The sequence below is a fragment of the Lissotriton vulgaris genome, chromosome 5 (assembly GCF_964263255.1).
Source record: "Lissotriton vulgaris chromosome 5, aLisVul1.2, whole genome shotgun sequence".
Lineage (NCBI taxonomy): Eukaryota > Metazoa > Chordata > Amphibia > Caudata > Salamandridae > Lissotriton > Lissotriton vulgaris.
Genome location: NC_141693.1, coordinates 609,517,396 through 609,589,484, shown reverse-complemented (window position 1 = coordinate 609,589,484; position 72,089 = coordinate 609,517,396).

Here is a 72,089-nt window from a genome sequence, read left to right as displayed (position 1 = left end):
AAGTACATGATTAGGCTCTTACACTACAGTTTTCTTATGTTTCATCGTGGCTACAAACGAACCATGATTTTTTAAGGGCATTGAAACAGCCGATGTGCATATGTTAGTCTTTCACTTCGTAAGTTTTTGTAATAGACATAATTCTTGATACTTCTCCTTGGGCATAATATTTATCAATGCACCCAGTCAATTCAATGGTATCAAACGGCCATTTATTTTTAGTGTGATCTCCAGAAAATGTTTGAATATTTTTTGTGGTTTTTTTTGTGTCAACTTTTCCTCACATTTAAGTAAACATCGACATTGCACATTTGTCATTGTCACTTGCACTGGAAACTGATACTGAGGAACTCTTTGGCGATGATTTAGATAATGATCATCTTCATTTAGTGTTAATTTGCCTCAGCTGATGTGAGCGCTTAGACTGGTGGGAGCGCGTCAAACATCACTGAGGTAGCGTTCAGTCTGCCATTTTGCCATGACGCTGTGACGAACTTCATTTTCTCTTTGCCTTGCAAGTCGTCACAAAATGGTTCACTTTACTACAGCTGATGCATATCTGTCCAATGGCGGGACATTTACCTTTGTGCGGAAATGACAGTCCGCACTTGTAACACGTTTTCTTTTTCTGTAGAGCCATCACCTTGTGTCCCTCAGCCTTGTATCATGGATTACTTTTCATGCTCATGACTGACGCACTTTGGGCACCTCCGGCCTCCATGTCAGTCACCTGATGATTAGCAAGCTCTTCAGTGCGGGCAGCCTTGAGGTCTTGTTTTAAGCTCAGAGTTTCTTTCAGCATTTGTCGTTGAAAGGAATCTGACAGACACCCATTGATTACTCTGAGGCAAGCAGCTTCCTCATCATTAAATTCATTGAATTTACAGTGTTACACCAGCCTCTCAACAAACTCATCGATGGCTTCACCTGGACTCTGGAGTTCTTGACTGAATATGTATTTTTCATGATCCACATTTGGCACTGGATTAAGTTTGACATTCAAGGCTGTTTTGATGTGTTCATATGTCATTTCACCTTCTTGTGGTATCTTTTTCATGGCTTCTTTCACTCCTCCAGCCATGTTCTTCAGATACGTTATTATCTTTTTCTCATCTTTTTCATCTATTGCATCTTTGAAATCTTCAAAAGTCTCTAGCCATGCAGTCCATGGATATGTGTTTTTGGCAGTGTCAAAAGCAAATGGATGTTTTATGAATGCAGCAGCTATATCTAAATGAATGGATAGTAGTGGTCTCTCAAGCGCATCCTTCAGAACTAGATCAGTCAGAATTTCTGTAGTGCCTCATATTGTGCTGGCTTTGGGGTCAGCCTTAATGCTTTTTGGAGCTTGGAGGGCATTAATTTGCATAATGGCACAGTACCTTTTATTTGCGGCCATTTCATTATGCTTCTGGCCACCAACACATGGACTTTCAATGTCACTTTCTTTATCTTTAAGCATTTACACAGGCCAGAAGATTGTGCAGTTCGACTGCAGCACACATGGCGCGCACAAGCAGTTTTCTCGACCACAGCAAACTATCTGGAAGAGCGCTTTCCGCATCTTTATTCTGCTGTGTGTAAGTCAGAACTCAACGTTCTAAGCCTGCCTTCAACTCATCCAATGCTTACATCACAGGAACCCGGTGTATAGTGGGAACCAGCATTCATATATTTACAAGACACTATATAGTGCTTGTCATTTTGTTTAAAAATGGCGATCCCTATTGTACTACTTAATATCGACCCTGAGAATATTGTGGTACAAGCATATCAAGGCCTCAATATTCTGGCCTTGATAAACAGGTACCATAATGTTGAGGGACAAAATATCGAAAGATTTACTACTCATAACTCCACATATACGTGTCTTCAAAATATGTACCACATAGGTAGATAAATTTGGAGCTAGGTATAGAAAATCTAGACACTTATCTATTGATATTTTTTCAGTATTTTGTCTTTGATATTGTGTCCCATTGATATTCTGGGGTCAATATTGAGGGTACACACCTGCGAACCTTAAAGTCCAGGCATGCAGAGTGTGGTGTGTTAATAATCCAACGAGATGGCAGAAGGTGCCACATTTGTGCATTTGCTTATCAGCTATGGTATGACACCTTAGCTTAATTTGAGCCATGAGAGCTAGTGAACTTCAGCACTTGGAATGTCCTGATGGATAGCTGATTGGGTTGTGTTATACGTTCTCATAAAGTATTTCACTTTTGCTCTCAAAATATGCTCATGCCTGATGATTTAAACACTTGGGCTAATGGTCCACTGTGCAAGCTACTGGATGCACGGATACTGGGGCATGATACCTTGGAGTGATATGATAGAGTGACAAACTAGCTTCAGGTAAATTACCTCTGAAATACTGTGAAATTATTCTATGGAGTGTTCGGCTAGCCAGAGACATTCGGAATACCCAGGAGTAAATACAAGGAGTGATAGAGCAATATGCCAAGTTAGCAACACATCCTTACAATATCAGTATGACAGACTTACAGTGACATTAAAGAGTGAAAAGTTTGTCATAATAAATACCATGGAGAGAAACCACAGGGTGATATGTTAGCCACAATCCTTGGGACACCATTGAACAGTGGGCTAGGGAATCTCCCCATTCTTAACAGTTTAAGCAGCGTTGTCACTAAATTGGGTGGACTCATGAACTGAATCTCACTCAAAGGTTAACCAATTGTTTATGATCTTCTTCTGTCTCAGAAATTACACTATTAGAAAATATCAGGGAAGAGCCCTTGGTTGACATGCACATTGTCCGAAAAAGAGAAATGGAAATGATCAAAATAGAGAAAAAACAGTGAGAGGGACTGTTAGAAAAACATGGGGATTAGAGACAAAGGTCAGTGTAAAAGCAGGGATTAGAGAAAATTATGGGCAGATATATAGGGGAAATTGTAGCAAGGAAGAAAATGTGAAATAATGTGAATAAAATAGGTGAAATGTAGCACAGGAGTGTGAAATAAAAATGAATAGACGGGTGTAAGAATAATTAGATTTAAGGGTGAAAGTATTCATATATGGAAGGGTGAAAGAATGGAGGGAAGGGATCTACAATTGGAATGGTGGATGGATGGACAGGCGAAGGGACTGATGGAAAAGAGGAAATAGGGGAATGGGTGAAAAGGTAGGTAAATGATTGAATGGGCGGATGCGTTAAAGGAGGGATGATTGAGTGAATGGTGGGATATATCAGTTATTGGGAGGAGGAGTGAAAGGGTGGGTTGGAAGATAGGTGCAAGAATGGATGGATGGGAAAAAACATGGTTGGGTGGCTGGAAAGGTGACAGGATGAAAAGAGTGATGGATGGAGAATGACGGGTGGAAGGACCTATTGTAAAGAGAGTTTGGATTTCTTGTTTTGCATACTTGGTATTGTTCAAATGGGGGGTATTTTCATTTTCTGGCTACTCTCTTGCCATTTATTGATTGAGGCTACTGAATGGAAGGCTAGTCCCAATCTTTAGGATAGGATGGTGTGAGACCACATATTTAAAATGAATCATAGGGGGCGTGGCTTACGCGCCGACGCGAGATGGCGGATTCCCCGTGAGCTCCTGAGAAGTGCGGGCTCCCGATGTTCTTCCAGCCGTCAATTCTGCATTCCGAGGCCGGAATTTACCATATTTCCACGGCGGAACATGTTCGGCGGCGGCGGTGAGCAACTTCAGAGCGTCTAATGCCATTTTGGGGGCTATTTGGACACTGTCTTCTGTGACTGCATCGGGACGCGGGCGGCCGCCATTTTGAGCCGCTGAGCCCGCGTCTCTTCATGTGAGTCCGATTTCGCCTCAAGCTGTCCTCCTGGAATGTTTTTTTTGCTGCACGCTCTGTTTCCCTCGCTATCTTAATTAAGATATGGCGTCATTGCACCACTGCCCCCTCTATTTGTGGCTCGCAATTCTTACCACATGTTCCATGCTTCAATGAATGAATATTGCCCGCCATTTTCTCTTTCTTCAATTTTTCTGCGATGGTGCGCTGTTTTCCTCTTTTATTCAAATTCCATGCTATGGGGCTTGATACCACCCCCTACTCCTCTCATCTTTAATGAACGCTTTGCTGTTATGATATATAGCCCTCTGGGGATTTCCTCACCCTGCAATTCTGTGGAATCTGACTGAACTATTTTATCTCATTACGTCAGTGTGGGCTGCACCTCAGGCTATTTGAGCAAATTCACTGCTTCATTTTCCTCTCACTATTTGCTCATTTCCTCCACACCAGGTGGTGTTTTTGAGCTCCTGCTGCGCAATACTCATTTCTCTTTTTTCCTGCATGTTTGGTGTGCTCCATTATTGAAATAATGACGCATAACGCAGCCACTTCAAGGTCGTCCAACACAGGAACCACACCCAAACGCCTTAAAAATGACCCTCCTTCTCCTATTCATACCTCTCAGAATCCTATTTTAGACTCCATCTTGGAGGAGGTTAAGGGTCTCCAACCCTTTATGTCTGCCACTAATGAGAAGCTCAAGCAGATTGAAGAGAGGTGGGTTGTTATGGAAGGAAAGGTTCTGAGTTTGGAGCAGCGTGTTGGCGATATTCAAGATGTCTCTACTAGGATACCCCTGCTGGAAAAGGAAATTAAACAACTCAAACTCCACACTGAGGACCTTGAAAATCACAATCGTAGGAACAACCTACGTATTTACGGAGTTCCGGAGAATCTTGAGGGGTCTGATATGGTGTCTTTTCTTCGTAAATTCCTCTATGAAGTGTTGGACCTTCAACCGACTTCTCATCCTCTAAATATCCAGAGAGCTCACCGCCTTGGCCGTCCCACTTCTAATACCTCAAAACCTCGTGGTATTATCCTTCTCTTCCTTGAGTTTGCTGAATTAATGACCGTCCTCAAAGCTGCCAGGCTCAAGCGTCGCCTTGTGTGGTCAGGACACAATATTTTCATCTCCCAAGATTTATCAAATGCAACCAACGCCCGGCGTAAGGAGTTCCTCAATCTTCGTCCTCAGATGAGACAACTGAATATTCAATATGGAATTCTGCACCCGTGCTTCTGCAAAATCACTCATAATGGTCGCACTCGCACCTTTGATGATCCTCAGAAGTTGCATGAATATCTCCAATCTGCCTCTGCACCTAGCATGGATGTGACTACCTGATGCCTTTATTAGGCTTCTTTTACTTCTCTTTTCCCTTCCGCCTGTTGCTGTATTATCGGAATGTTTCTAACCTTAACATGTTTTTCTTCTCTATATCGTGCTGTTCTTTGCTTCTCTCTACTTCTCTTTGGGCGTTTCGGGGGGGTCTGTATCTCCTTCGGCGTCTCCTCGCTCCAGATGTTTTGTTGTTCTCTTTCCTCTCAGATCAGGCAGTTCTGTTCTTGCCTTGATCTGTCTACTTATTCGTCTTCCTTTTTCTATCTCTTTTCTTTTTTCCCTCTAGTCTTCCTTTTTCTTTCCCTTCATTATGCACTTTTGTCCGATATCTCTTTCCCTTTTCTTTCTTTTTCAACTGTTCCATTCCTTGATTTTTGTATTTTGTTCCTTGTTAGTTCGTCTCTGGTACTTTTTGGCATATTTTTTTTAATATATGTACTTTTCTTGGATGTTTTCTCTCTTTCTAATGTTTGTGCTGCTTATCTCTTTTCCTTTAGTCATTCTCCTGCAATGTGTTCGCTCCAGATGTTCGCCCCCTTCCTCACCTTCCATCATGTGTAATCTTGTCACGTGGAACGTTCGTGGTTTGGGTCACCCTGTCAAGCGTCAAAAGGTATTGTCACATTTATCCAAGCTTAATTCACAGGTTGCCTTTCTTCAAGAGACCCACTGTACGGATTCGGAATCCTCTAAACTCAAGAGACAATGGGTGGGTCAAGTTGTTTATTCTCCTGCTGTTAATAATAAGGGAGGTGTTGCAATTTTATTTCATAAAAGTTTATGTGTCCAAATTCTCTCCTCCAAAGCTGATACTGAAGGCCGTTGGGTTTATGGCTAAAGTTAATATCCAAAATAAGACATTGGTCTTTCTGAACATTTATGGTCCTACCCGCCCTTCTCCTGAATTTTGGAATGAGGTTAAAGTTCTTATTTCCTCTATTGAATGTCCCAATATTGTTATTTCTGGTGATTTTAACCAATGGTTGGATCCCTTCTCTGATAGACTCTCCTCCACTAAATTTCGTCCTGACAAAACTCATAAATGCTTCCAATCTGCCATCTCCTCCCGCCCCCTATATGATGTATGGAAAACTTGTAATCCGGATACTTTGGAATACACGTTTTATTCGAATGTACATCATACTAGATCTAGAATTGATTATATTCTAGTCAGTAAATCTCTCCTCCCCACATTACATAAATCTGAAATTGGTTCTATTTTTATTTCGGACCATGCTCCTGTCTCTGCTACCCTTGATTTCACCCTTACCTCGTCCAGATTCAGTCGTTGGAAATTCAACACCTTCCTTTTGTCAGATGTTGTCTTCATGAAGGAGGTTCAGTCTTTTATAGCTGAGTTTTTCACTTTCAATGTTCCTACGGACACATCAGTTCCAAATAACTGGGATGCCTTCAAAGCTGCCCTAAGAGCTTTTACAATCTCGTATGTCTCCAAAAAGAAGAAACTTAATATATCTAAATACTCGGAACAACTCACTTCCATTAAGAAGCTGGAACATTTGTATTTCTCGTCTAAAGATTCTACTGCCCTTCATAATCTTGTTAAAGCAAAATCCGAACTGAATAAAATAGCTACAACGGAAGCATGTAACACTTTATTGAAAATTAAATCTAAATTTCATGGAGGTCAGAATAAGGCTGGTAGAATGTTGGCGAATTACCTAAAAATCAAATCTGAACGTAAAACTGTGGGTCCTATCCTGAATGACTCTAAAAATTCATTAGTTACCTCTGATGAAGATATTGCAGAGGTTTTTCACACCTACTATCATAATTTATACACCGATGATACCTACCCTACAGATCAAAATGTATCTTCTTTTTTTGAGACTCTCCCCCCTCCTCCGAAACTCCCTGAGGAATTTAATCAATTAGAAAAGGATATTACTTCTCAAGAGATTCTTCTGGCCATCAATTCCCTTAAAAAATCAAAGGCCCCTGGCCCAGACGGATTACCAATTGAGTTATATTCTGCCCTCCATGCTATTTTTGTACCAAAATTATTACAACTGTTTAATTCCTTCATTGCTACTGCTAAGGCCTCTGGTTCTTTCCTGGATGCACTTATCGTCATAATTCCCAAACCGGATAAAGACCATTCCCAATGTAAAAACTATCGCCCTATTTCCTTGATCAATTATGACTGTAAAATTTTTGCCAAAATCCTTGCTTCCCGTCTTGACTCAATCATCCCACTTTTAATTAAAACTGACCAAGTTGGATTTGTTAAAGGCAGGCTTGCTTCGGACAATGCTCGTATGTTCGCTAATGTCATTTCCCATAGTAAACATTTTAAAGCCCCTTTAGCTGCCCTATCCCTAGATGCAGAAAAGGCCTTTGACCGTATTAACTGGCAATTTATGTTTCGCACCTTGCAATGGTTTGGTTTTGGCCCCTCTTTTATTTCTTTAGTCAAACTCCTATATTCCGCTCCCCGTGCCAGTATTTTTGTCAATAACTAATTTTCTAGATTTTTTCCATTAGAAAGAGGAACGAGACAAGGGTGTCCCTTATCCCCGTTACTATTCATACTTTGCCTTGAACCCTTCCTTGAACGTATTCGTTCTAATCCCCAAATTTCTGGATTTAAACTTTCATCTGTTGAAACTAAATTGTCTGCATATGCGGATGATATTTTAGTATACATGTCTAACCCTGTTACTTCTCTTCCTCCTTTTATGGACGAAGTCCGCCTTTACTGCTCAGTCTCTGGATATAAACTAAATTTATCTAAAACTGAAGTCCTGCCTTTAAATTCTACTTGTTACCATTTCATGTTTTCCTCCACTGACTTTGCTTGTCGTCCCTCCAAAATCAAATACCTGGGCATTTGGTTTTCATCATCCCTTACTGATACCCTTAAAGCCACATTTGCGTCCCTCACTCAGAAAATTCAATCCCTTCTTCAAAGTTGGTCTCCTCTATTCTTATCATGGTGGGGTAGACTTGATACCATCAAAATGATGATTACGCCTCACATATTATATACTGTATCAATGCTCCCCATGAAAATTCCTAATTTTTACTTTACTCGTTTAAACTCCATTTGCTCCAAATTCCTGTGGAACAACAAGCACCCTCGTATTGCCTTACATAAACTCATACACCCTAAATTGGAAGGCGGGGTTCGATTTCCTCATTTCAAACTTTATCATTCTGCATTCCTCACTAAGCAATCCTTCTCTTTAGCTTTTGATTTTCATGACTCCCGGATTCCTAAATGGATAACCTTCGAACGATCATTGTTACAAGGTTTTTCATTTCAACATACTGTTTTTATGTCTAATTGCTCGTTTTTATCCAAACATACTGTTTTAAAATATTCTCAAACTCTACTGCATGATTTATTTGCTAAAGACTTGTCTCCACTCCAATGTTTTTTGTCCTCATGTATCTGGTATAACAAATTTCTCAAATATAAAGGAAGATCTTTCTATTACAAATATTGGAAAGAAAAGGACATTATCTTTGTACATCAGTTTTTTGCCAATAATGCCATTATTTCTTTTTTTGAACTGCAAGTTTTGTATAATCTACCCATGTCTTTTCTCAAGGAATATACGATTATTGCTAATGCTATTACCTCACACTTATCAACCTTTCCTTCCTCTGATACTCTACCCTCATTCTCTCCTTCTTCCCCCCTTTATCCTTTATTTTCTCTACGTCAACCCAAAGCTGCTCTTGTTTATCAATTGCTGTCTTCAAATGTTTTGGAACGATCTAAATCAGCAACTGAGATTGCTTGGGAATCTGATTTGTCAGTATCTCTCTCTGTTGATGAATGGAATAGTATATGGAGCAAATTGTTTAAGACCTCTGTTGCAGCCCGCATTACTCAATCATTATATTTTATTTATAATAGATCCATTCTCACTCCCTGTAGTATCGCCAAGTTTTTTCCTTCCTCTAGTACTCTATGTTGGTCATGTTCTTCACTCACTGGTACACTTAAACATCAATTATATGAGTGTTCATCTGTTTTTGCCTTTTGGAACTCTGTTTGGGTTATTTGCATGCGTATATTTCATTGTTCTATTCCCTTATCATTCTTGAATGTGTTTTTAGGATCTGTTTCAGTAGATATTGATATTGCTCCTTCGAATGTTAGATTACTGGATCTTTTTATTGCTATTGCGTTTAAAGTAATTCTTTCTTGTTGGAAGGATAATTCCAAATTATCTGTGCTTACTTGGTGGAACTTTGTTTGTGATGAGCATAGGATTTCTATTGCTTCCTCCTCGTCTGTCTCCTCTAAAGTTAAATCTGATCTTCTTTGGCTCCCCTTCTCCAATTATCTCTCATCACCCCCTTCTCTCTGATTTTTGAACCTATCTATCTACTATTTCTCTTCTTCGCTTACTCTCTTTTACCCTTTCCTTTTTCTTCTTCTTTCTTTCCCCTCTTTTCTCTTTCTCTCTTTCTATCTCTTCTATCTCTCTATCTTCTTATTTCTTCTGTTACAAATGAACTGTTATATATATATATTTTTATTTTTTACTTTTTACTACTTTTTCATATGTATCACATGTATATCACTTGGTTCTACTGTACTATTATATTATCTTTTGTGTTGTACTTTCTTTAAATAAAAATTTCTTAAACAGAAAAAAAATGAATCATGGTCTTTTAGGAGAGCATGATAGGTAGATATTTAGGCTTGCTCTGAACTAAAGTGAATGGAAACACACAGCTCCAGTCCTAAAAACACTAACAGTTTATGCAGGTCCAATTTAATGTAAGTCTTCTATTTGCTATAGTTAGCTATATTTAATAATCTCAGTTTAGGGCAGTTAGTTCACATCCAACACCAGTAAGGTCATTTGCACTGTTCAAAGTTTTGAATGACAGTTGATTAGGTTTAAATATATTTGTAATACTTTTTCTCTCTTTTGCTGAGTTGAAAATTCCCTCAGGCTTGGTCCAATGTGTATTCCCAATCCAAGTCAAACAGGAATAAAGACTTCTTTGTAAGTATGTGTTTCTTGCTGAGCAGACATTGTGGACTCCCTTCCAATTGATCTTTCTGGGACCTAAAGGTCTGTGTTTTGGTATTTAACAGGATCAGTGTAGAAAGCTGGCTCTCTATATAGTAAAGTAAAAAGAAGTACACTGTGCAGAGACGACAGAGAATACCAAAATGCAATACAGAGCTAAAAGCAGATAATTCGAAAGCTCTTTTTGTGGTAGAGTGGGTGAGCATTTAGGCTTATCCGAGGGTAGTGCAAAGCATTTGTTGTACTCCACTGAGGAAATAAATGAGACATATACTAAAGAACAAAGACAATTTATGAAAATAATCCAATTTTTAAAAGTTCAGAAAAAAAGTCACTTCATGTAAAACTACGCACCATAGGAAACAATGGGGAAAAAACAGTAAAATGCATAGAAAATCAGGCAATGCTTTCCCGAACTTCACCTTCTTGTTTTAGATCGATGACGAGACCAGGTTTAAAGTTCCAGCAGGAAATGTTCAGGAGTGTTGAGGGTCTTGGAAACTGATGTGCAAAGACGAAGGGGGCAACTTGAATACACACTGCACAGGAGGACTTACAGGTAAGTCCAATGCGGATCCTTCAAGGGAAGAGGTGACAAGAGGTTGGAGATCATGGGAGCACAGCTTGCTAGTCAGTGCCGGCGCCTATGGGGCCGGGTGCAGATCGAACAGGTCAGCTGGGCATCGTGCATCGAGGTCCTCGTGGTCAGGAGCAGGCAACTTGAAGATGTGATCTCAGGACAGGTGGACGCTCAGGAAGTGGGTCTCAGTTGTCTCAACATCACTCAGTGAATGCTTGCTTCTGGTACTTTGGGAGTCTGGTCTGGACTCTTCTTCTCAGTATTTGCCATTGGAGGTCTAGTACTGCAGGTATGGGTACGCCACAGCTCTGGTAGGTCTTGGTATCTCCACACTTGGGGGTCATTAGGATTGCGTTTTTTCCGCATCCTCCGGGCCGACGGAAGTGTCCGCCGGCCCGGAGGATGCAGAAAAACCGCTGCGGAGCCTTCAAAGACCCCCCGCCAGATTAGGATGGCTGGCAGGTCAGGAAGACCATCTGCCGCTTTTCCGCCGCGGTCGCCTTACGACCGTGGCGGAAAAGCTCTAATATGGAGGCGGTGTCTAACAGACACCGCCAGCCATATTAGGATGGGGGTGAACAGATGCCTTTCCGCGGCGGCTTCTCCGCCGTGGAAAGGCATACAGTGATTTCCTGGGGGCCAGTTGCGGGCCCCCAGGGTGACGGGGGTGGGGGGTGCACGCAAATGCCGCTTTGTGCATGCAAATGCGAAGCATGCAGTTTTAACATTGCGGCGGGTGCTGCTTCAAGCAGCACCCGCCGCAATGTTAAACATACAGGATGTGACCGCCAGGGTGGCGGTCACATCCTAATTTTCATGAAGCGACCGCCGCTGCCCCTGCGGACGGTCCCTCCTCCTCTGGGGTGGTGAACGGACGCAGGTCTGTCCGCCATCCTAATAGGGCCCCAAGTGAGGAGACAGATCTGACCATTCAGAGATATTGTACTTTTTCTTGCTTTGGTGCTGCATCAAGGTCATCGGTAAGCAGCAAGTTAGCAAACTGGACTTCACAGGATCGGTGCCTGTGCTGATACCTTCACTCCAAGGGGGCTTCTTGGCGATTTATTGAAGGCTGGGGGTGCTCTGGGGTTCTTGGAGTTCTTTCAGGTTTCATAACAACACAGCATCAGTTATTGTCGAGTCCTGAGAGCAGCAGGCTGAGTTTGGCACCTTTTTCATCTGCAGCAGGGCTTCAGTTCTCCTGCAGCGAACCTTCTTTGTCCTGGCCTTCTCTTGTCTGTCAAATCTGATTTTCAGGTCTTAAGGTGCCACATAAATACTGAATTTAGGGGCATTGCCATGGCAGAGAGGAATTAGTCAATGGGCTACCTACTAGTAGGGTGTCTACCCGCTTTAGTGACCACTAACTGTGGTCACTAGAATGTGGTCCTGTAGTCCTGCTAGGTTGCTTTTGCACAACCTAGAGATGGTGGAATTTCAGGAGAGGGATTCACCTTGCCTGCCCTGCCCTAGGGGTGGTGTAGGCTAAGTGGGGACCCTCCTCCTACTATATTTCCTGCCAAAAGTAAAGCAGGAAAAGGGCCCTGGCTTCCCCCACTATCTAGAGGTTCCTGGGATGAATTTCAAAGGCGGCATCGCCTTTCAAGCTTCCCGCCTAGGAAGGCCTCCAGTCCTGTGAAGCAACCCCGCCCAGAGCAGGCTTTGTCTCTGTCCTCTGAGAGCGCTGGCTTTCACCTAATTAGGTCAGAAACATGTCTTCTAGTGTCAGGCTGGTGAAAACAAGTCAGGAACCACCCCAGTATTCTCAGGGGACCCTCCAAAAAGGTCACCTCTGTAAATGTATTAATAAATTTACCACAGGCGTTAGTGAGGATTTATTAAGGCACAATGTTTAGCACAAAACATCTTAAAAATCAGTGAAGCCATCATGGAGCTAGGAAACTGGTGTTGACAAGTATCCAGCCCATTTACTCTTTATGGCTTCCTTGTGCTCTTACAACATCTCAGAATAGACTGGACATTGTACGGGCATATCTGCCCAGGCTGATATACCCCCCACATAGGATATAGCGCACCCTGCCTTAGGGTTGAAGGGTTGAAGGCCTGCAGTAGGGGAGACTTACCTATACCCAATGAAATGTATTGATGACATGGCACACAGGGCTTCCGATTTCTTTGCATCAAGACATGCAACCTGCAATGGCAGAGTGCATAGCTTTGGTGAGGGGCCCCTGGGGTGGTACAATTAGAGCTGCAGTTCAAGAGCACCCTGTTCAGTACCCATGCCCTATTTTATTTATTTTGAGAATTTGTAGAGCGCGACTGATACCTTGCAGGCTTCCTGGCGCTGGAGAGTACTCTGTTAACGGAAAGAGCCAGGGGAACAGTCAGATGGACAATTATTGTACCAGAGATGCCATTTACTATGGACTTACAGGGGTAGCTGAAGTTGTGTGTGGTACGGTGTTTGGGAAAGAGAACTCAGACTGGGAACCTGGTTAGAAGGGCCCAGTGCACACACAGTTATCAGGCGAAAAGTGTGGGCTAACCATGAGAATAGAGGCGCTTTCCTACACTCAGGAATATTTTGTTATCCTTGGGGAGAGCTCAAGCCCAGAAGGATGGTGTGCTCCTGCAGAAGGAGGAACATTTCCTTCTTTTGTGCATACCTCTCCCATCCAGCCACACACCTTAGGACACATCTGAACCCATATTCACAGTGACCTTATCCTCTAAGCGTGAGAGGTCTTTGTTACAGGGAACTATTGGACTTTGCATGGGTTTGATATACACTACTTCTTTGTAGGCCCCAAAAGGGCCAGTAACTATTCACCAATAGGGTGTAGAAAGCTTGACTCCCGAAGACCGACGGCAGTAGACTCCGCTGAGAAAAACTGAAGTCCACAGCTGTACGGTTCCTTAGAATAAGGGCAACATGAAGGAGGGACATTTGGTGTGTATTTGTAAAATTTTAGCCTGTTACAACTGGTACAAAAAGGTGTGCTTTTCTTCTATTCAGTTCTGCCCTATTATAATTTGTAACATAATAATCCTCATGTAATACTTATAGCACAGCGTAACCTGTTTTATCCTTTACCATTATTGTGGTCTTTTTCATAACTCCTGCACTCTTCTTATCCTCTCAACATGGAATGTCCCAGAGATCACCTGACAGTTGAATGTTTGGTCAGTTGAGCCTGTGAGGTGACCCTGGAGGTTGTATGCTAGTTTCTTAGTAAATACAACACTACTTTAATATATATATTAATCTTTCTTCATAACACTGGGGACGAGGATGGGTTACGCAGCTGTGCAGGCAATACCAAAAGACATCTTTACCCCTGAGTATTAATTAAGGTCACTCATAGAGCAGTGAGGTTCCATTTAGCTGCTGAGTGCTGCTGATACATGCTGCTCACACATGTGCTCGACAAGAAGGAGTGTGGATGTGAAGGGTAATACCTTCTACGAACTGCAGTTGTGGAAGAGGTAGTGCACCTATCCACTCCTCTATCACCTCAGGACAAAGGTAGGAGCAAGAATATCCTCTGGTATGCTGACAAGTGCTTTATTGAACCGCCTAGAGCATGGGCACTCACAAAAATTTTCTAGGGGGGGGGGGGCAAAATGTACCATTTGGAGTGTGACCAAGGGCCACATCGATGCCATGGCACCTCCAAGGAGTTGGGTACGGTGGGGATTTTTTAAGACAGAAAAGAAAAACACGCCTTTCAAGAGATTACTAGAAAATGCTTATTTTAAAGTCTTTTTGCACTTTTTACAGCAGTTTATGGTATACTGTGTTCAGCCATTATACTTTTTTTAATTGAGTAAACTATGTTATGCTGTGTGCAATAAAGTTTTAAATGAATGACATGCATAGTCACAGTAGTTACTATCACAGGAAGGGTCCTTCAAGCATTACATATGCACATCAGGTGTTTACAGTGCACCAACCACGATGCACCTCAGTGACCCTGTAGTTATACACATAGATGTGAAATCCATAGTGATGGCACTAACTGACTCAGCTTTCCTACCAAAGCCATGCATTTCTACTAATTAGATTTATTTGCACTAATTATTTAATTTAATGTAGTTATAGAATAGTTTGTTCTTTTTAAATACCTCTCTACCAACCCTCACTCCACTCACCCTGCATTTGTAATCATCAACCAGTAATCTATGATTTTCTAAGAGCAGGGAAGTCTTGCTCATAAAACATACTGAACTGACTATAGAAACAGAAGCCCAGAATTACATAACGATCTTGATAGGTTACCAGAAAAAGTAAACAATGGATCTAGGCCAGTTTTCATTCTTGGTTTACAAGGCATCCAGAAAATCACTGGGCTGCAAGAAAAGGTCTGCTGGGTCCCGACCACCCACGTGCCATACTTTGAATACTACTGGCCTAGACTAATGTGTCAAACACAGCGACATTGAGCAACTTTTAGACTTTACTTTGCCAAGTTGTCTCTAGCTATGTGGATGTGAGGCATTTCAGTCTATATATATTGTTATTGAGGCACACCACTCATCAGAGCTAACTTCAACTGTTATAATGCTGTGAGGCCCCAGGAGGAATCGCTCATTTTAGTCTGGGAAGGCACCAATTTGTCTAATATCATTAAAGTGGTGTTTGATGAGCAGGGCCGGACTGGGAACCAAAACCGGCCCTGGTAAAGTGCTCGGCCGGCCCCCAATCCCCCCCACCCCCTCCCGGGCTCTTTGCTGGGCCGGTTTTCGGCCGATTTTGTTACAGGGACGATTTTGCAGCTATGCTGCAAAACAGGCCCTGTAACAAAAACTGCCCCCAGGGGCCCCAAACCGGCCCCCACCAGTGCAGTGCACCGCGGGATTGCCTGGTGCCCGCTACGGCCAGTCCGGCCCTGTTGATGAGTGTTTCGTTCTACTTGCCGCATTTACCGGTGACTTTCGAAATTGTGCGCTACTATGGCTCACTCTGACAGAGTCTGTCAATTGTAGAACGTTCGTTCGGCATGTGTCATCCCACTGATCAATTGTACAGATTGTGCCGTGAGGGGAAAAAATGGTGCTCACTGTTCCCCAACAGTGTGGTTCATAGCAGGGTTGGCAAATCCAATTGGTGCCATTTTTGAAAATTTCCTGCTGTGTATAAAGGAAATACCAGCTAACTGTGGGGGCTGCCTACACGCGGGAAACCTCCAGTTTTGGATGCAGCGGTTGCCAATATTCGTGAAGTCATCGGCGCGTGTGCTTGCACGCAACAATAGCATGTTTGTACACAGCTCAACAGAGTTAAGACACCAGTTCTTTAAAAGTAATAAAATCTTACCTGATATCCAATTGAGCAAAGAAGGCAGCAAGTTTTGTGTGATTGTGCAGAAGTAGGAACTGTCTCCTCAGTAGAGACCCGCCTCTTCCCTTTTTTGATTTCCTTTTTGGGGCGTTGCCTATTTTCCATTGCTACAAGTGAAAAATAAAGTGAAAAACTGAAAAAACAAGGACTGCCTTATCTCAGAAGATAAATGTATTAGAAGCATATATCTGCACAATATAATTACTCATTACAATATAATATATGTTTAGACATTACAGGGTTGCAGTTTTCTCTAGTACATGTGAATGTTAACCTTAATTTTTACTGGGTTACAATTTCTCCTGATCCATTAACTATTTTACTTACAGGTACTGCTGTTTTTTTCTCCCAGAGAGTACTATGTAAACCTTGTTTTAAATCTTAACTGATTCTGATTACACTTTATAAAATGGCAGCAGCAAGTATGAGCGAGCCCCGCCCTTTTTGAATGACATTGAGGATCACCCTTTTCCTTGGAAAGAATGGGTGAAATTGTTTGAATCTTATCTTATAGCCATTGGAAGAGAAGTTCCCTCTTCAGAAAACAACATATATCTTCTACATAATTTAGGGGTGGAAGACAGGAAAATTTTGAAAATGTAAGTGATCCTATTATAGAGAATGACGGAGAATGAAGAGCAATGTGATGGGTACCAGTTAACATTCAAAAAGCTGGAAGAGCAGTTTGGACAGAAAATTAATGTTGTTCTGGAAAGGCATACATTTTTCTAGACAGTGCAGGAGAAAAATGAAAAGGTAACGAGCTACATCGTAATAATTAGAGGTTTTTTACTCTTTTTAACACTCACCAACTCTTAGACGAAACGCAGTTTGGCTTCAGGAAAGGACATGGAACGGAGATTGCTCTAATAAAAGCTTCAGATGAAATTAGAGCCATTATGGACCAGGGAGGTGCAGCCATCCTGATTCTTCTGGATCTGTCCGCAGCATTCGACACGGTCGACCAGGCTATTTTGGTCGACCTTGTCGCAGCTCTGGGGATAAACGGCTCGGCTAGAGACCTTATTTCATCTTTCCTGGCTGACCGTACCCAGACAGTCAAGTTGGGTAATTTCTACTCTCCCGTCTCTGCACTACCATGTGGAGTACCACAGGGCTCCTCGCTAAGTCCCACGCTATTTAACATCTACGTAGCGGACTTAGCGAGGGTAATAAAGGCCCATGGGGTGCGATTAACATCCTACGCAGACGACACCCAACTGGTGCTGGCGATCCACAAGAATGGCACAGCGGTGGCAGCCAATTTCCAGGAGGCTATGCTTGCTGTCAGTATGTGGATGTCCTCCAATTGCCTAAGGCTTAACTCGGATAAAACCGAGGTTATGACCTTTGGCAATCCCTCCCCAGAATGGTCCTCCATCTAGTGGCCCATCCAGCTGGGCTCTCCACCTGTCCCAGTGGAAAAGGCGAGGAATTTAGGCGTCATCTTCGACAGCAAGCTGACATTCAACCTTCATGTCAACAAGGTGGTCTCCTCTGCTTTCTTTATTTTAAAGAAAATTAAGAAACTGCTACCTTACCTCCCCATCTCAGCTGGGAAGACCCTAGTTACCACTTTGGTATTTTCCTAAATCGATTACGGAAATGCCCTTTTTCTCAACACCCAGAAACGTGTGCTGTCTAAGCTACAGTCTATACAGAACGCGGCTGCTAGAATTCTCTTAGACATTCCTCGCCGCCAGCCTACTACTCCTGCAATTTGCCAGCTTCATTGGCTCAGAGTAGAGAGCCAAATTAAATTCAAGGCCCTCTGCATTGCCTATAAGGCAGTGCATGGCGTCGGACCCAAGTTTCTGACTGAGGCATTTCAGCTGTACACTCCCAAAAGGCTGCTGAGATCTGCTAACACCTGCCTCCTACCAGTACCTCGCACAAGAACGGCAACCTGGGGAGACAGACGCTTTCTGGTTGCCACACCAAAGCTTTGGAACCTTCTACCACTAAGCATTAAAAATGCCCCCAACCTGATGAGCTTCCGGAGGCTCCTAAAGACATGGCTGTTTAACCAGTGAACTCTATTGTCACGGTCCTGCTAGCCCACACATGCGCCGAGACACCTTAGGGTAATTGTTTGCGCAATAAAAATCTCAAAAAATAAATAAATAAACACTTGTGTTTTGGTGTATTGTCTGATTCTCTAATCAGAGATCAATAGTCAGGTGCATCAACAATACAAAAATACAAGAAGAACTACTTGCTTGCAATCCTGATATCAAGGAAGCTTTAGAACTCGCTAAGAGTATTGAACATACTTCTGAATGCATTAAGATAACAAAACTACCCGCAGAAAGTGAAGAAGTACAGGAGACATACTCCACCAAACCTAGGAATGATCAAAGTTCCTCCTTGGTCAATGGTGATGATGCATCATGAACTGCATTTAACACATTCGTCGTAGGTTTTATGCCAGCTATTGAAATAGTATTCCCGGGGTAATCTACTGATCCCACCCCAATTTGGAATTTGGCCAATTTCAGAGATAATTCAGCATTTGTAACGCTAAAAAGTTAATCCAGCATTTTTAACCCTGCAAAAACAGATATTAATGTTTCATTATGTTCATTTCCTGTGCTGCCATATATAAGAATATCATCTTGGAAAGTCAAACCTCTACTTATTCCCTTCAAGAGCTGCTGCATGATTCTCTGAAACACCACAACAGCAGATGCCAACCCAAAAGGCACTCTGCAGTATCTAAATGCTCCAAACAGGATGATAAAAGACGTGTTAATTCCTCCAAGAGATCTATGGGAAAGAATAGCCGAATTAGCTCAGGAGGGCTATCCAGGGAGAAACTTCACTAAAAACAAAGCCAGAGCTAACTATTGATTCTGTATTAGAAAACAAAGTCAAAGATTGCATAAATTGTGCTTTGAGCAACAAAACTAAAACCACTAGGAAGGTCCCGGCATCACCTATGACTGTACCCTGTAAACCATGGGAAAAGTTAGCATTGGACATCATAAGACCATTCAAGCAAATTGCATGGGAGGGTAGATATATTATAGTATTAGTAGATTATCACCCCCACTAGAATGTAACCAAAGTCTTTAACTCCATTACCACTAAGATAGAAACTGAATTACTTACTGATACGTTCTTTACAGAGAGTATCCCTAGTAATTTTTTTATTCAAAACCTTTATTGATAATTTCAGCAGATACATAATACACTGAAGCATCAGATCTGAGCATCGTACGTAGCATGATATAAATCGAATATCATAGAAAGCATGAAATTACAATTATACACAAACCTGATATTGTGCAGCACGACTATGGCACCCAAAACAACCCAATGCTAAAGGAAACAGTGTCATCACTGTAAAGGTAGGGGCAGGCACTGTCAAAGGGGGAGGCATGGACGTGGAGGGGGACATTCACTGACCAGCACTGGTGGCTGCTGCGGGTGGAGTGATGGTGGGGAGCGTGGGGGAGGCAGCAGGGCTCAGGTGAGGTCAGGCGTGAAGGTACATCACTAGGGTGCCCCATATGTCTATTGCACGGGATTGCGCAGGCAGTAAGTCCCAAAATTCGGATAGCAAATTCTAACATCTCGAAGCGTCATCAAGCCAGTGAACGAACTTGGGTGCCGGTCTGCGACCCCAGCACATGGCCACCCTATGCCTAGCCAGGATGATCAACATTGCAATCAGGCGTCAAGACGAGTCCAGACAGAATTGAACAAAGCCCAATAGACACAACGGTGGGTCCAGCTGAACAGGTGCAAAGACAATCTCAGAGATGGCGGCGCATACCGCCAACCAGAACTCCGACACCTTAGGGCACAACCATGCTAAATTAATAAAATCCGCAGCAGGGACAGCGCAGCGCCTGCAACAATCAGAAGGAATAAGTCCTAATTTATGGAGCTGAGCCGGTGTACGGTATATCCTATGCAGATATTTAAAATCTATAAGACAGAGCCGATAATTCGGGGATAATTTCTTTGTCTGATTGCAACAATAGAGCCAGTCAGCCTGAGCAATATCCATCCCCAAGTCTTTGCCCCAGGACAAGCGAGCGCGATCAGTAGAAATGGAGGTGGACGACAGTATCCCTAGTACATTGATAACTGATAATGTGGTAAAATTTACCTCCGGAGAAATGTGGGGATTTTTATTTAACTTGAACACTACAAAACAGCCTTATATTGTCCTAGGGCAAATGGTTTCGTCAAACGTATAAAAAGAATGACTAAAGAATGCACACAAATGTCTAGTGTAACCAGAGAACCATTAGAAAAATCCCTTCAAAACATGTTTAGGTTATACCACACTGCACCCAATGCTACAGGGGTTTCTCCTTTTGTGTTGCTTAAAGGCCGACTGCCAGGTACCAAATTGTCACCTAATTGGTTAGGTGGTGGCCAGCCAGTGTGGGTGCAGAGGGAAGAAGCAAGTGAATGCATTCAGCAGCATCAGGAAGGTTATAGAATACAATACAGCAATAAACATGTTTTTTTAAGGAAGAATCCAGAAGTAGAAAATATAGTGACAGTCAATCTTCTGGATCTCCACAGGAGTAAGATCAGTTGTTATTCAAATCCTAAGAATGTAATTCAAGTACACGAAAATGTGGTTGCTTTGTATGATGGTAATATTTGGAGCATGAACAAATTGTCAAGGTGCCATAGTGGGATCCATTTGAATCAAAATGTGTCTACTGAAGTCTCTAGGATTTCAAGCGCAAATAGAATTTCAGACAGAGCTAAAAGGGTACTCCAATGGCGCTAGAATTACGTAGGTAAATAAAAGAATCTATGTATGGAACAGTGGTATTAACTCCAACTATGCAACTCGAGAATTCTTATATAAACAATAGAGTACAGTGCACATCACCACCTTTTAAAGCTGTGTACCTTTAGAAAGTGGTCTATTGTATTTTTAATGTATAGAATAACGCCTCATGTTAGAGTGATTTTTTTCCATAGGAAGGAGATGTATTATTTGTTATGTAATGATCCTCTTTTAACACTATTATTATATCACAGTGTCACCTGCTTTATCCTTCACCATTATTGTGGTATCTTCCATAACCCCTGTACCCTTCTTATCCTCTCAACATGGCATGTCCCAGATATCAATGACAGTTGGAATGTTTGGTCAGTTGAACCTGTAATGTGACTCTGGAGGTTGTATACTAATTTCCTAATAAAGACAACTCTACTTTAAGATATATATTTGTCTTTCTTTATAACATGTCCCAGTCTTATAAGACATTCAAAGGAACTCACCTAATCTAAACAGTCCTTATTTTATTTTGTTCACGTCCATTTGTGCCCTGGAAATTGTGTTCGTGTTTAATGGACTCTAATCTTTCATGCGTGACGCACTTGCTTGCTTTCTTTGCTATTCACAAAATCACGTTAGATTAGCTGAGGATGGTGAGGATATGTTTTCCTTTGGAGACCTTAGACTGTACGCCTGTCTGCTCAGGCTCCCTAGATTGCTGTAGTTCTTTTAAAATGATTGCCTCTCCTGCAAGCAGCTGAAATGAAGCTCGAAACACAGAGCAAGCCAGAAGAGGCAAGCTTTACCCTCTGCCCTGGAGGGAGATGTTAGAGTTCTGTTTTCACTATGTAATCTACTGGCAGATGAATCTCTTGCTCTCACAGACAATTGAATGTAGTGTCTGATGAATCCATTAGGGGATGGAGAGGCTATTTGTTCAAGATGCCTTCAAGGGAAAGAAAAGCAGGGCTTGGCAGAGAGGGAAGGAAGCGAGGAATGGATACGTGAGGTACAGTGCCTAAAAGGAAAGAGGGTTTTAGGACAGGTAGGGTGAGAATAAGTGGTGTCTAGTAAAGGATTGAAGATTTTATCTAAAAGGCAAAACTCAAACTTTGACAGCAGCCTGAAGCATTCTCCTTGAAAGCTTGCACTCAGCTCAGAATGGTATTTCTAGAGGGAACAAAAGTGACAATATAAGGGTTGGAAAGTATGACGAAAGAGCAAAACTGTAACTAAAGTGCTTGAGACTAAGGAAGGAAGAGCAACACGTGATAGCTAGAAGGGTATGCCGATGCACCTTTCGCAACATTTTGGTTTTCCCGTGAAGGTATCCCTGTCTTGCAACGTTTACAACTGTAACTATTTCAATCCCAGAAGCCAAACACTTGCTAGCTCTCAAATGCCACCAGGCTGACTAAAATACAGCCTGACTGAGACTCACCTAAAGGGCTCCTCCTTTCGTCCTCAGGAAAGAATGTGCCTGATGGACAATTGGTGAAGAGTACTTGAACTGAACAACAGAGTGCAGCTCCAGTAACGCTGTTGCTTAGATCTACTGATCGCCATCTTCCTTTGTGATGTCAACTGCAATCACTCCAGTACAGCTGTTCAGCCTTTTGTTTTTTGGTGTATGGATGTATGTCTGGTAAAACTAGGTATATGTGTGTCCTTGCGAATGGATATGGTTTTTCACCGCCTGCATGACCACATCACCTGAAAGTTATGCATCTATAGTATGACTGGTTGCTCAAGGTTCTCTTCGGAGAATCAACAGTGCTCCTAACCTACATCATATCCCCAGAAGGATCACCTTCGTCTTCCTGGCCTTGTGATATTTCCAATTTCCAGCACACCAGAGAAGAGTTGTTTTTCTACACTGGACTATTGTAATGGACTATATGTCGGAGCAAATAAAACCATGCTCCACAAATTACAGATGGTCCAAAATGCGGCAGCCCGCCTCGTACTCCGTCTGCCCTGTAAGTCGTCAGCCTCAGCAGCCTTAAACACTCTACATTGGCTGCCAATAGGGAAAATAATTTTGTTCAAACTTCTCTTAATCACCTTTAGGGCATTCCACCAGCGTGGCCCATCTATTTACGAAACGGGTTTAAAAGATACTATCCAGCGCGTTGTCTGAGATTCGCAAGCCAGAACTTACTTACTCCACCTCATTCCAAACTGGCCACAAAGGGTGGCAAATCCCTCTTTGTACTGGGAACCAAAGCCTGGAACAAACTTCCCCCTTCCTTGCGGTCTTTCTCCCAAGAAGCCCCCTTCAGGAAGGCATTGAAAACTTGGATTTTCTCTCTGCCTGACGCCTTGTGCAGGACCTTAGTGTAATGTGTGTGCAGAATTCAGGACATCCTTTTCCCTTCCAACTCCTCCATCTGAGTTGTGTGAGCGCCAAGATACTCCTTGGAGTGGAAGTTGCGCGGTAGAAATGTCCCTTACATTACATTACATTACATTACAGCCTCAAAGCTGTAATCGAGATAGTGTGAGATTGTTTTGCAGTGCCTGCTTTACGAAAATCCTATGAAGAACCTTTGTTCTGATAGCTGCCCTGATTTTGAAAGAAAAGGTTCTATGGTGCTGCAACCCTTTCCAGACCACCAAAGAACTAAATAAATATTGAACCCTTCATATAGTACGTATAGACCATGGGTACTCACAAACTTTCTCTCGGGGGCCAAATTTACACTGTGGTTTGTGTCCGAGGGCCGCACCAGTGGGGGCGGGGTCAGTGGGGGAGGAGGCGGGGCTAGAGCAACAAAAAAAAAAAAACTGACCATGAGGTTGATAACTGGTCCCTGCAGCGGACACCTTCGTCCACTGAGCCACCAGGCCCGGGATACACACATCTCTCTCTCTCGCTCTCTTTCTCTCTCTGTCTCCCTCCCTCACTCTCCCTCCCTCTCTCACTCTCCCATACTCTGTCCCCCTCCCTCTGTCTCTCTCCCTCTGTCTCTCTCCCTCTGTCTCTCTCCCTCTGTCTCCCTTTCCCTCCATCACTCCCTCACTGTCTCCCTTTCCCTCTCTCACTCCGTCTCCCTTTCCCTCTCTCACTCCCTCACTCTGTCTGCCTTTCCCTCCCTTCCCCTCCCTCACTGTCTCCCTTTCTCTTTCTCACTCCCTCACTGTCTCCCTTTCCCTCTCTCTCTGTCACTCCCTTTCCCTCCCTTCCTTTCCCTCCCTCCCTTTCCCCCTCTCACTCCCTCACTCTGTCTCCCTTTCCCTCTCTCACTCCCTCACTCTGTCTCCGTTTCCCTCCCTCACTCAGCTCTCTGAGTAGGCCCGTAAAACATAACAAGGTCACATCTAAAAATAACAATAAACGAGGTGCCCATTCACATGGCAAAGAAAATATAGTTGCATTTTGTTGGAATCTTCCAGATCCAAGAGTTGGTGTAGTGAAGCTTGGAATGTACTCGGATGTCAATAATAAGTGGCAGACGTGGCTTGTATCCTACAGAGATATAAGTAGAAGCATTTTTTTTTGCATACTGATTCGATCTGTGGTTTCTTCTTGGTTGCTCATAAAATGCGTTATACCTGTAGTAGTCGGCAAACTCCCCAACTTTCCCCCGTTAACAAACAATATGACATGTTTTTTGTCCAGATTAAGGTGGAGGCGATTATTATTCATCCAGAAATTAACATCCCTGTTGGTCAATGTTTCTAGCTGTCTACAGCCTGTGTTTAAAGTATCATCATTTGGGTGTCTCCTTATTGGCAGACAAAGACTCTGTTAAAGCGGAAAAGCTAAGGGGCGGATAAGCAAGGTCATCCGATTGAGTCCTTGGGCACCTCGTGAGTTAACTTTTTGGCCAGTGATTGGTACTTCCCTAATCGAACTGTGGTGGCCCAAACAGTCAGAAGAGAGCGTAACCACGCCAAAGAGACCACGCCCCTCCGTCCCTCACTTCCTGCAGTCTTTTCAACTGCTGCAAATGATCAACCGGTTCTAAGGCTGCAGACAGGTCACAGAAAACTACAATATCAAGGTATTCTCCTTTTAGTGACTGGTGGAGATTATCTGTTATACTTAACAGCCCTGGTCTAACTAAAATCTCGATTTAAGGGACAGGCAGTGAGGACTTGCCCACATGTTCTTGTAGCTGATTATTAACACGTTTTTTATATAAATGACCCAATACCCATTCTAGCAGTATGTTGCAGGGAGTATACACCTCCTTCCCTCCCTCACCCGGTCTCCCTTTCCCTCCCTCACTTTGTCTCCCGTTCTTTCCCTCCCCCTCCCTTTCCCTCTGCATTATCACCCTGCCTCTGTTTCTTCCCGGGCCGAGACAGCTTCGGAGCACACACAAACACAGCCACACCGACGTTAACAGGTCTTTAAAAGACCATTAGCATGTTAATGAGGCTGTGTTGTTCACCTCTTAGCGCCCCTGCTGTTTCCACTCTAACTATCGCCCAGCCGGCCTCCACAGAGCAGCAGAGTCTCCGATGCGTGCTGCTGCATCTTGTGTTTGCACTTTGCAGACACTCTTTTAAAAAAAAAGTTAAACACTGGTACGATGTGTGCAAGGTCCGCGGGCCGCCAGGAAAGGCTTGCCGGGCCGCCACTGGCCCGCGGGCCGTACTATGAGTACCCCTGGTATAGACCTACTCGGATCTACTCATATAATGATCCGCCTAGAATCTGAGCAATGTGAATCAAGGATGTTTTACAGCTCAATATTGAATTACTAAGTATAGGTGACTTGATATCACAAACGGTTGACTCACACTAGTGCCACTGGCCCCTCCCCTTACTTTTCTCTAGCTCATTAAAGGTTACTCCTGAAAATTATATCTTATTCTTCAACTGTGAGGGTTCTCATTGGCACGTGAGGTTTACTGAGTCCAAGTAGCACAAGAAGGTTCCAAAGGAGTCCTATCTAAAACCTGAACTCAACATTTTCAGGTCATGGAAGCAACAACACCTTCTCTCAAACTTCCCCAGGACTTTAGATTCCTAAAAAATTCGGTCTCTGTGTTTCTCCTGAAGATCTAACAATCAGACCATGCTACCGCAACCATTCAATTTTGGGCCACTTTCCGCTAACAACTATCTTGTAGCAGCCAATCAAAAAAAAACAAAAGCAGTGATTTACATTGGAAAAAATGGCTGACATCGGCTGACATTCTGAAAAGTTCACGACCCCCCAAAAAACTTGGTGATCCCACTTGCTGGACTTTATTGATGTTAGGTCAAAAATTGGCAGCAGAAGTAAATCCAGCTGATTGTTCTAAACTCAACCAGAGTAGTGTGATAGACCTGGCTGCCATGCAGAGAGAGTTGAGAAGTGTAGAGGCGTGCACAGCAGAGTCAAGGGTAGATGAGCAGACTAAAGTAGAGTACAGTACAGTGCAGTACAAGAAAGATCAATAATGTGGCATCTCTTGACTGCTGATTTGAAAATAAACAGTGAAGAAATCTGGAAACCCAATCCCTGTTTCAAAGTAATCAGAAGTGACCACTAACAGCTTTTGCGTTACAGTGTATCATATCCAAAACGACTCACTAACTCATGGCAGGGCCGCAAGAATATGTCATTTTGTGACTGCAACGTTTTCCACATATACATGGACTAGCCGCATTTGCCACATAACTCATCATCTGCTTAATAACGTGTGGATTTCAGCAAAGAAAAAAAAACTCTAACTCAAAAGGAACAAAAGTTGCACAAAAGTGCAGCAGCACATATTGGGGCGCAGTGGATGGTCCTTCTCAAAGTTTATCTGGTCCCCTTTCTGTTGCTTCTTTCTGTATTTCAGTGTCAAAGTGGTACTAATGAAGCAACACTTTTGTCCCGAAAGTGTTACCATGTATAAAAATGCTAAAATAGAGAGCTAATGCTAACACAAACTTCTTATGCTCTATTACTTGCCTTTCCTTGCAGCATACTTTGGTTACCCCTTCTGCATAATTCCAGTAGCCCTGCTCATCGGATACACTTTGACTGCTCAACCACAGCTACCACTGGAGTATCAAGCTTGATCATTCTGGACACTGAGCATCATGCATCAAACTTTGAGTCTCACACATCAAACTCTTGCGTCTAGCCCTTTGTCACGGAGTATGATGAACCATCTGACTCTGTTCTTCCACTAGTCAGAGCTACCTGTAATGAGTAATCTTTAAAGGTTTTTTATTTCCTTTCTCCATAGTGGGATCTCACGAATAGGCAACAATCATATACTGGACTACATCCCTCCTCTATTTTGACTGTATGCAAAACATATACCCTACAAAGTAATACATTTATAAATCACTTTACCTATTTGTAATCAACGTTTACCGAAATCTATTTTCTTTCATGTGAATGTCTATTATACTGTTCATGCAATCTTCGTGAGGTATTGTCACCTCTCGCCATTCTTTGATGAATGCCCTAAAATCCCTTGGACTAATGCGTGGGAGGGGAAGGAAAGGAAAGGAAAGCAAAGGAAAGGAAAGGAAAGGGGGAAAAGGAACAATGAAAAAGCGGAAAGCAAAGGAAATTAAAGGGAAGGAAACGAAAGGGGAAAAAGGAACAACGAACAAGGGAAAAGGGAAAGGGAAAAGAGATTACACGAGAATATCTCGACCCGACCCTCGGGCTTTCGGTGGCACAGTCCTTTCTTACAGACCAGAGTACCTCCTTATGAGAAATAATTGAGATCACAACTATCTTGGAAAAAGTGCGGTGAGAATTTGAGGCATCCGTTATGATCACAGATCTTCAAATTCGACACAATTTGTTTGTTTGCATGCATCCTTAAGTCCCTCCTATGGAGTCTCCCAGAGCTCATGATTTCTCACAGCCCGCGGCACTTAGTAGGAAGTAGATTTAATGCCTCGCGACACCGTCTCTGCACACCTTCCCCGCACGTGGAGGCACCCGGGGACTCATTTACATAGTTATTAAATCTCTCCCGCGCGCACGCACGGCGTGCATTGTTGCATCTGTATCCAAGGGACGTCCCGCCGCCGCGGCGGTGTGCGATGTGCACTGTTGTGGAAGTGTATAATTTGTCCCTGCACCCATAGTGAGGACGGGAGGGGGGGAGCCTTGGGGTGGGGGCGCGACAATGGATTACATCAAGGCTGCCAGCGAACCTAATCTTGCTTGAAAGAGAGCCCTGTACAGCCAGTTCCTACAGAATGAAACACATGCGAATGTGCCTGTGTGACATTTAGCACCGTCGCGAGGACATCTGCGCATTCTCCCACAGATCATTTGTCTTTTTTTACGAGTAGAGTTTTTTTTAAAGAACTTTTGACTTTGCTTTGCTCAGTGTGCGTGGCACATTGCTGAGGAGAAATTGTCTCACTCCATTGTTTTGTAGTGTCACTTCTGACAAAAAAAGTTTGTTGTTTTGCAGCAGAACGGGTTGGCCTTTATAAATTCGGATTTGTTTGAATTTCTCGAGAGTTTGCCCTCATTCAGTGGACAGACGTTCTGAAGGTACGTGAGTATTTTCCACAGGCTATCCAGCTCAGATATGATTCCTCCTGAGGTCAAATGAGCCTTAAAAAGACCTCGACTTCTGAAGGAAAGTTTGCCCCTTACCAAGGAGATTTTTTTTGAGTAAGCAAGGGGCAGGGGTGCGCTTCCAGGTGGTAACTTGATGTATTTCAGGGGACAGGCGAGAACTGTCCCTTTGCTGAATGATGTTTTAGTCCTTTCGAAAGTCAGATAAGTGAGGTTGTTTTGACAGTTGGTTTCTTCTCACGAACAAGCGTTCTTTGCCAGGGTAATGGTGTATCCTGTCTAAGGAAAAGAACGTCCCCCCGCCCCCCCCCCTGGTAGGACATGTATATATTCAGGGCTTTAAGTGGGATGAAAAAAATGGGGGGTCTCTCAAAAGGGCGTTGCCAATGTAATTAAGGGCGTGGCTGAAAAACAGGTAAACTAAAAATATGTGCTTAGCAGAGTGTGCCACCCGACTTGCATTTTGCTGTTTCTGTCATTGCATACAGATATATGATACAACAAGTAACATCATACCTACAACAAGTCAGAACTATTGACTTTGTCAATGGATGTTAGTTGCATATGATAAGCAGCAACTATGGCTTGTATACAGGGCATAAGTCCTAAAAGAAGAATTGGGGGGACTAGCCTAGTTAATCAGTATACAAGTGGCATCACGCTGCGTGACATCGCAGCGTGTGAGGCGCGTGACATCACAGGAAGTGGCATCGCAAGAAGTGACATCAGATCTTAGGCCCTCAAATATATGTTTATCAGGTGTATCATGAGTACATTTGAGCACATTTCGAGTATACTTGCCAACCCTCCTGATTTAGGCAGAAGATTTACACTTTTGTACGCTACACATAAAACAATGTTGCCTTTTGTCAGCGCAAAAGCTTCCTCTAGCCATAGTGCTTTAAAAGAAAAAATAGGGATATTTAAATTATTACGCCTCTTCAGGGGTAGTAAGCAATATATAAATGCTATTTATTTTGTGCAAATACTGGGAAAGATCAACACATCTGCGGGTCTTGCAGTTCATGCATATCCCCTAAAAAGAGACAGAACAAAGTGAAATGCTGTCTTTTTTTAAGTATGTGTGAAGTGCTGACAAGGTGTGTGAGCCTTTGTTTCCCCTCTTCTGCATTTGCTTCGAGGTGTGAGGCTCCTGACTTCTGCTAGCCAGGAGACTGGAACAAAAGGAGGTCTGATGACCCCTCCAGATTCGGCCTTTGTTATGGACACAGTAGGAGTCAGAAATAAGAGAGCCCCATCCCGTCACCACCTACATGTTGTTGTCGAATGAAAGCCGACAACAATATGCAGGCGCTGCTGAAAGTGTCCCGGTGTTTGGAAATTACACCGGGACGAATTCAGCATCTTTTTCAGTGGGACCCAACTTCTTGGAAGGGTTGACGCCATCCACCCTGTGAAAAGAGTAGGTGGACACAGTCCACCAGTATGAACATCAAACTCGTGCCCTGCTTGTATATAATATTGAAAAAGCTTCCACTAAAAGCCCTGGTGACACCGCGACAATGTTGCTGCCCTGAGTTTAAAAAAGAGAAGGGAAATTCAGAGAGAAAATTAATCTCTTTAAAGGATTTCCCTTCACCTGCAAGGCTCACCTGGCATGGTGTCATGCCATAGCTTCTCCACTAGTGATAAGGGAGCAGTGTGAGCAGCGCACATCAATGTGCCTGCTGTCACTGCAGTCCGTAGAAAAATTGACCGCCTGTGCCAGGGCACAAAACAGAGCCCGATAGAGACCCCTTTTGAGGCCCCCTTTAAAAAACTGCCGGTGCTCAGCACCGGTTAGACCCGGCCCACTTAAAGCCCTGCATATATTTTCTTTTTGACTGAATGGAGGGTGGCTTTTGGTTCCTGATGTTCTCAGTGGGGAGCTGAGACTTTGACAAGAAACCCTCCAGTCATTTTAGAGAAAAGATGGGCTTTTGCCATAATTCTGTAGAAATATGTCTTTTTTCTCAGAAGCAATTAAGTAATTTAAGGAGAGTTAAGAGTTTTTTGGTACACTTTCTGCCTTTGTTTGGAGAGAGGAGTTACTTATTCGAAGGGCCCTGGGTCTTTATCTGGTAAGAGGCAAAGCCTTGTTGAAATGAATTTGTATTGTATTGTATTGTAAGGGGAACTTGTAAAGTGCACTGACACCGTGGGTTTCCTGGCGCTGGTTGGATGCAGAAGGACCAGAGGGACTTAGCTGGATTGAGGGAAAAAGCCATGTTTTTAGGGATTTATGGAAAAGAATGAGAGAGTTAGAGGTTTTGAGAGAGAGGGGAAAGGAGTTCCAAAGTTTAGGGGCCAGGAATGCAAATCTCCGGCCTCCAGATCTGCAGAGTTTGATAGGGGGGATGGACAGGAAGTGGAGGTGGGAAGATCTCAGGTTCCGTGTAGGGCAGTAGGGCCTGATGAGGGATTTCAGAAAGACGGGACAGGAGCCAGATAAAGATTTAAAGGTGAGGCAGCCGATCTTAAAGGCTGCCCTCGAGATGACAGGGAGCCAATGCAGTTTAGAGAGAAGGGGTTTGGCGGATTTCCATTTCGGAATCCCAAGGGCCAGTCTCGCCGCTTGATTTTGAACAGATTGTAGTCTGGAGAGAGATGTTTTAGGCAGACCGTGGTAGATAGAGTTCGAAAAATCTAAGCGGGAGAGGACGAGGGCCATGATAACTTGCAGAAGGGCTTCAGGAGTGAGGAGATAGGCCACCTTCCTGATCCTGCGCAGCTGGAACATGCAGGAGGAGACCACCGTCCCCACTTGGGGCCCGAGAGAAAGGCCGGAGTCAATAGTGACCCCGAGACTCTTTACCGAGGCCACGGGGGTGGGGGGGAGGCCAAGTTCTACCGGCCAAAAGTGCGGACCCCAGTGGGTAGAGCTCCTGCCAGGAAGAAGGAGCTCAGTCTTTCCGGGGTTCAATTTGAGCTGGTTTTGACACATCCACTGGAGGATGTGGGACATAGATGCCTGGAAATTAGGAATAGCAGACGGGGAATTGAGAGGAAAGATGAGTTGCAGGTCGTCCGCGTAGTTAAAAACGGTGACGTCCCACTGCCTCAGAGAGAAAAGGAGGGGTCGAAGATAGAGGTTAAAGAGAAGAGGGGATAAGGAGGAGCCCTGGGGGACCCCGCAGGGCGAGTGCTCCCTAGGAGCTCTGAAAGTGCCCAGGCTGATGGTTTGAGACCTCCCGGTCAGGAAGGATTTGACCCATGCCAGCGCCAGGCCCTGGATGCCAGCCTGCTCGACACGGTGGAGGAGGATGTTGTGGTCCACCGTGTCGAAAGCGGCTGACAGATCTAATAATACCAAGGCCTGGGGGGTACCCTTGTCAGCGCCGTCTCTCAAGGCATCCAGCACGGCCAATATCACAGTCTCCGTGGAGTGGCCGGGTCTGAAGCCGGCCTGGTTGGCCTCGAGAAAGTTGGAGCTCTCGATGAACTGTGAGAGACAGGCGGTGGCGTGGGCTTCCAGGATTTTGGAGAAGAAGGGCAAGAGGGAGATGGGGCGGTAGTTCGCCGGAACGGCGGGATCAGCACCAGGCTTCTTATGTAGAGGCACCAAAACGGCCTCCTTGAAGGAGCTGGGCACCGTACCGGACGAGAGAGAGGAGTTCAGCAGGGGAAGGATGCAGTCGGGTAGAGAATGGCAGATGTCTCGTAGTATGGTGGGGGGACAACAGTCGTCTGGAGATCCAGACTTAGTGCGGGTAGCCAATGTGGCCAAGGAAGTGGGGTCTAAGGGAGGAAACTGAGTGAAAGAGAGGGCATTGTGGGGGGGAGAGACGGAACCAGCGCCAGGGTGAGTAGCCGGGATGGTGTCTTTAATCAAAGCAATTTTCTGAATGAAGAAAGTACTTCGCGCGTTACAAGATTCCTGTGTGGGGGCCTGAGTCGGAAGTGTCCTGGGATCGGAAGTGAATTCGTTAAGAACTTTAAAAATCTCTTTGGACTTGCAAGGGGCGGATAAGATTTTTTCTGAGGCGTAAGCTTTTTTGGCTGCGGAGATGGCTGTTTTGTACTTATTGCGCGCGGCCACATATACGCCTCTGCTAGACGAGCAATAGTCTCTCCTCCACCTGCGCTCTGATCGGCGGAGTTCCAATTGCAGGGTCTTGAGATGGGGGGTGAACCATTTGTGGGAGTTACAATGTCGGGATTGGGGGAACTTAGTTAAAGGGGCAAACATATCGCTGGCTGTCGTGAGCCAGTCAGAAATATGCCCGTGAAGCTCGTTGGTGCTTAAATCATTGGGAAGCAGGGGACGGGTTAGAGAGAGATGAGATAGAAATTTAGAGGAATCGGCGGCTCTCCACTTGCGGGCGGTGCCGCCCTCCTGCAGTGGGATCCTAATCTGGCCAACAGCCGAGAAAGTGGTGTCAATCAAAAAGTGATCGGACCACACACAGGGTGTTATAAGCGGACAGGAGGACTTGACCCCGTGGACCCAAATTTGGTCAAGGATGTGACCGCCACTGTGAGTAGCGGACCTGACTAATTGAGTAAAGTTCAGGCTCGAGAGGGCCTCGAACAGTTCGAAGGCATGGGGGCCAGCGTCCTCGTGCTGGAACCAGTAGTTGAAGTCACCAACAATAACAGTGCGGGGGGAGGAGGTGGCGAGATTAGTCAACTGCTCAATAAAAGATGAGGGGAAGGAAGGCATGGGGTGGGGGGGGCATTCCCAGACGAAAGTCTGTCTCTTTAGACCAGAGTTGGACCTTTGTTTTGGAAGACACTTCTTTTTGCCAGTAAAGACTTGGCTACTTGCCAAGAGTCTGCAGGTCGTTGTAATGTGTTAGCTGAATTTTGCTTTGAGAGAGTTGGATGACTGCTATTAGGGATATCTGATATTTGCCACATGAGGGTTAGGGTGATCTGTATGATTTGATTTGGAAGAGCGGGATGTTTTAATAAGGCTTTTAGATATTTGGAGGGCGAGAATTTTGTAGCTGCTATTGTATAATTAGGTGTTTGTAAAGGGTGACTTGAATATTGCCAATAGTAGTATGAAGTTTTTTCTGACATAGTGGGAGTCTTGGATGCTTGCCATTGGAGACTTGACCTGTGTGGTAGCACTTACACATCACTTCACATTTCGCCGTGAGGCACCAAAGCCGATTTTGAATGAGTAGCACGTTACACTGAGAACATGGGAAGTGTTTTGGTGTCATGCATGAGTGAGTGACCAGAGACTTTCGCTCTTCTTGTCCTAAGTCACAGCACATAGAAGTGTAATAGGGTAGAGGCACATCAGATAGATACACAAACATGGGTTTAATTAGCTGGTAATTGTAATTTACGGTGCAAGTCTTGTGTCATGTTTCATGATTTCTATTATTCTAGAGACAGGGTAAGAGGCAGGGATATACCATATGGGGTATGTTGTAGGTAGGCCTGTTGGACAGGCAAGGGGCACAGCACCCACCCTATCATCAAATAATAGATCATCAGAAAAGACACTGTAATCCATATGGCAACACACACTAGGCAGAGCTGCAGTCAAATTAATAATATTATGCCAAATGGACAAAGATGGAGGTGGTGACGTGAGCAGTAGCCCAGCAACTTTCTAAAGGAAGGAGATAATGCTTCCTGCAGGTCAACCGCACCTCAAGTCAGAGGAAAGAAGTGGAAGAGTTGGCAACATGTGTAGAAAATACAAAACTTAAAAGAGATGGATTGCATCTACTCCTTCCCGGCCGAAGGAAGGCAATATGTTATTAGGAGTTTGTCCCTCAGGCACCTCTCATGCTCCCAAAGGCAGACTAGGCCTGGGTGGCGGAGCCCTAGTCGGGCCTTGACTCCGATCCTAGCCAGACTGGAACCCTGCAAACGAGAGGGTGAGAGACAAGGAACTTTGTAGGGTCTAAATCAGTCTACCTGGGTTAACTTTTTTTCCTAACCCTCCATGCAAGTCCAATACTTTTCTGAGATCCCAGAGATCCATGTTGTTAATAGTTTACTTGAGCAGGAAACCTTCTGCCTATCTAGACTTTCCCACCAGACAACCACCACTTTCATTAACAGTGAATACGAATTTGGGGTAAAAAGAGACAATGTGGTGAAAAGATACAGACCCTGCTTCCATTGTTTTGGCTAGAAGAGCAGCATGGCACAGATTTGGTAGTACTCTTAGTTCAATTTTCGCCCAGCTCGTCTCTGACCTGCAAGCCTTGTGAAAACGCCTTCTATATATATCTCTACAAGTTCACGTTAATTACAATCTCTTCTACCAGGTTCCTTCCCACGCTCCCCAAATCCCCCCTATTAACTAGTAGGAGGCCTTTGATCCAAAATGATAGTAACCAACAGATGGTATTTCCCGTTCTATACAACTCTCAATTCAACCACTGTCGATGTCTGCTCTAGGCAGCAACGTGTGATGACTGACTCTGTTGAATACTCCAAATCACTACTGCCCTGAGAGAGCGGATCCTTTCCCTGCCTTGGGCCCTGTAGACAGATGTGGCTATTTGTAAAAGGACCACTGGTTGGTTGACATGAGAGAGCAGCAAGTTTGTTGTGACAGTGTTGGATATTTGCAGTGTGATAACTGAATGCTTGTCAATAGAGAGTTGGGTGTCAACCATAAGAGTTAAATGCTAGCAACATGCTCACAAGCAAGGTACCCATCAGAAAACACGGAATTGAAAAAAATGTTTGAAAAATCTTACATTCTAGTAAAACAGCCAGTAAAAACAGGAGGTGTGAAAGTCCTACCGATGTTCAACATATGCATCATAGTAAATCTGGGGAAGAGAGCGAGGTGGGCACAGGAGGAAGAGACGAGTAGTTAGAAGCTGACCACCACAGCTCCAGATCCGTTGACTCATTCTCAAGTTAGAATAAGATACATTTGTCTAACAGAATATTTGTTCGTAGAGATTCTTTTCATATAGCAATTTTTTGCATGCTGTTAGTGTTTTGTACAAAACAACGAAGCACAGAATGGCCAAAGGGCAAAGTGAAATACGTCTGTACACTCCTATTCGAAAATTTCAACAGACTTAAATCATTCTCTCATGCACCATTGCACAGCAACATTCATGTTTATCAATCCATGTTCTTTTTGTTTCCTTCCCAATTTCTTCCCCCTTGTCATGTATATGTACAGTAATGCGATTTAGGCATAGTGCAATTGTAAATTCATAAAGACAACAATGAAAAATTATGTTGTCCTGAGGATGATGCCCAGTATCTAGTGGTGGCATCGAAACGTCGTCGACACCAAAAAACGCCATATGCAATATGATTATGTAATATTGTAATGTGCAATGGTGCATGAGAGAATGATTTAAGTCTGTTGAAATTTTCAAATAGGAGTGTACAGACGTATTTCACTTTGCCCTTTGGCCATTCTGTGCTTCGTTGTTTTGTCTCATTGTTTCGTGGGTCACGGCTGTGCCCACTTGTCATTGAGTGTTTCTAACAAAGTAATTTTATATATATTTGTAAAATACATTCTTGTCTGGCTGGACAAAAGACATTCTATCTATTTAGAGTATGATTATTCTATAGAAGTGAATCTTCCTTTGAAAATAGGAAACAATGTTCTCTATAACATGATACTGCCCAAGGTCCCTATATTATACCTTTTGGGTTCCCTTGTTTCTTGTAACAGCATCTTTAGAACCCCGTCGCGCCTCTTCCAAAGCCATCTTACCAGGCCTTTTATTTATAGAAGATATTCCATCTATCTCTGTCTTCCCAGTAGTTTCTGAGTCTTCACCCTCCCAACCTAAGGAAGTATTGAATACAGCTAGTCCACCACTTCCTTTACCCCCTCCCTGAGCCAAGATGCTCATGTGTCAACAAAGTTCAGTGCAAACAAAGGTTGTGGAGGGCAGAAAAACTAACAAAAAAAGGAAGGCGTGTGTTTTGCCTCAAACTACACATCAGGCTAGTAAATTGGCTAAAACCAGAGGAATAGTCCGGGGTAAAAAGGGTAGCACCCATGTTTCGATCACCCCAAGTACTCCATGCTCGGTAGGTGGTAGTGACCTGACCAATATTCAACCGATGCCTGACGACTTTGAGGAGTCCATCATAGCAAAATTTGAAGAAAAACTTGTAGTTTTGCTTAACCCTTTAATAATTAAATTGTCTGGCATTGGTTTAAGATTGTCTAAGATAGAGCAGCACCTCTTTTCCTTAAAGCCCCCCTTGCCTAATGGTAACTGTGACAGTTTACTCGAATCAGTACCAGCAAAGAAGCCCACAACAAGTTTGCCAACTACTGAGCATGGTCGCTGCCCAAAAACTGCAGCACCAGCTCCTCCTGTTAATGCATGTAATTTGCCAATTACTACACCCAAGTGTGGCCTGAGGAGGGAATATAAAGGCCAACAAAATCAGGGGATACCAAAGGGTGGGTGGGTGAGCCATAGAGACTCCCTCAATCTACCGCCTGAAGCTACCCTCTTTACAATTATACTCTCCAACGTGCCAGCACTTCCACCAGGGGACGAGGAGCATTGGACTTCACTTAGGAAAAAGGCACATCATCTGTTGAATTTAAGAACTGGGCTGGGTAATCATTTATTTTAAAACGATCTTAGATAGGGCGGGGGCCAGGTATCAGAGTAGGGACTCCATTAGCACTCTACCCCTGTTTTTTTTTTATCGCAACACTACAATGAAGACAATAAGAAGGGAGGGACCAAGGGAGTTAGATTCAGTACAAGGTCCCTACGACTACAATGTACGAACTCAAAATAGATTTGAGCCTTTCTCCAATTTGGAGGAAACAGATTGACAAGAAATGAAAAACACTGAGGTACAACCAAGTGATCAGGAAGTCAATTCTAGGAATAATAAAATATATAATGAAAAAGAGAACAGGATGCCCATCGTAGAGGTTTGTGTAAGAAAAACACCCAGGAAACAGTGGTCTCTATCCTGTGAAAGGGAAAGGACGAGTATCAAAAAAGTGGTTGATGTATCCCAACCTTTCCAAGATAACTTAAAAAAAATATCATGGAATGTGGCAGGGGTAAAAGCTACATTAAATAATGAAGAATGGCTAAAAAATAACTGTGCCTTAATTATGCTTCAAGAAACCTGGCATACTGACTCTTTTTTTATAAATGGCTACCAAACTATATGCACCAACGCCACTCCTTCCAGAATGGGGCGTGCAAAATGTGGTCTGGCTGTTGCAATCTCACTATCTTCTTGCCTTGTTTTAATGAAATCATTTCGTTTATCGCAATTTTATCAATCACTTTTTCTTAAAGTCCAGGGGAAACAGCCCATTATTGTAATAAACTTCTATAATAACAACTTTGACAACACAAGAGCCAAGGTAATTAATTCTCTAGAAAAGGATCTTGATGATTTCCTGATAGGGATAGGGGGTGACTTTATGCTCATATGGACTGGTGATTTTAATATTGGAAAATGTGGAATTTCGGCTGAGAAACAGTGTGGTCATTTAAATGACCACGGAGATCAATTTTTATATTTTCCCCATGATAATTATGGAGTAGCTATAAATTCCATCATCTACAAATATGATTTAGTAATTTTGGATTTGAAGGCAGTAGAATAAAAATCGCCTGCCCTTACATATATGGGCACAAGATCATCCTCGTCCATAGACCATTTTATTCTAACAGCGCAACATAGGGACTTGGTGGGTTCCTTTATAGTTTGTGCATGTTTATTTAATGATCATTACCCCCTAGTATTGACTCTAAAGATAAATACATCTAGGACTAAAAGAGGGAAGATAGTCGATGAAAATATATCGATTAAAGGTAATAATGGGGTCTCTCTAAAATGGTCAGGGGTAAATCAGTCCCTGTTTATGGAAAATCTCATAGGAAAAAGACAATGTGATATAGACACCTGTCTAGATAATACATCAACCAACTTAGATATTATTGGTGCTTTCTCTAATATCATCACTGAAATAGCCGATGAATAAAAGAGAAGAACAAAGCCCACAATCCTGAACCAAGATGGTTCAATCAGGAATGTTCAAGGCTAAATAGAGAATTGAAAACTGTTTCAAAAATTAAACCTAGGAAAAATGAATCTATGACAGAATTTCGACAGACAGAATTTCGACCTACACAAATATCGGCGTAATTATATCGATAGCAAAAATATCGACGCCCTATGTACAACATGGTAAGTACCAAAATATCGAAAAAATAATATCGATGTTAAAAATATCGTTGTTAAATATATCGATTTTTTTTATTTAAAATAACATAAAAAATACTGTAAATAATACTTATTAATTACTTAAACATATTTAAATATATGTAATAATGGAAAAAAATAATAATAAATATTTAATTAAAAAAATAATAATTAAAAATCATATATAATATATAATTACTTAACAATAATTACTATTCCCACTCCAGTGGGTGCAACAGTAGGGAAAACTGACCCTGAACCCTAAAAATACCCCTTTACCCAAAAACTGAAAACTGACCCTGAACCCTAAAAATACCCCTTTACCCAAAAACTGAAAACTGACCCTGAACCCTAAAAATACCCCTTTACCCAAAAACTAAAAACTGACCCTGAACCCTAAAAATACCCCTTTACCCAAAAACTGAAAACTGACCCTGAACCCCAAAAATACCCCTTTACCCAAAAACTGAAAACTGACCCTGAACCCTAAAAATACCCCTTTACCCAAAAACTGAAAACTGACCCTGAACCCTTAAAAAACCCCTTTACCCACAAACTGAAAACTGACCCTGAACCCAAAAAATACACCTTTACCCAAGAACTGAAAACTGACCCTGAACCCTTAAAAAACCTCTTTACCCACAAACTGAAAACTGACCCTGAACCCTTAAAAAACCCCTTTACCCAAAAACTGAAAACTGACCCTGTATCCTAAAAATACCCCTTTACCCCAAAAACCAAAACTGACCCAGAACACTAAAAGCACCCCTTTACCCAAAAACCCAAAACTGACCCTGAACCCTAAAAATATTCATTTACCCAAAATAAATTAATATTACAATTAAATGACTTCCCACCCTATTCCCCTATAAACCCACAACCCGCTCCAGTAGTAAAACATATAATTTAGTTAAAAATATACATAAATTATCAATTAATTATTCTATTAATCAATTAAAATAAATCATTGCCAATTAATATTCCATAGCAAAATAAATTAATCATTAAAAAATATTTTTTTCATTACAAATAAATTACTTCCCACCCTATTCCCCTAAAAACCCACAACCCGCTCCAGTAGTAAAACATATAATTTACTTAAAAAAATACATAAATTAGTAATTAATTAATCAATTAATCAATGAAAATAATTCATTGCCAATTAATATTGAATTGCAAAATAAATTAATCATTAAAAAAAATTAATTAATTACAAATAAATTACTTCCCACCCTATTCCCCTAAAAACCCACAACCCGCTCCAGTAGTAAAACATATAATTTACTTAAATAAATACATAAATTAGCAATTAATTAATCAATTAATCAATTAAAATAATTCATTGCCAATTACTATTGAATTGCAAAATAAATTAATCATTAAAAAATAATTATTTAATTACAAATAAATTACTTCCCACCCTATTCCCCTATAAACCCACAACCCGCTCTGGTAGTAAAACATATTATTTACTTTTATATATTTTTTTATTTATAAAAACATATTAAACACATATTATAACAATTAATTTAAATACTTAACTAATATTTCTAACACATATTAGTAAATCGAAATTACTTACATCGATATATATGCTATCGATATAAGTAATGTCGATATTACTTACATCGATATATATGCTATCGATATAAGTAATTTTGATATTACTTACCTTAGGGTCGATATTCTGGCCTTCGATATTCTGGACATCGATATTCTGTCCCATCGATATTAGCAACTCGATATAAGTGTAAGTCAAAATAACAAAATCGATATTTTGACAGTGTACCAGGAAAAATATAGAAATAAGAGATTTACGGAGAAAGTATAACTTATCTCTGAATGCTAGGAAAATTGAGATCCGAGAAGAGCCCTGGGACAAACTAATCCAAGCTGCTGCAACTCGAGATACTACTCTCTTTTTTGGAAAATAATGAATCATCCAGTTTTTAGAGATGGCACTGCACGAAAAATAGATGTCCTAGTGCCTATGGAGGAGTGGATAAGCCATTTTGGAAGTATATTTAATCCAGGAGGGATAAATACCTCTCAAAATGAGAGGAATAATTTATCCCCGATCACTCTAGAAGAAATTAAAGGAGCCCTTGATAAAAACGCCAGTGGTAAAACCGCTGGACCCGATGGGGTCCCAATTGACGTATTTAAGTACGACACTGAATTCTGGTCACCTATCCTTTTGAATTTTTTTAATGCAACTCTCAATGGAAAATTGTCATAATCCTGGGTTGAAAGCATTATAGAGCCAATATTCAAAAAAGGGGATAGAGGAAATGCCAAGTGTTATCGCCCGATATCACTCCTTGACTCTACATCGAAACTAATGGGAAGAGTTCTATTGGGAAGATTAGAGACCTGGGCTTCTGAGAATAACATTCTCTCAGAGGCCCAGTATGGGGTTAGGAGAGGCATCAGGACAATAGAACAATGTGTAAATCCTGATCTTCTGGGGGGAAAATACACCCTAGCCAAGGGGGGGGCGGTCTTTACACCTTTGTTTTGTGGATCTCACCAGTGCCTTTGACCTTGTAAACCATAAAAAAATTGTGGCAAACACTGGTCGAGATAGGTGCCCCCAAGGATATTGTTGTTTATTTATCCCAGGTTTACACTTTTTTGTTGACCAGAATTTTTTTTGGTCTTAAAGGAGAATGCACGCCAGATTTTAGGGTAACCCGTGGGATAAGACAGGGGTGCGTTTTAGCACCCCTCCTATTCTCACTATATATAAATAATGTTGATTGTTGCCTACAGAACCTCAAGGCTGATGCACCGAAAGTAGGTCCCCGTCTAACACCATTGCAAACGGTTTGCAATGCTTGAGTGAAAAGTTTGCTCATTTTATGACCGAAAAGGATTTAAAACTAAATTTAGCAAAAACTTTCATCATGACTTGTGGCAATATTAGAAACGGGATAAAAAAGCATTCTGTGGATGGTATTGCGATCGAGAGTGTTTCAGGTTTTATCTATTTGGGGTTATTGTTTAATGAAAAGTGTACATGGGGTGCACATATAAACTTATCAAATTTAAAGTTCTCACGTTGTATAGAGGGTATTTTAAGATTTTCAAAAAAAATCGGAAATAAACCTGTAAGGGAAATTCTCACCATCTATAGAAGCAAAGCCATTTCTACTGCATGTTATGGTGCAGCATTATGGGGGAGGGCTAATACTGCCACTCTACAAACGCAAGAGAACACATTTTTAAAACGTCTGCTAGCAGTCCCAGGCTCTACATCAAAATGTTTAGTTCACAGAGAACTGTCTGTCCCGTACATTGGTGATTTTATAAAAACAGCTGGTTTAACATTATGGCATGGGATTTGGACACGCGAAGAAGCAAGGTTCACCAAGAGCATATTACTTGATTGTTTGGCTCGAGATAATAGTAGGAAAATTTTGTGGCTTGAATATATACAAACTTTATTAAAAAGCTGCAATTTAAATCTGGATCCAAAAGAACCTATGTCCATCCAAGATTATGGCAAGAAAGAACTGAAGACAAGGTTTATTACTGCTACGGACCTAGAACGGGAGGGTGAATACAGTACATAGCAAAGTATTGTCTCTTATTATGAATGCCCATTTTTTCGGGGCATACAACCCTACCTTACTACAGTCAGATACGTCCAGCACAGGTTCTTTCTGACTAGATTAAGTCTTGGAACCCTCCATTATCTAGTCGCATTTCCCACGACGAGGAAAAAGTACCATTTATTACCAAATTGTCCATGTGATGGAAAATGTCCTCAAACCACGCTGCATTTTTTATTAGTTTGTGATTTTTATAGGGTTATTCGTAAATTCACGTTAAAACCCCTTTTTAAAGTAAATACATATTATCATTATAAACAAGCTTTTAATAATATATGTAGCTTGGAGGATGAAACAATTATGATTGCATCCTGTACTTTTATTCAAATGTCTATTAGCAAAAGAAAGACCTATTCTCACTTGGAGGCACTAAACTTTGATAACTATGAGAATTGAAATAATGGGAAAATATAATGCACATTTTTGAATGCATGTGATTTGGACAATTGAATGCACTTTAATGTACCATTTGAGATGATTTTTTAGATTTATGAATTTATGTTTTTAATGAATTATTTTCCCTTTTGGATCTCTATCTGTATGGACTGTATTTGCAAATTAACAGTGAGTGTACAAATAATATATAATTCCTTTTATACATGTTTTTAGCATGCTTTTATGGTCATATGAAATGTACCGAATAAAGCTTTTTTGATTTGATTTGATTTGAGTCTAGACAAGAGCAGTGATAGATGTTTGCTATGAGAGATTATGAAATGTGCTATAAGAGATTTGGATTGTTCTAAATGCATATAGCCAGAGATTTTGCTATTTAGCACAGTAAATTTTATCATTTGCAGTGGAAGAATTTGTTTTTTCTTAAGCAGAGTAAAATATGTTTTTTCCCATGCCAGAGGTATTGATGTACCATGGACAATGAGATGTGGTTTGCTTTGGTCAAAATTGGCTTTGTCAGAGGTGAATTGGATTCTTGCTGTAGGATAACTAGAAATTTGCCAAGGGAGATTTTTTCAGGTTTGTCATAGGTGATGTGGCCACCGCAGTGCAGAGACAGAATGCCGAATTGGTAATGTCGACTTACACAAATATCGAGTTGGAAATATTGTGACACAGAAATATCGACAGCAAGTATCTCGTGGTGAAAAATATAGACTTTAAGGTAAGAAATATTGTTTTTAAAAATATCGAAATCATTAATATCGTTTGCAAAAATATAGTTGTGTAAAATATCGATTTTTTAATTAGTGTTATGTATTTTATTATGTATTTGAAATGTGTGATCTAATTTCTGTATAAGTATTGTTTTTGTTTCTTAAAATATGTGTTAATGTTTTGTAGGTATTAATTTTATTTTAATAAAATGTTGCATTTTTTAGTTCTGTAGCGGGCTGTAGGTTTATAGGATAATAGGGTGGGAAGTAAATTAATTATAATAAATTAATAATTATTTTTATTTAATAATATTCATTTAATTTAGATTTAATTGTGTTCATTGTGCGAATTAATTTATTAATATTTAATTATTCATCGGTTGTTCATTATTATTAATAAATTAATTGGTAATTAATTATATTAATTGTGTAATACTTTTAGGAGCAGGTGGTTGGGTTTAAAGGGGAGGAGGGTGGGGCGTAATTTATTTTTAATAAATTGATAATTATGTGTAAATTAATGATTTTTAGGTGTGGGCTGTGGTGTTTATTTGGGTAGAGGGTGGAAGGAAAATTATGTTTAATTAATTAGTAATTAGTTGATCATTAATATTAATTCATCAATTGATAATTAATTAGGGTAATTGTTTATTTTTTGGTCTGTAGGTTGTTATTTTATAGGGGTAACGTTTGGGGAGTAAATTCCTTTTTATCTGTTTTAATTTGTTTTTTAATTAATAATATTTCTTTAATAGATAATTAATTATGTTAATTATGGAGGTACATTTTTTAAATTTAGATGTGTGTTGTGAATTGTGTTGTGTTATAGGGTAGGAAATAAAAAAAGATTACATTTTGTAATAAGTAATGTTTTTGTTTATACATAATTTCTAATTAAAAATAGTTATTTGTTTGTAAATTATAAAAAAAAAAATATATAATATTTCCAGGTATTTGTTATATCTATTTAACATTATAATATGTTTCTATTTCTTAAATTTTTTCTATATGTTTCATTTACTAGATTTTTAAATATGTTGTGTTGTTGTTGATATTTTGCTTGTTTTTAATTTTGAACTGACTCCAGTGGGAATATTCATTTTTACCCCTCCGCTATCAAACACTGTCCCCATTGTTGTACTAGCGGGAGTGGGAATAGTATTTTTTACCACCCCGCTATCCAACACTTTCCCTATTGTTGCACTAACTGGAGTGGGAAAAGTAATGGTCAACCCTCCGCTATCCAACACTTTCCCTATTGTTGCACTCAGTGGAGTGGAAATAATATTTTTTACCCCCACTATCCAACACTTTCCCTATTGTTTTACTAATTGGAGTGGGAATAGTATTTTGTACCCCTCCGCTCTCCAACACTTTACCTACTGTTGCACTCACTGGAGTGGGAATATTCATTTTTATTCCTCCACTATCCAACATTTTTCCTACTGTTGCACTAACTAGAGTGGGAATAGTTATTGTTACCCCTTCGCTATCCAACACTTTCCCTACTGTTGCACTCACTGGAGTGGGAATAGTAATTTTTATTCCTCCGCTATCCAACATTTTCCCTACTGTTGCACTAAGTGGAGTGAGAATAGTAATATTTGCCCCTCCGCTATCCAACACTGTCCCTACTGTTGCACTCATTGGAGTGGAACATTTAGGTTTAAAGGCTTTTAAATAGTTTAATGTTTTAATTTATAATGTTTTTTATTAGATTTCAAGCTATTGGTGTGTATATATATATATATATATATATATATCAGTGATCAAGGACGTGAAGTCCGAAACGCGTCTGATGGCTTGCACCACAACTTAATAAATATTGAAGAAAACATCTCAAAGACTGACTCGGGCTTATTGTTGAAGTCTGCGTACCTGTCGGTGTGGGGAAGCACATTTGTGACAAGTTGGATTTATATATTTATATATATATATATATATATATATATATGTATATATCACAAGTTTTTTGGTCCTTCTGGGATCCCTCCCGTGGTCAGTTGGCGCAATTCCGGCAGGTACCTGCGCCGGTTTTCAACATCCCAATACAGTAAATAAAGATTGCGCACTCGGAAGGAAAGTGAAAATCATCAGGTTTTAATCCGTAATATCGCTACGCGTTTCGACACCCTGCGATCGTGTAGCGATATTACGGATTAAAACCTGGTGATTTTCACTTTCCTTCCGAGTGCGCAATCTTTTTTTACTGTATTGGGATATATATATATATATATTCACAGAAAAAACCATAGGTTATAGTGGATATATAGTTAGGAATTTGCATTTACAAAACCTTGAAAATTCAATGAAAAAACCATTGGTTTTAGGCCATATATAGTTAGGGATTTGCATTTACAAAACCTTATTTTACTCGCATAAAACCATTGAAATTCCATATATAGTTAGATGCGCCAACTATATATCGCGCACCCGCAATCCACTGCTGATGATGTCACATATTACATCATTCATGACATGGTCAGTGACATCACTGATGACATCACTGATGACATCTCAAATGACATCACTGATGACATCACTGATGACAACACCCAGTGACTCTATGTTTCTGTAAAGTTAAAATATGTCTTACATATTGAAGAATGAGTGGATGTATAAGTGTCTGGATGAAGGATTTAGTAGGTGCATGACTGACTGTATGAGTGAGTGATTAAATGTGTCTCACTGAGTGCATGGGTTAGTGACTAAACTGTCTTAATTTGTGCATCATTATGTCTGTTGTTCTGTAAACTGTTGCATGTGTTGATAAGTAGCTATATGAGTAACTATATGGGTTATTGATTGGTTGCCCAAGTATTTGTATGGGAGACTGAGTGTGTGTGTGGGTGGCTGGGAGGTGTATGACTCTGTGCATAGATGTGTGAGCAGTTGATTCACTAGATGTATGGTTTCAAAAGTGCATGTGGAAACAGCTGTATGGGCGGTTGACTGTGTGCATGAGTGTATTGGTGAGTGAATGGATATCTCAGTGCTACATGTCAAAGTAAGTACATATGTAAAACACAGTACATGTGAGAGTTGACATATATAAATAACTGTGCATAAGAGCCAGTGAATGTGTGAGTGGCTGTATGGATCATTGTGAACTTGTATCAGGGATTGTATAAGAGAGTAAATATGTGTTAGTATATGTTTGAATAAGTAAAGTTTGTATAACTGTATAGTTGAGGAAATGGAGGTGTGATTGATTCTTTGCATGACTGACTAGGTGTGTGAGTAACTCCATGGATGAGTGACAGTCTGTGAGTGTCTGTTTACACTGATTGTATCTAAGGTTATATTAGAGTCTGAAGAGGTTCATCGTATTATCACATGAATGATATCATCAGTGATGTGATCAGTAATGTCAAATGAGATGTCATCAGTGATGTCATTTGAGATGTCATCAGTGATGTCATTTGAGATGTCATCAGTGATGTCATCAGTGATGTCACTGACCATGTCATGAATGATGTAATATGTGACATCATCAGCAGTGGATTGCGGGTGCGCGATATATAGTTAGCGCATCTAACTATATATGGAATTTCAATGGTTTTATGCGAGTAAAATAAGGTTTTGTAAATGCAAATCCCTAACTATATATGGCCTAAAACCAATGGTTTTTTCATTGAATTTTCAAGGTTTTGTAAATGCAAATTCCTAACTATATATCCACTATAACCTATGGTTTTTTCTGTGAATTTCATTGGTTTTTTAATAGCAAATATGAAAAGCTTTAAAATGTCAAGTACGTGATAGATAAAAACATTTTCGTATTTATGCACGCTGATGTGCTTTGAACGCTGCACCCCCCCCCCCCTCCCCTCTTTTGTCTTAGTAGTACTCTCTCTTTGCAGATAGTGAACGGTAGTTAACGCAAGCCTTTGCCCCCGTTGTAATCTGTCGTGCCTGCTTGTCTCTCCATTTGATTGATTGTTGTCCAAGCATTTACTGTTTTAGAATTGGTTCTCTTTGGATCATTCTCTATTTACAAACAAGCACAAAGTCGCAATACTCTGTTTAGTCTTTGCAGATAGTGAAAAATCGTGTAAAAAAATAAAAGTAATCGAGCAAAATCAGTAGGCCACTAATTGGATCTCTTTTTGACCTCGCTAAAATAGAAATATTAGGAACAACCCTTCATGAGAAATACGAAAATAGTGAGATGAACTGAGCTCCACACCATGAGGGCTGCAAGACAGCTCGGCTCCATCACCCATCCCGCACAAAATAACGACAAACCCTATGCAAATATTAAAAATATAGACAACACACCAGCAAACAAACAGGGTAAAACATTTTATTAAAAAACTATTTACATAACGTTGGTTTATAAGATGATGTCAGTAGTGGACCGATGTGTGAATAGGTCGAAAGCAGCACAAGGCTCCAAGATCCGGATGGCAAGCTCCTGGATGTTGGGTGCCATAGTTCAGAGTTCTGAGTTTGAGCCTTTTTCAATGCCTGTGCTTTGTTGAATCAAAATGGCGGCTTGACACAAAGCTGACTCAAGCGTTGCTACTGATGCTATGCAGACCAAAACTGGTTTTCAGTTTGTACATTTTTCTAGATTTTTCAATCCAAGTTTGGTTGACTTTGTAGAACGATGGCTTCAAATTTTCAACATACGGTGTGGTGGCGCTGACTGGGAGGGGGCGCTTCGCTCCTGCCCCCTCCCCAAGTAAGATTTTCATACGTGAAAGTACGTTAATGGTTTTGGTCCCTGAGTTGCTTCGATGTCACTGCCATTCTCAAATGGCATAAGTTCTGGATGTTGGGTGCCATAGTTAAGAGTTCTGAGCAGTGCTTGTAACACTGTCTGAAGCTTATTTCCACCTACTGCAGCTTCACTATTCTCAAAGTAAGTGAGTGTCGTTTGTGGACCTGACTGCATTAGAAAACAATGTGATATGTTACCTTCCTAAACAGCTTGACGGAGGCCCCTGAGGGGCGGTGTGATGGCCATGGACTCGGAGAAGACGCTTGGCTCCGACACCCTCCCCAAGTCTAATAGCACTGGTGTAGCCTGAGATCGCCCCCGACATAGGCGGCCGGCTCCCGGGGTCCGGCGGAACTTTTTGCCTTTTGATGACTCTTCAATTCTGAACCTTGTCCCACAATCCGTTTGACCTGAAGACACGCTGTAGTGGGGCGCCCCTTTACCGTTTCAGTTGCCATTCCGCCCGCTTTTGCTACACTGTGCCTCTTCCGCCATTCAGCTGTTTACCGCCCGCTCTTGCGACTACAGCGTCTCGCTCATCATGTAGTTGAGTTGCTCCCGCTCTTGCGGTGCAGCGATAGGCGGCTGCCACAGGACTCTCAAAATGGCGGCCGGCTCTTCGGTTTTGGGCCTGGTCCACTAAAATGGCCCTGGGACACCTTTGAACTCGGACGCTTCCCTGATAGGGCTTGGGTCCCATTCTCGAAAAGCGTCCCCTCAGCCGTGAAGATTCTACAAAAGTCTTGGGGGCCTCCGACTCCCGCAGGCTTCTGGTGGGGAGCGGCTGCCATGATTGCTCGTGGAATGGCCACGACGGAGCTACGAGATGGTAGTGGTCTCATGCTGACGCCAGCTTTAGTCTGAAACATCCAGAAACACTGTAGACTACCAATTCGATCAGTTCCAGTAGCGCCCCAACATGACCCGGAAGAGAAGAACTTGCCCTCCCCTCTTTGACTGATGGTTCTTGTTGCCTGTCCCCTCTGTTGTCATTTAACAGAACTTTTTGGACTGCTGAAAGGGGTTGTGTTCCGAACGCTGGTTGGTGGAGACATTTTGACTATATTCTTGACCTACGTTGTCGCGTAATGCGTTATATGACACGCCGCGTTAGCGCACCCGGAAGTGATCCGAGGCACGGCGCGCAGCGCGTAACGTAAGCATAACAGGTCATGTGACTTGTTAATAAAACTTTTCATTGGTTCATTTTACTTTTGTTAATTTAATGATGAAAAGCTTGGTCATATGACCTAAAAATTACGCTTTTTATTGTTTTCGAACAATATTTTTTTTTCAAACATATGTTATAATATTCCAGGCTAATGTACTTTCCCGGAAAATTTACAACTGTCTTGCAAGTAAAATATATTCCTTTTTCGAGAAAAAGGGCGTTTCTTCCTTCCATGACGGAGCCGTTGAGTAAAAGAGATTCCGCCTGCTGTCTTAGTCGCCGATACGCCTGATTATCAGATTCTTATCGATCACTTTATGTTGCAGACATGAAAAACACAACTGCCCTTGACCATTTATCTTTACTGCGTTCCTACATATTATACCTTTTATCCGTCATGTAATTGGACTGCTTTATTTCACTTGCCTTTTACTGATTCGAAAACTGTGAGTAAAAGTAAAAACTTTACCAATGTAAATACTACTACCGTGTTTTGTTTTAAAAACCTTTATTGTGAAAATGTCAGTATACAAATACGGGCCTATAACCACGTGGGCCGGCCACGGAGCAAACTGAAATCGTATATGATGAGGAGACATTTACACTGTAGAAGAACGTAACGAGCGGGCCATTAGGTTGCAAGAACAAAGGTGTCTAACAGTTGCGGAATCGGTGGACGTACATTTTGTAATTAAAATAAGACAGGGCCACTTACAATAACATTTTCTAGATATACATTTGCGGGCAAGGAGTTACGAGTCCCATTTATACCGGCGCCATTTTGGGCGAGGCCGGGCAGGTCCAAGATATAGTCAAAATGTCTCCACCAACCATCGGCCAGACCAGAACCCCTTTCGGCCCTTTATGCTACAAGATGGTGTCTTCCATTCAGAAAATATTGTTGGCAGCATTTTGAAAGGAAACAGAAACAGCCGTTCTCCTAGTGAGTTTCACATTGTTACATTTAGGAAGAATGTTGAAGAGTAGTATGTGGAAAATCTGAAGCCAATTTTCTACAAACTCTCAATCAGACTTGGATGGAAAAAAAAAACCTGAAGAATGTACAAACTGAAAACCAATTTTTGTCTGTATAGCATCAACAGTAACGCTTGAGTCAGCTTTGTGTCAAGCCGCCATTTTCATTCAATCAATAGCGTCCCCCTGCACACATTCAGGGACCTGGTCATGTCTTCAGATGAAACGGATTGTAGGAAAAGAAGCAGAAAGGAAAAGGAAAAAAGTTCCGCCGGACCTCGGGAGCCGGCCGCCTATGTCATGTGCGACCTTTGGCCACACCAGGGCAATAGTTAAGCTGCAGCAGGTGCAAATAAGCTTCAGACAGTCTTACAAGCACTGCTCAGAACTCTCAACTGAGGCACTCAACATCCAGGACTTGCCATTCGGATCTTGGCGCCTTGTGCTGGTTCCGACCTATTCACACATCGGTCCACTACTGACATCACCTCATAAGCCAACGGGGCACCCCACGCCGACTTTCGGCGCAGCATTGTAGGATGGCCACACCAGTGCGGCAACTTGCTGGACACAACATCGGGGCCATCCAGATCTCGGCGCGTTCGACTCACTGTACCGCAAGAGTGACCGCAACTCAGCTGGACACGCCGTCTTTCGGCGCAGCATTGTAGGATGGCCACACCAGTGCGGCAATTTGCTGGACACCACCTCGGTGCCATCCGGATCTCGGCACGTTCGAGTCACTGTACCGCAACAGTGACCGCAACTCAGCTGGACACGCCGTCTTTCGGCGCAGCATTGTAGGATGGCCACACCAGTGCGGCAATTTGCTGGACACCACCTCGGTGCCATCCGGATCTCGGCGCGTTCGAGTCACTGTACCGCAACAGTGACCGCAACTCAGCTGGACACGCCGTCTTTCGGCGCAGCATTGTAGGATGGCCACACCAGTGCAGCAATTTGCTGGACACCACCTCGGTGCCATCCGGATCTCGGCGCGTTGTGCTGCCTTCGGCCTATTCGCACATCGGTCCGCTACTGACGCCGCCTCACGTGCCAACGGATTTTCTACGCTTTTTGTAGCCCTATGCCGCATAACAGGTCATGTGACTTGTTTATAAAACTTTTCATTGGTTCATTTTACTTTTGGTTTCCTAAAGATGGAAGGCTTGGTCATATGACCTAAAAATAACACTTTTCATTGGTTTAGAACATTTTTTTTTCCCAAACGATGAAAGCCCCACCTTGTTTCTGGATCATTCAGACTGAAGCTGGCGTCAGCATGAGAGCACCACCATCTTGTGGCTCCGTCGTGGTCATTCCGCGAGCAATCATGGCAGCCGCTCCCCACCGGAAGCCTGCGGGAGTCGGGGGCCCCCAAGACTTTTGTAGAATCTTCACGGCTGAGGGGACGCTTTTCGAGAATGGACCCCAAGCCCTAGCAGGCAAGCGTCCGAGTTCCAAGGTGTCCCAGGGCCATTTCAGTGGACCAGGCCCAAAACCGAGGAGCCATCCGCCATTTTAAGAGTCATGTGGCAGCCGCCTATCGCTGCACTGCAAGAGTGGGAGCAACTCAACAACATGGTGAGCGAGACGCTGTAGCCGCAAGAGTGGGCGCAACTCAGCTGGATGGCCGCCACCTGGGGAGGCCCGTTCACGCCGCCTCCCCCACGCCCCCCCCCCCCCCCCCGGGCCGCCGCACGCCAATTTTCGGAGCAGCATTGTAGGATACCAAAACCAGTGCGGCAGTTTACTGGACATCACCTGGGTGCCTGTCGTACATGTTGTGTCAGCCATGGGACACTGGACACAGTGCCATCAACATCTCAACGCGTTCCGCTGCCTTGGGACTATTCGCACAACAGACCGCTACTGACGAGGCCTCCCCCCGCACCACCCGGGACGCCCCACGCTGTTTTTCTGTGCTGCATTGTAGGATCCCAAAACCAGTGCGGCACCCAGGCGACATCACCTGGGTGCCGTCCAGAACTCTGCACGTTGTGCTGCCTTGGGACTATTCGCACAAAAGACAGCTTCTAACCATTGTTGCTTTTTGGGTTGAAAAATGTTTAAATGTTTTTAGTTTTTGTTCCGTTCATTATAGTTAAAAGTTAATAAAGTTTTATAATCTTACTTTGTTGGAGTGTTATCTATTTTTTTTAAAACGGGTGAATGGGGCCTTGAATCGGGTTATTGTCATGTGTGGGCTTTGGAAGTGTGCTGCTGCAGGATCGGACATTTCAAACTCAAATGCACGTTCTTTTTCTTACCTTTCCGAAGCATGGAGCGCAATAGCAGGCAGAGAAAGGGTGATGCACGTGTTGAACACTACCTGACCTGGCAAGTTGCTGGCAGTGCCCCCCCCGCCCGCTCCTGAAAGAGGGCACACACACACCGCCGCCCCGAGTACTTCACAAATCTTTAAAAGATCATGAGCTTGTTCATGAGGCTTAAATGGTTTATCACCTCTTCTAGAACCCCTGCATCGACCCTCTGACGTTTCCTGGAAAAATTACCATGTAACACAATACCAAGCCCTGTCAGCTGAAACCCCCAAGGAATCGTGGGGCATATTATCAAGGGGGTTTATCTCCGCTTTTTTGGCTTTAAAAGCCATGAAAGCGGAGATAAAATTATCTCCCTATTACCAAGATGTCGCTAACACCAGTTAGTGACAGCTAAAAGGAGATAGCGACCATCTTGGGCCCCGCTTTGCATGTCAGTGATACTTATCACTAATGACATGCAAAGTGGCGTGCCAAGATGTTAGCGACTGGAAACAGTCCCTAACATCGCTATCTCCTATTACCAACTTTTGGAGATATTCGCGCTAAGCGCGAATATCTCCAAAATCTAACACCTGCCCTGAGCAGTTCTTAGCCATGTTATCCAATGGGAGGTGGATAACATGGCTAAGAGCATTTGCTCGATAATACATGAATATCGCTGACTTTTCTGCGATAATAGCAAGGTTTATCTGCGATAAAAATCGCCGATGTGCGGCGATAATTTTTGTCTCTAAACAAGTTAGAGACAAAAATTATCGCTAGTTGTTCGTAATATGCCCCCGGGTTTTTGCTTGCAGAAATCGGGAGGCGGGAGACTAGCACTGAAATCAGTAGTCTCACGCCTGAATCGGGAGGGTTGGCATGTCTGAATTCTCTACAGCTGGGGCCATAAACTACATCCGCAGGGGTAGGTGATAGCCTGGGACCAGCCTGGCATCTAAAATGGCTGCCGTGCACGACAAAATTGTGGCATTGGAAAAAAGGCAAGATGGCACAGCCGCTGGAAGAGATGTATCAACATATATCAGCCTCCTCAGCCACCCTCAGGAAACATAGGGGATTAGGATACGTCTCCCGCACCCCCTTATACCTAGTAATTTAATTAACGAAGCACAAAATGGCGAATTCCCGTTTCGCTACCAGTTTGCGGCCCAGTTCGCGGCCCGTGAAGCGCTTCTACCGTGAAAAATCATTTTTTTTTTCTTTTCCCCACGGGACCCTTTAATAACCCCAACAACATTCCTAGGGGGTCAAGAGGGGGATACCTTGCCCCCTTTCATTAAATTCCCCCTTCGTTTTTCACTTCTTCTTCTCTCTCGATCCTACCGAGAGACAAGATGGCGGCCGCTCCGGACTGTCACGCAGCAAAAAAAAAAAAAGCTCACGCACAGCCGCTGGAAGAGATGTATCAACATATATCAGCCTCCTCAGCCACCCTCAGGAAACATAGGGGATTAGGATATGTCTCCCGCACCCCCTTATACCTAGTAATTTAATTAACGAAGCACAAAATGGCGAATTCCCGTTTCGCTACCAGTTTGCGGTCCAGTTCGCGGCCCGTGAAGCGCTTCTACCGTGAAAAATCATTTTTTTTTCTTTTCCCCACGGGACCCTTTAATAACCCCAACAACATTCCTAGGGGGTCAAGAGGGGGATACCTTGCCCCCTTTCATTAAATTCCCCCTTCGTTTTTCACCTCTTCTTCTCTCTCGATCCTACCGAGAGACAAGATGGCGGCCGCTCCGGACTGTTTAGAATGTTGACAGACACCGGAGAGCCAATCAGCTTTCTGCGCGCAAAGTTCCGAAACGCGAAAAGTAAGCGGACCGGATCGCTGCCCGGAGCGCTGTTACAGATATATATCTTGATTTAAACGTTAATTTCTCAAAATCCACTGAAGCACATATATTGAGACCTAGCAAAGGCACATCGGGCTAACAGTCCCTACAATTTTGCCAAGTTTCGTGCAAATCCATTCAGCCATTCGAGCTAAAAGTGAGTCCAACCGCCCTATGGAAAACTCAATGTTAAAAACGCGTTTTGGGACCCCCCTTTTTTCTCAGCCCCCCCTTGACGAAACCCCACCAAATTCTCAGGGGCTGCTCAGAAATAAAATGTGCCATTTTCCTGAAAATTTCAGCCGATTCCGTCCACAAACGCCAAAGTTATTAGACATAGAATTTTCAAAAATCCCATAGGGAATTAATCCTAACTATATATACCTACTGGCGATAGCCAGTAGGTAATATATATATATATATATATATATATATATATATATATATATATATATATATATATATATATATATATATATATATATATATATATATATATATATATATATATATATATATATATATATATTACCTACTGGCGGTCGCCAGTAGGTAGTTATAGTTAGGATAATTTTCAATGTTAAATCTCAACATTCTATTTTGAATAACTTTGGCGCCGGTTGACGAATCTGCCTGAAATTTTCAGGAAAATGGTCTCATGGCGGTCCGGTCCTTCCCTGAAAGTTTGGGGGGGATTCGTCAAGCGGGGGCCGAGATAAAAGGGGGGTCCCAAAACGCGTTTTCCCCATGTTAATTTCCATAGGGCGGTCGATTTCACTTTTAGCCCGAACGGCTGAATGGATTTCCACCAAACTTGGCAAAATTGTAGGGACTGGTAGCCCGATGTGCCTTTGCTATGTCTCAAGATATGTGCTCCAGTGGATTTTGAGTAATTTAGGTTCAAAAAAATATATATATCTATAGGCGCTCTCCCGTGCGCGCACGGGAGTGCGCTCCAGGCGCGACACGCGACTTGCGCGCAGGAAGCTGATTGGATCTCAGTTGTCTGTAAACATTCTAAACAGTGCGGAGCGGCTGCCATCTTGTGTCTCGGTAAAATCGAGACACAAGGGGTTTGAAAAAAAAAGGGGCAAATGACCATAAGGGGGAAGAGTAGACCCCCTCTGACCCCCTAGGTTTGATGTAGGGACTAAAATAGGGTCCTGCAGGGCATTAAAAAATTTTTTTCGTTTTGCGCGGGGGAAGCGCATGGTACGCGCACCGGAAGCACGGGGAAAATTCAGGACCATATTTATGAAGGCCCTGCGCTGTTAGTTTTGCGCTTCCTGTGCGTCAATTTTTGTGACGCACCAGCGGTGTAAAAAAATGCGCATTGTTATGCAATATTTAAAAAGTGACGCATCTATCTAGATGCGTCACTTTTTAAATATAGTGCAACGAGGTACATTTTATTACACTGCTGGTGTTATGCGTCACTTTTCTGTGCGCACTCCTTATGACATTCCAGATGTGTCATATTTAATGTATGACGAATCATGTTGCAGATACAATATGGCGCAGAGTTTTAAAAAGTGACCCATGTACCTAGATGCGTCACTTTTTAAAAATAGCGTCAGGTATAATGTATGCAGAGGGGGTGTTCTCCCGCAAAAAGCTTTGTAATAGCGACGCAGTGAAATCTTTGAGATTTCACTGCGTCAGTTTTAGGATGCTGTTGCGTCAAAATCTTGTGCCTGCTTTACAGCAGGTGTTAGACTGAGGCAAGACCTTTCATATGCTGCTTTCCCCATTTGAAAGGACACATTACTGGAGTTGCGTCACTTTTGTGACGCACTCCAGCAATGCGTTACTTGGAATGTCATAAGGAGTGCGCACAGAAAAGTGACGCATTGCACCAGTAGTGTAAAAAAATGTGTTGCGTTGCGTTATATTTAAAAAGTGAGGTATCTAGGTAGATGGGTCACTTTTTAAAATCAAGCGCCACATTATATCTGCGTGAGGTATAATGCATGCAGAGGGGGTGTTCCCCCACAAAAAGCTTTGTAATAGCGACGCAGTGAAATGTTTGAGATTTCACTGCGTCACTTTTAGGATGCTGTTGCATCCTTTAAATATAGTGCAACGAGGCACATTTTATTACACTGCTGGTGTGATGCGTCACTTTTCTGTACACAGTCCTTATGACATTCCAGATGTGTCATATTTAATGTATGACGAATCATGTTGCAAGGAGTTACAGATACGTCAGTATTTCTGACATATGTGTAAACATAAAAGTGATGCGAGGCCGGCGCAAAATTTTGACGCAATAGCATCCTAAAAGTGACGCAGGGAAATCTCATAGATTTCAGTACGTTGTTATTACCAAGCTTTTTGCGAGGGATTGCCCCCTCTGCATACATTATACCTGATGCAGATACAATATGGTGCAGAGTTTTAAAAAGTGACCCATGTACCTAGATGCGTCACTTTTTAAAAAATAGTGTCAGGTATAATGCATGCAGAGGGGGTGTTCCTTGCAAAAAGCTTGGTAATAATGACGCAGTGCGTCACTTTTAGGATGCAGTTGTGCCAAAATCTTGCGCCTGCTTCACAGCAAACCTTTCACATGGTGCTTTTTCCATGTGAAAGGACACATTACTGGAGTTGCGTCACTTTTGTGACGCACTCCTGCAATGCGTTACTTTTGTGTTTACAGATATGTCAGAAATACTGACGTATCTGTAACTCCTTGCGATATGATTCGTTATACATTAAATATGACACATCTGGAATGTCATAAGGAGTGCGTCCAGATAAGTGACGCATCGCTATTTTCACGTAGCGATGCGTCACTTTTCAGAAATGAGGCCTCCAGTTTATTCACTGTGTCATAACTTTCTTTTCTAACACTCACCTTCTTTCAGTCCTCCTACTTCACTTCCTTTCACCTCTCATACCTTTCTGTTCTTTCTTACTCATTCTCCTTTCAATTATCAATGCACTATATTTCACTTACTCTTCATTTTTTAAGATTATAGCTCTTTGATGAGAATTGGAGGTAGTTCTGAAAAGAACTTTTGGTTTTATTCTTTTAACTGAAGAGGAACAAAAACAGGGAATAGAAACTGCTCAACAGGAGCAAAAAGAAAAGAAAAAAATTAGGGGTGGGAAGGGCAGTGATGGTTCTCTAATGCCCGAACCATGAGCAGGACACTTTGCTCCCCATAGGTGAGGAGTTGATTGCAGTATCTGCATCTGACGACCCCATGGTTGAATGCAGGTTGAATGTTTGCTACCTGCCCCTGAGATTGTTCTCTTCCAGAAGAAGTTGCTCCTCCTGTTGATGTAGAGGCCCCATCTCTGGGAACCTCCTGTGCCAGAGCCCTGACACTTTCCCGGGCAAAATTCTGGGGGTGCCTGCTCTTCACATGGCGAATCATGGTGAAGTTGCCAAAAGAGTATTTTTTTAGGGGGTTACCCCGTGACAGGATATGTTTGCAGATCCTGCACTCTACTTTTGGTGCATTCACCTTCTTCTGGCCTTCTGGAAACTTAAAAAATTTCCAGATGAAATGTTCCTTCACCTTTGGGGTAGGAGGCTCTTCATCAATGAAATCATTGGAGTCATCTTCACTGCTGGATGGTCTGGCAGCCATGATGAATCCAGGAATATGGAGCAGCAAAAAAGGCAGGTCTTTCAGTCACAAAAGTGAAAGAAGAAGTGAAGGAAATGGGTGGGGATTTCATTCATTGTAAAAAAAAACTGTTAGCAACCAATGAAAAGTGTTATTTTAGGGTCACATGACCCGACGCGCTTACGTTGCGCGCTCAGGTGCACTTCCGGGTGCGTTTACGCAGCGCGATCGTAGGCGCTTCCGGGGCGCAAACGTGGCGCGATCGTAGGCGCTTTTGCGTGCGTTTAGGCGCCGCGCACGGAGGCGCTTCCGAGGGCACGTACGTTGCGCGCCGAAGTGACGTCATCAATCTTTAATAGAAATGCATAATCATTTTCCATATTAAAAAAAACAAATTTTATTTGTATGGTACGAAATGTTTTGCATTATTATTAACTTTTCATTCATATTTTTTTTTCACGAACGACAGTTGCGCTCTGGGTGCGCTTTCAGATGAGCGCACGGAAAAGCTTACAGGAGAGCTTAGCTGAAAGCTTCCCCGAGCGCGCACCCAGAGCGCAAAAGAAAAAAATTATAAAAAAATGAATACTTAAAAAAAAACAGCAAATTGTAAAAAAAAAAAAGGTTAGAAACTCGATATACAAAGGAATTAGCATTTAAATAACTTTGAAATTCACTGAAAAAACCATAGGTTTCACACCAGTTATAGTTAGGAATTAGCATTTAAAAAACCTATGAAATTCACTGAAAAAACCATAGGTTTCACACCAGTTATAGTTAGGAATTAGCATTTAAAAAACCTATGAAATTCACTGAAAAAACCATAGGTTTCACACCAGTTATAGTTAGGAATTAGCATTTAAAAAACCTATTAAATTCACTGAAAAAACCATAGGTTTCACACCAGTTATAGTTAGCTGGAAATTTTACTGATATAAAACCATTGAAATTCCCACGTTATAGTTAGATGGACTCACTATAACTTGCGCGTGCAATGCACTGCTGATGATGTCTTATTAAGCCAGTTAACCAATCAATTTTTAAAAACCATCCATTTAGACACTTATTTAAACATTTATTCTTCCATCAACTTTTACATATACATATATAAAATATATTTATTTTTCAGAAAGACACACATTCACTGGATGGTGTCATCAGTGATGTCATGAGTGATGTCACTGACCATGTCATGAGTGATGTAATATGTGATGTCATCAGCAGTGCATTGCACGCGCAAGTTATAGTGAGTCCATCTAACTATAACGTGGGAATTTCAATGGTTTTATATCAGTAAAATTTCCAGCTAACTATAACTGGTGTGAAACCTATGGTTTTTTCAGTGAATTTAATAGGTTTTTTAAATGCTAATTCCTAACTATAACTGGTGTGAAACCTATGGTTTTTTCAGTGAATATATATATATATATATATATATATATATATTAAATGAAAAAACCATGGGTTATAGAACATATATAGTTAGGGATTAGCATTTACAAAACCTTATTTTACTCACACAAAACCAATGAAATTCCATATATAGTTAGTTGCACTAACTATATATCGCACACCCGCAATCCACTGCTGATGATGTCACATGTTATGTTATGTTATGTTATTTGGGTTCTTCTATAGCGCAACGGCTACTCCAGTAGGAGTGTCCCGGCGCTTTAGCGAAGAGGTCCTTTAAGAAGAGGAAACATAACTGCAGAATAAAAGGAACAGCGAAGTTAACTGGTAAACAGCCAGGTTTTTAATGCCTTTCTGAACGACATCAGACTAGGGGCCTGTCTGAGAGAAATGGGAAACATATTACATCATTCATGACATGGTCAGAGACATCACTGATGACATCTCAAATGACATCACTGATGACATCACTGATGACAACACCCAGTGACTGTATGTTTCTGTAAAGTTAAAATATGTCTTACATATTGAAGAATGAGTGGATGTATAAGTGTCTGGATGAAGGATTTAGTAGGTGCATGACTGACTGTATGAGTGAGTGATTAAATGTGTCTCACTGAGTGCATGGGTTACTGACTAAACTGTCTTAATTTGTGCATCATTATGTCTATTGTTCTGTAAACTGTTGCATGTGTTGATAAGTAGCTATTTGAGTAACTATATGGGTTATTGATTGGTTGCCCAAGTATTTGTATGGGAGACTGAGTGTGTGTGTGGGTGGCTGGGAGGTGTATGACTCTGTGCATAGATGTGTGAGCAGTTGATTCACTAGATGTATGGTTTCAAAAGTGCATGTGGAAACAGCTGTATGGGCGGTTGACTGTGTGCATGAGTGTATTGGTGAGTGAATGGATATCTCATTGCTACATGTCAAAGTAAGTACATATGTAAAACACAGTACATGTGAGAGTTGACATATATAAATAACTGTGCATAAGAGCCAGTGAATGTGTGAGTGGCTGTATGGATCATTGTGAACTTGTATCAGGGATTGTATAAGCGAGTAAATATGTGTTAGTATATGTTTGAATAAGTAAAGTTTGTATAACTGTATAGTTGAGGAAAAGGAGGTGTGATTGATTCTTTGCATGACTGACTAGGTGTGTGAGTAACTCCATGGATGAGTGACAGTCTGTGAGTGTCTGTTTACACTGATTGTATCTAAGGTTATATTAGAGTCTGAAGAGGTTCATCGTATTATCACATGAATGATATCATCAGTGATGTGATCAGTAATGTCAAATGAGATGTCATCAGTGATGTCATCAGTGATGTCATTTGAGATGTCATCAGTGATGTCATCAGTGATGTCACTGACCATGTCATGAATGATGTAATATGTGACATCATCAGCAGCGGATTGCGGATGCGCGATATATAGTTAGTGCAACTAACTATATATGGAATTTCATTGGTTTTGTGTGAGTAAAATAAGGTTTTGTAAATGCTAATCCCTAACTATATATGTTCTATAACCCATGGTTTTTTCATTGAATTTTCATGGTTTTGTAAATGCTAATTCCTAACTATATATGGTCTATAACCTATGGTTTTTTCAGTGAATTTCATTGGTTTTTTAAAAGCTAATATCTATAGCTGTAAAATGTATTCTTCTTTATATCTTAAAATATATTTTACATGTTTTTTATACAATTTTTTAAAAAAAAATGTTTGTTTCGCTCCCAGTCCGCGAACCGGTTAGCTGCCCGTTAGCTCAATTTGGAGCCGTGACTCGGTCCGCGAACCGGTAAACGTTCCGTTTGCGTAACTGTTACGTTAGCATGACGTTTTGCGTTGTCACGTAATACGTCATTGGACGCGCCAAGTTTGCGGACCCGGAAGCGGACCGGAAAGCGGAGCAAAGCGCAAAACGTAAACACAGCAGGTCATGTGACTCGGTAATAACACTTTTCATTGGTTCATTTCACTTTTGGTTTCCTAATGATGTAATACTAGGTCATGTGATCTAAATTTAACACTTTTCATTGGTTTAGAACTTTTGCTTTTCCCAAATGATGAAAACCCCTCTTTCTTTCCTCACTCTGACTTTCATCTTGGTGAGAGAAAGACCCTTTATTAACATTGAGATATGGCTTCATTAGTAGCTTCAGCTGGTTCTAACCCACCACCTCCACCAGATCCAAGGAAGAGAGGACCACCTGCTGAAGTAATTGTACAACAAGAAGAGGAAGAACAGGAAGAGGAGGAAGAGGAGGAAGAGCCACTGTTTTTGCCAGAGGAGCCCAGGAGGTATAATAGGAAGGAGAACTACATTTGGCAATTTTTCAAATTTCCTGAGGGACAAAAAAAAGTAAATGCACGCTATGTGTTTTGCCGTATATGCAATGATAGACTGTCCAGGGGGACTGATAAAAAATACAGTTACGGCAATTACACTATGCATCGGCATATGAGTAGGTGGCATCCAAACAACTATAGTGCTGCCCAGCTACGTGATGAGCAACAAAATCCCCCTGCGATGGCCAGAAGGTCGGTTGTTCAAGAAGTGACGGGACCAGAGGCGAGGGAGATGGTCCCAAACATACAAATGAAGTTTGGGGAAGTGAAGCAAGTGTGCGTGCGCTGTAATCAACTCATTTGCTACCGAGAAAGTAGCATTACTCTAATTATCAAAGCTATTGATAATCATGTTTGCCCGAAACGCCCCAAACAATAAATTCTTCTTTTTTTTGTTGCTCCTGTTGAGCCCTTTTCAATGAATCGTTTTTGTTTCCCCCCTCCCCCCAAAAAAACAAAAAAATATCAAAATGTTCAGAAAATACAAAAAAAATAAAAAAAATGTTCTGAAAAATAATAAAAAAAATTTAAAACAACAAAAACAAAAAAAAAATTCTTTTCAGAACTACCTCCCCATTGTAAAAAAATTGGTAGAATTTTTGGAACTCTGCCAACCTCTATTTCTTTTAGTTCGCTTCCCGGTTCGCACTCCGGTACGCGAACCGGGAGCGAATCAAAAAAATGTTTTTAAAAAAAAGAACAGTAAGTATAAGGGAAGGAAACAGACAGTTATGTTAAAAGAAAGACAGCTATAGGGAGTAAACAAAAGATAGTGTTACCCGCAATCCACTGCTGATCATGTCACATATTACATCATTCCTGACATGGTCAATGACATCATCAGCAGTGGATTGCGAGTAACAGTATCTTTTGTTTACTTCCTATAGCTGTCTTTCTTGTATCATAACTGTCTGTTTCCTTCCCTTATACTTACTGTTCTTGTTTTAAAAAAAAATTTGAGATCAAAACCCATACTACTCAGGGTTGCATATCAAATTTATGCTTGTTGAAGAATACAGAGGAGATAATACATGTGAAGGCCTACCATTGAAGTAAAACATGTCCACTTCACTCTTAAACAACGGCCAGACCTCTTCTGTGTCCATAGACAGACCTAAACTTCATCTGCACAATGTCATTCGTAAACTTAGAAAACACAAGTAATGTAATTGAAAAACGTGGAGTTTGTTTTGCTCATTTCACAATCACATCACCTGTGTTGCCTTTGCTTAGGTATCTCATAGTGCAGATGTAGTCCAGCATAAAAAAACAGTACCCAGAAGTGCAGCAGTGTATGCATTAACTTTCATATTTACAGAAGCCTCAGTTTCTCCATGTCTACCTCACATTTCTAAATGTATATCATAAGTACAAAAAGTCAAACATTAATTATACATGTTAAATGGTTTATTTTTGCTGTTCTCAGAATGTATCAAATTTCACTTAAATCAGTGACTTGAAGGTATTCATCATGTAACAGCGGGGAAAAAAAAACACAATCAAAATGATTGTGTTTAAAAAACCCATACAACTTTAGAAATTTGAATTCAAAACTCCTTAAAATTAACTTACTTTCCATAACGTCGAAGGATGTCCTATGAACAGCGAACACTCTGTTGTGCTATTAATATTTTCAGCCCGCCACTTTCTGAAAGAAAACCTCCATCGTTTTGAAAAATATGTTACATACAATAAAAGACTTTTCACATTCTACCACATGTTTCCACATGGCCAAATCATGTTGCAGCGATTTTCAACTCTTGTAATTCTTGTAATCAAATCCCGTCATTTTCTATTTCCGCAACTTTCAAAAAGAAAACATTTAAGATTACTTTCACAATCCTGGACTACTAATATCTTACCCTTCTTGCTCACTCATGTTCTACTTTTCCTATGACACTGATACTGCTTACTATGAAGCAGACTTACTTGCATCAGGTTTATATAGTTGGATTTTTAAAATGACATTATAATTAAAAGTTTTGGACCAATAATCTAGACAGCATTGCAGACTTACATTCCCTCTACTTCATGAACCTTTTGCAATTCCTCAGAGCAAATCCCGAGATTCTTTCCTTAAAATTTTGGTTTTAAAAACACCAGGTAAGAATTTTTAAGGTCAAACAGCATTTTTTTTTTGAAAGTTACAACAGAATCATTGCAGAATGACCAGCAGTTTCTAGACTTTAAATAAGCTGTGTAATGTCCTGATGTTGTTGAAGGACCATCGTGATAGATAATTGCTACAGTTACAAAAGTCCTTCCTGATATTGACAGCTGCGAAGCAACACATTTTTTTATTAAAGTTGACAATTTTGATCCATCAGGCCTACATCGTTGGATCATTAAAATGACATACTGGCCATATCTTCGTATAAATAATGTGGACAGCATTGCAGACTTGCATTGGCTACACTCCATGTTGTGATCAGCTGCTTTCACTAGCTTATTAAAGGAGACTGATTTACTGTCTGGCAAAGTTAAATATATAAATCTTTCAGAGTCTACACTAGTAGTACTTGAAAATGTACAGTTCTCGCAGTCATGCTGCCATTGATAAGAAAGCCCAAACAGGTGATCTACATCTACACCCTCATCTTGCAATACATCAAGCATATACATTAAAAACTCCTGACAATCCTGCTGATTATTTTCAGAGAAGTCTGTTTGACCTGAACATTCATCTAACAGATAACGAACTTCAGACACACTTTCTGCTTTTGTTCGATCAGTGCTACATTTCTCTAACACAGAATTCAACAAACAGCATAAACTTTGTTCCGAATTGAACACAATCTGTTCTTTTAAAGTCTCTAGTGAAAAGAGAACATTAACCACTACATTTGCATAGCAGTTGACACCAGAACTGTTTTCAAATTGAAAACCGACAACATCTTCAACAGAATCCGTTTTCTTTCTGCTTACAATTTTTGGTTCATCGACTTTTGGGCTTTTTGCTACAACCTCCCTACTATTACTGATATTTCTTCGTTTACGGCCTACCACACGTTTCTCAAACAAAGGATATTGAGGCAAATGTGGCGCATACTCTCTTCTTAACCTATTGTATTCCTTAACACAATCTAGATCCGCACAAATGTTTGTGACATCACAATCAATCAAGTACAATCCCGATAAAGTTCTAACTCGTGACAATGCCACATATGCCATACCCTCCTTGAACACAGAACTGCCAATATTCACCAATGCACTATCTACACTTAAACCTTGCGATTTATGGATTGTCACCGCATATGCCAAGCAAACAGGAAATTGTTTACGGCGAACGTATAAGTCTTTAACAAGCAAAAACCTAGCAGAACAACGACCAATTAGCTGTACTTCCTCAATGCCATCAAATTTAATTTTTAAAAATTCAATTCCATCTCTACTTTTGTATCTCTCAAAATCAACAACATTACCCATTGATCCATTTACCAGACCTCTTTCAACATGTAAATTCCTTCTCAAAATGATTCGGCAATTTAAACACACATTCAAAGTCTTTTCAAAACCCGCTGTTTTAGATATAGTCTTCTCTAATGAATCCAATTTTGATTTCAAATTCTCAGACAAAATAATTGTTGATCCCATATGCTCTATTCTGTCAATAGCTTCAAGTTTCACAATCTCTTGCTTTTCTAAATTCAACATTTTGTTGTTGAAGATGGCACATTCTGCAAGAGTTGGCATCAAACATATTCCGGATTTCTTCTCAGTAATTTTCTGAAAAATATTCTCAGGCACAACGTCTTGTTCTGGATATAAATTTGACAGTAATCGTGCATTTAAAGCTTCTTTCCCATGCTCTGTCACTTTTCCAATTCTAATATCTTGTAGAATATTCTTGTAATCTTCATCCTTTGCCTGACGCATATTTTCATGCAGTTCAGCATAATTGAAGTTTAACCATATATTGACGTTGCCAATGCTCCCTAGGCACTTCCTGGTATCTTCATGCGTGAGTATTTTGAACACAGGTTGTCCTTTTACTGGTGTCAACTGCAGAAGATCTCCGAAAACAATGATGTGTTTGCCACCAAATAACACATCATACTCAGTTTTAAGAACTTCTTGCATTCTCAAATGCACAAAGGCAAGCATGACATTGGAAACCATGCTTACTTCGTCAATGATAAGAAGTTTCATTTTCCTCAAGACTCTTGAAACTTCACAACAAGCATCCCCAGAAAACTTGTGGTATTGTAATTTGTTGTCATGCTCCACTGGCAGCATCAGTAGATGATACAAAGTAATACCTTTAATGTTATGTGCTGCCAGTCCAGTAGGAGCGGTAACAACACAAGACAGCGATGACCGAGTCCTTTCCTGCAAATAACAAGAAATTGCTTTAATAAAGAAACTTTTTCCAATTCCCGCTTCTCCACTCACGTACAGTCGGACAGGCTTCAACGACGTACATGAGCACTCTTTCTTCTCATGACTTAATCCATGATCAATTTGCTTGGTAACTTCGTCATATATTTTCCTCTGCTCAACGTTGAGTTGTTTTTCCAAGTCTTCTAAGTTAACCGCATCCTCCTGAGCATGCGCCATGGCTCTTTCCACTTCATTCATAGCAGTGGCAGCTTCAGTTTCGATAATAGGTCCTCCTAGTGGATCCTGACTCAATGAAACAGAACTCTGACTGTCCTGAGAACTGTCTCTGGCAATCTCGGCTGCAATCGTTGCTTCCTGCTCAATTTCCAAAGTCAACATTTCTTGATATTTGGGAAAAGCAGGACATTCTATGGTCTCCTTTGCGGCAGTGAAAGAGTCTTCGTAACAGAGGAAATCTCCAAGCAGTTCCTCTTCTGCACGCCAAGGCTTGAACAGTTGCAAAAGTGCTAAATAGAAAAACTCATTTTTTTCTGGAGATTCGCCACTCAATTTTCGATGGTTTACTAATTGGCATTTTCTTTGCTTGACCAGACATCCCTCACTTCCAATTACAGCATACACTCCTTTCTCAATATCTTCTTTGATGTTCCTCTTGAATATGTAATTTTGTAGAACTTCACATAGACAAACATTCTCAAGGTGACTGCTTCGATTTGGATAATATGTATCCAACATGTTGGTCTTCAAAATGTCGGTACTGTTTGGCTCCTTTTCCACCAAATACTCAATTTCCCGGACAGGTTTTAGAACTCGATTTCGCGTTGCAGCAAGACCAAGACTCGCCCAAACGATACTCCTGGATTTGGCATAGAGACTTGCTGAAGACAACCGGTCAGAACATTCGTAAGCTCCGATTTCTCGATGCGACAACATCTTCAAACTGAAACTGTACAACTTCTTGCTGAGGCTTTTTTCATGGGAAATATCCTCCCACATATCCTTCAATTCTGTCTTTTCTTTTTTGGTGATGTAAGATGTCACATACCGAGCCACAGCCATACAGTTGTCAGCCACAAACTGTATATCCATGTTAGCATTCCACATGGACAAAATCACTGGGTTGTAGTCGTTGATGTACTTGGACTCTTCGTTCCTTTTCAAATTGTATGTATTTTTGGGTGATTTCCTTGTCACATTATGTCGCAGAGAAGACATCAAACTGTTCACTCTTCCTTTAGAAATCACCGGTCGTGGAAAGTTGAAACGACATATGGTGTAGAACTTGTCCTTGTTTCTGAATTTACGACGACAGTACTTTCCACAACGATGGGTTTGGAAACGTAGAACTTATTCTCTTAGGCTTTTCTTCTCCGTTGCGTTTGGAACAGCACACATAGAATACTGTTCTATGAAATTCATCACTAAGTCATCCGGATCTGTTCCAAATTTAGGTGCATCCTTGATCCACAGCAACATATGTATATGAGGAGCACCTCTTGCTTGGTACTCCTTTCTCCAGAAGAAATCCAACACCTCTCCAATAGGTGGATTCTTCTTATTTGTGATGAAAGACATCATAGCTTCAAATCTATGATTGAAGTACCTGCATACATTCACTGGATCCAAAGAGCACAGTTCTCCGAGTGTCTTGAATTCAATGTTTTCAATATTTCCATTTGCCTCTCGTAGAAATTCAAGTAAGTCTTCCCAGCCATACTCGGCACAGCTCAGAGTGAGGAACCATGTTGGAGTTCCTAAGTTCCTCAGCATACATTTTAAATCACCATGACGACGGTACCAGTACTCATTAGTACCACGCTGACACGCCATGAGATTAATTAGGTGAGAATCCAAAATACTGTCTTGGACATTGACTTTATGCATAAAGTCACTTGCCGAGATGTTTCGCATCTGTATACCACTTTTTAAGATGTGGTTCACTGCATATGACAGTCCAGACAGATCGCTTTCAAACAGGAGATGAAACAAATAGGGAATGCATTGACTAAACCTAGGATCTTCTGCATACAATCGTAAAGTCCGGTATTCAGACGCAGGAATTTGATGAGGTCGCTCATCATATCTTCCTCCTTGACCTGTTGGAAATAGCTGTGGGAAACACCGAGCTTCCAAACTTTCCTCCCAAACACTAATGGGACTCCCTTTGGCTTGTTTCATTTGAAACAACTCAATAGCATTCCCCATGACTTCTTTGGAATGCAAAGGATGAACACTATAATGTTCATATATTTCTTCACTTTTAGAGGCCTCTACTTTCTCAATTTGCCCAGCACACAAATCGCTATCCTCTTCATCACTTACTTCCTCTTCTGCAACATACACATTCTTATAGTACTTATTATTTTTCTTCAAATACAATGTTGCCTTTTTGACTTTCCTAACATCCACTAAATCTTGCCATATTTTCTTATTCTTTGTCGGAACCCCATTAACCAAGATAACCAGAGGTTCCTCTTCCACTTTTTCTACTCCAATTGTGTTAATGTTTTTGTTCAAATCTAGAGGCAAATAAACAACTCTTCCCTTTAATCCTCTCTGTAAATCTGATGGAGGCAACTTCCCTGTATTTGGCTCCATTCTTACAATAGCCTGAAAGGGATGGATACTTTGAATCAAAATAGATTCATAAGTATTTAAATCCTTCAATTCAGAAGGAATCTCAACCAATTCCAGATTATTATGAACCGCCCTAGCAGGCATCTGGTTTTGGTTTAATTTGTTACAACAATAAGTACACACACGTTGATCCGATCCCAAATCAAAATAATTTTCTACCATCAAGTATGTGGCGAAATCCTTCCATTCACTATTATTTTCCCTTTCACATTTTGCATATAAATCCACTAACTTAGTCTGATTCTTGTAATAAGTGCGTCGACAACACACACAAGTGAAATTAGGCCTCTCACTTGATTTCATCTGAAACGTGGCAATTTCCTTCTGAAATTTATCTGTACTGGAAACCTGTACATTATCTTCAACATTACCCTCTACTTCTGGGTCAATTTCAACATTCTCATCTTTACTTCCAAAGTAATAAAACTCAATTTCTTCACAAATATTCTTGACATCTATTTCAGAACCATGCAAAAGAGCAGCACATAATTGTTTAAGCATAATTGCTGGACTCTTAGCATGATACAACATTCTCACTAATTTCCTCACTTTATTATGATGCACTGCTAGCATCCTGAAATGATGAAAAACACTCTGGCATACTCTCCTGGAAAGACAAGCCAGTGAATGACCACGCAAACCTGTCATTTGTCTCACTCTGCAAGGATCTAATTCTTGCAACAACTTCATTTTCTGCTTCAAACTTTTCTTAGTAAATGTCCGTACAAAATCACAAAGCAAATTGATGGAATCCTGTCGCACACTGCAAATAGAACTACACTTCCAAATGTACACAGGACCTTTAGGACGTCTTTCTAAAACCTCATTACCTAACACCTCTTCTATCTCTGTTGTCACAAGTTGTTCTTTTTCAACTGGACAACCATCCTTCACTTCATAAGCTCGACCACTGGTGTCAACTGCAAACACCAAATCATTATCCTGAAAATAACTCTCCTCATTAAAAAATGCCTCACAACTTGAACTCTGCATCCATTCTCCGGAAAAAACTTCACAAAAGTTACTACGATTAACTACTCTCTTCCATCTACTATTTGATTTGAAATCAGAAATTACCTTGTTTAGTGTCCTAATTCTATTGATTACCAAAATAAATAACTTTCGCTTAATTTCAAAAGCATGATCAATAATTTTCTCTACATTTTTCTTTTTCTTATAAAATGCCACTTTCTGTTGGCCTTTCTTAATGTTTTTTTAATAAATTAACTATTATCCTGTTGCGGAACATTCGTTTTCGAATGTCCCTAAACTGTTGTTTCCTTCTACTATCATGCACAGAGTTATCTCTTGCTCTAGCAGTAACATTTTTGATTGGTCTTTCCTTTCCATTTAAATTGCTTCTCTTTTTCTGGACTGAAACATTTTTTGTTGAAATACTTTTTTTACTACAAATATTTCTAATGAATGATTTTGTGCTTTTACCCGGAGCTTTCTTGGTGATTTCACAAGTTTTTTGGGGAGAGGACTGCTGCAATAATAGATCATCCTGCTGTCTTTGACGTTTTCTAGCCTTTCTAATTCGATTCTTAGTTGGCATTTTTCAAATTTTGAAATGATCTGCAGTTGAATCTGTGGAAAAATATAATAAAAAATGTTATTAACCACTATTACCAAACAGTAAATGAATAACAGTCATCAAAAACTTAACACCCTACTTATTATTTAACATAGCAAATCTTTTGCACCACCACTGCGTCACAAAAGTGACGCACAGTGGTACAAAACAGGCACACACCTATCATAAATCTCTCCCTAACATTTTAAATGATTGATTCAGGATGACGATAAGGTGTGGCCTATCTAGAGCTTTGTTTGGGCCCAGATCTTTGGACTGGGGTGACATTGATCCACATTCGGTCCATCACCTGTTTTGTTTGTTTGAGGTGAGGCCAACACACGGTTGCAGATGAGATTTTCGCTTGTTGAAGAAAACAAAGGAGATAATACATGTGAAGGCCTACCAATGAAGTAAGTCATGTCCACTTCACTGTTGAACAAAGGGCAGACCTCTTTTGAATCTGTGGTCAGACCTAAACTTCATCTGCACAATGTCATTCATATACTTAGGAAACACTAGTGGTGTAATTGAAAAATGTGGAGTTTCTTTTCCTCATTTCAGAATTACATCACCTGTGTTTCCTCATTGACTTAAAATGTCCTTAATACACATGAAAGCGTTTTTTTGATTGCCCTTGCACCATTTTTGGGTCATTTTTAACATGGCTATGTAACTCCCATAATCAAAATCTAAATTTGCCAAGCACAAGTGGGAGCATATTTACAAGAAACTTGCCCCATGCAGAAAGCTCTTCAATTTAAATGGGAAAAATAACATCATAGACACTCAAATGCCTTTTAAATATGCTCCAAACAACCTATGAAGCTCTAGTAGTACATATCCAGAAATGTAATTGTTTTCAAAAAAAGTATTTGAACACAACATATAAATCAATTGTCTACCTACATTCAAGATGAAATGACTGAAAATGTCCTTGAGACACATAAAAGCGTATTTTTTTGATTGCCCTTGCACCATCTTTGGGTCATTTTTAACATGGCTATGTAACTCCCATAATCAAAAACAAAATTTGCCAAGCACAGGTGGGAGCGTATTTACAAGAAAGTTGCCCAACAGAGAAAGGTCTTCAAATAAAATGAAAAAAATAACATCATAGACACTCAAATGCCTTTTAAATAGGCTCCAAACAACCTATAAAGCTCTAGCAGTACATATCCAGAAATGTAATTGATTTCAAAAAACGTTTTTGAACACAACAAATAAATCAATTGTATACCTACATTCAAGAGGAAATGACTGAAAATGTCCTTAAGACACATGAAAACGTTTTTTTGAATGCCCTTGCACCATTTTTGGGACATTTTTAACATGGCTATGTAACTCCCATAATCAAAATCTAAATTTGTCAAGCACAGGTGGGAGCGTATTTACAAGAAACTTGCCCCATGAAGAACGCTTTCCATTTAAAAAGGGAAAAATAACATCATAGACACTCAAATGCCTTATAAATATGGCCCAAACAACCTATGAAGCTCTAGCAGTACATATCCAGAAATGTAATTGATTTCAAAAAATCGTTTTTAAACACAACATATAAATCAATTGTATACCTACATTCAGTTGGAAATGACTGTAAATGTCCTTAAGACACATGAAAGCGTTTTTTTGAATGCCCTTGCACCATTTTTGGGACATTTTTAACATGGCTAAGTAACTCCCATAATCAAAATCTAAATTTGCCAAGCACAGGTGGAAGCGTATTTACAAGAAACTTGCCCCATGAAGAAAACACTTCAATTAAAATGGAAACAATAACATCAGAGACACTCAAATGCCTTATAAATATGACCCAAACAACCTAAGAAGCTCTAGCAGTACATATCCAGAAATGTAATTGATTTCAAAAAATCGTTTTTAAACACAGCATATAAATCAATTGTATACCTACATTCAAGAGGAAATGACTAAAAATGTCCTTAAAACACATGAAAGCGTTTTTTTGAATGCCCTTGCACCATTTTTGGGACATTTTTAACATGGCTATGTAACTCCCATAATCAAAA